The 72,089-nt window shown below is 38.7% G+C and overlaps 1 protein-coding gene across 2 annotated transcripts; it reads left to right on the top strand.

Annotated features, from left to right (window-relative positions):
* Positions 1-15,861: 15,861 nt before the first annotated feature.
* Positions 15,862-63,473, top strand: PIK3R1 (phosphoinositide-3-kinase regulatory subunit 1; the record flags this gene model as incomplete). 2 transcript variants are annotated; one of them, XM_079548520.1, is made up of 15 exons in its annotated part: positions 15,862-16,195; positions 42,300-42,392; positions 44,004-44,078; positions 46,932-47,063; positions 47,960-48,161; positions 48,360-48,439; positions 57,744-57,846; positions 58,536-58,634; positions 58,753-58,933; positions 59,392-59,517; positions 60,533-60,675; positions 60,893-61,069; positions 61,176-61,244; positions 62,707-62,877; positions 63,284-63,473. In XM_079548520.1, 15 exons carry the CDS (start codon positions 15,862-15,864, stop codon positions 63,471-63,473), a joined length of 2,175 nt encoding a protein of 724 aa, XP_079404646.1. The 2 variants fall into 2 exon arrangements, with proteins under 2 accessions (XP_079404646.1, XP_079404647.1); XM_079548521.1 differs by lacking the exons at positions 15,862-16,195; positions 42,300-42,392; positions 44,004-44,078; ... (1 more) ...; positions 47,960-48,161; positions 48,360-48,439 and adding an exon at positions 56,316-56,421.
* Between the last annotated feature and the right edge of the window lie 8,616 nt (positions 63,474-72,089).

Below are 72,089 nucleotides of genomic sequence, written 5' to 3'. Positions count from 1 at the left end.
CAAAATTTCCCACTTAGTTTATTTTTAGCAATGAGCTTTTGAATACTATAAGCAGATAAACGTACAGAGAATAAATGGTCACATTTTGGAAATGATGCTAGATTTCATATGGCTAACAATTTGCTTGGAAAGTGGCTGATAAAACTCCTAGATGTAGGAAGGGAAATTGTAACTAGTTCCCTACTCAATTGTTTTTACTGTCAACACTGCCTCAGATAATATTCATACATTGCCCACTGAACAATTCCAGCTCTCCTTCTCAAAGATAAGCATACCCACAACCAAGATGTTCTCATAAAAGATTAAAATTCCTTCCCATATCAACAACAAGTCATTCATTTTCACAGTATTGCACTCTGGAATCTGAAAAAAACCATAAATTATTAAATGTTCTTGTGCTCCATTTACAACAGCAACTATTTTAGTTAATTACTAATTTGGGCATGGCTTAAAAACTAATCAGAAAATATATTGTAAATGTTAGCACTCAAATATATAAAGTGAGTTCTACCAGGTTTCTGCCAGCTCTACTATCAGAGCTTACCAGGGAAATCTGGTGGAATAATCCTTCAGAGGAATAACTGCTAATGTAAAAAAGACAGATTTGCAGATTATGCTTGGTAGTATAAAAATGGATCAAGATACTTAAGATACTATTTAAGTTAAATATGGCTTATAACAAAGATTGTGTTTTCTTTCCTCCTATAGCAGAGTTATTTTTATTGGCAGATACAGGAATATGGTTACATGCACTTGTGACTATTTCAGAAACCTGTGTGGTAACCCAATGATAAACTCCAATGAAATCTTATCTATTGACAAGATGAATAATTATGACAAGACACTTGTCAAAGTAACACTTTAACTTCATAACATTCCTGAAAGGGAATTCTTCAGACAGCCCTATCTGTATCACACCCTTTTACCAGCAATGAACCCAGATAAATAAATCACCTACTGGCATAAATAAAAGTACATGCTGGTTCACCTCAGGTGAGGACTGACAAGTAGGCTTCATCAGGACTTGACACAAGGACATCAAATTATGTGATTTGGCTCTTTTGTCCAACTTTCTATTGCAGTGGTGCTCTAAGGAAAAAAATGTCTTTTCACAGAGAGGACACATCCTGCATTGCAAGTAATGTTCACTGGAATGTATTCCATCCAGAGTTATCATCCAAAGCAGTGGACGTGTTAAAAAAAAAAAAATACTAGACAGCAACTTTGTGGCTTGACATGAAAGACTCTTAAAACAATCTGCTCTATGAATTAAACAAATATATTCAAACATCAAAGCAATCCTGGACAGCGTGGGGTTTTTTTACACCACTCTATGCAAACGGCTACTGTACTGAACTGGGCATTTGTTACTGTACCTCCTGAAGATGAGAAGGCTCTGGTACACAGGCTATGACCAGGCAGGGTGGGCAGAACAGTCTGCAAGCACCATCCCTTGTACTCCCCCAGGAATACTGAGGCTTTAGAGTGAATACTGGCAAGGGCAGTGAAATCTATTTCAGAAAACCTCCAAAATTTGCCTCCCTTCAGTTTTTTCTTGCCAAGACTCACTAAGATTCCATGCAGTGCTGATACTGCATGAAATATAGCACTGTGCAGGAAATAGGCTCACCACATTTATGGGAATGACTTAATTATCATTTTAGCTGTTACATTATTATATGGGACTCAGATATACATAAATCAGACATCTATCCAGCCCGTTCTTGCTCTCACTACAAATGGTGGAAGAAAATCAACTTTGTATCACAGATCTTAGACAGAAATGACATGCTTTATTAAAAATCCAGAGTATGCAACTCTCACTATGAAAGGACTCCTAACCCACAATGTATCTGTAGGCTCCTTGATTTTTCTTTTACAGGTTTTTCTTTTCAGCTCACTACTCTGTAGTACAAGAACTAAAATGATAATTTAAATATTCCCTGAATCATTTTGCAAATCAAGAGCAAATATGGGAAGAAGAAAGAAAGAAAGAAAGGAAAGAAAGGAAAGAAAGGAGAGGGGAGGGGAGGGGAGGGGAGGAGAGGAGAGGAGAGGAGAGGAGAGGAGAGGAGAGGAGAGGAGAGGAGAGGAGAGGAGAGGAGAGGAGAGGAGAGGAGAGGAGAGGAGAGGAGAGGAGAGGAGAGGAGAGGAGAGGAGAGGAGAGGAGAGGAGAGGAGAGGAGAGGAGAGGAGAGGAGAGGAGAGGAGAGGAGAGGAGAGGAGAGGAGAGGAGAGGAGAGGAGAGGAGAGGAGAGGAGAGGAGAGGAGAGGAGAGGAGAGGAGAGGAGAAAGGACAAAAAAATAATACAGGGAAACTTCCAGTGATTGAATAGTGAGACAGTGGGACAGTGGGCTGTGAATTCCCGAGGCCGTGCCTTCCTGCAGCTGTCCTGAGTACAGCACAACACAGCACATGGCTCATCATGCCTCCTCTGCATTTCCTTGTTGAAAGCAGAAACACTAAGAACAACTGCTTGCGAGCTTATCTCACAGGTGAATTTACCACATGTGCTGCTATAACTCATTTTCCACAGAGTTTACATTAGCTACATTAGCTCTCCAGCTTCTTTCATTTAGCCATTACCAAAAGCAACCAGTAGCCAGTCATGCCTATAGCATGGTACCTAACTGAGGCAAGGCCTGTCTTGGGACTACCCAGCTTGGAGATTCTCTGGGTGACAATGAAGACATGAGTATCTGACATGAGTTACTGTGGCATGTAAAAGTTTGTGCCAAGTGCACAACTGCTGAGAAAAGCCACCCTTGCAGAGTCATTGGCTCTCTCTGGATCCCCATTTTCTGCCTTATAATCTCAGGTTGGATGAGGACTGTCTTCAAGTGGGTGATCTGAGATTGGGGTTTGCTTCCCACAATCCATTCCCCTTGGTAGTTTCCAGTTACCACGTGCAAGGCAGATGTAGTTTCTGAAAACATCACAGTGCTCTAAAAGCACTTCCTCCCATGAGCCCCCAAGAAAAGTTTTGCTGTACCAGCAATTCTTATGTTCTGCATCTTACTGTGATGCCCGTTACAGTGCACCTAACCCACGCTCTGCTACTACAGCCTATACACTTTGGTTTTTATTTCCCGTATTCAAGCTATCAGCACCTTCTGTATCTTCTTCAGTTTTACCTCTAGAAAGATCTATGAAAGTCAAACAATTTTTTGTGTCACATTCATGACTTTTTTTATGTTGGCTGCTTTCTTAATCCATTTTTGTACTGACTTCAGGCTATTTCATCTTCAAGGCTGTCACGAGATCCCTGTTAGATCTGACTTATGATATGACACAGCTCATGAATTCAAGTTCCCCAAATTCCTTTACTTTAAAAAGTGACACTTCAAGAAACAGGGCAGAGGGCAGTCCCGTCTCTTCTGATGCTGGTGACCCTACCACAAGCTACAGTTGCATCATATCAAAGGATCTCTTTTCAGCAGCAAGTTACATCAATAAACTGCACTTTATAACACAGCTTCTGCTTCGGGGAACACGCACAGGCAAACAAGGGCTGTGACAGAGCAAACTCTATGCCAGACAACATAATTCACTTTTGTCGTGATCTGAAGACGACCCTGGTATCTTGGCATCAGCCACTACTTCATTTTGCTATTCCAACCCATGCACATCCAATAAAAAATCCCAACACCAGTAATAAATACTCCCAGAGACTTTACCGCTCTGTTACAGGTTCATTTCCCTCTCTTGTAAATGTTATTGGCAAGTTCTCCTTTTCCAAAATGCACTGCATTGCCAAACTGATGTAGAAGAGAAACACTTGCTTTCATATGAAACATGCAACCACAACATATAAATTGCTGGGTTCTGGGCAGAGACTACCACCCCTACTTTTGAACTTTCATTCTTTTCCTTAGACCCCAAAACTTCACTTTAAAACTGCAGCATTCTCTCTCCCCACCCCTTTTCTTTGTGGTTTAACAGATAAAGTCAGAAAGGGAGGAGGTTTCACCACTTTTGCTACCTACATAAACATAACATTATTCAGTTTTTCTGACACTTGCTGATAGGATGAATACAACAACTGAACTTCAAGGATAGCATTTTTTTGTTCTGCTAGTAAGAGTGCTTCTTTCGTTGTGGGCTTTGGTTTTGTTACATTGGGTTTTTTGTTTGTTTGTTTGTTTGTTTCAGTTCAGCAAATATCTGATGCAGTTTGATAGCTGTTCTATAAATTTTTAGCTCCAAACCTTTCCAAGAATATTTTTTCTATTATTTTTGCAAATAAAGTAATTTATAAACTATTAAGTTTGTATTGAAATACACCAACTCAAATGAATGTTAAATATTATATTACAATGGTGTCTCAATAGCATATACCAAGTAAGTATTCTTATAGAAATATCACATATAGTACACTGACTACTACATTTCAGATTAGAATAAAGCCAATTCAGCTTTTGTAGAATCACAGACTCGGAGAAGCAACCAGGTTGGAAAGGATCTCTAACGATCCCTCTAGTCCAGTCTGTCCAATTTGCTCCAAGCAGGGCTACTTAAAAGTTAGACTGCATAAATGATAAAGAGTTCCAAACTCTAACTTGTCAAATAATTGCTCTTTGTACACTGACATTCATTTAAGAACAGTTAAAAAGAATTGCTAATTGCATGTGCATGTGTGTTAGTATACACGTGCACTGAGGACCACCATGATAAATCGCTCTGTCCTGCAGCAGCATGGTGGGACTGGCATTGTCAGTATCCTTCTGCCGCTCCTACCACAGAAGAGACAGAAAGCAGGTAAGAATAGTAAAAGCAACTAGCCACCATGTATTCTCACTCGAAAAAAAGTGAGAGGCAGATGTTCTCAGCCTTCTCCATTCTTGGAGAATTAATGAAGCATCTCTTTCTAAGGTACAACACAGCATTTACATTATCATTTTATGATTGCTAGAATGACAGCTGTCATGATGTGATGTTACAACAAGTGGAAGCTTTGTTGCGTGCAGTCAGTTGGCAATGGAATACCATTAAACAAGTAATTAATCATATTTCAGTTTCACCCAAAAGTATAAAAACAATCGCCCATTAGATTAAACAACAAAGATTCATTTGTTCATTGCTGCAATAAGAAAATAAGTACCTTGCCCAACCAGCAAAAGAAAACTGAATATGCTTTTCTTTTGGCCCTAAACTCCTGCTAGCATCACAGGATGAGACCTAGTTTTATAGTTGCTTCCCAGTATTGTAATTGTTAGAAATGTCACTCAAGATGTATTTTATGTAGGAGCAACAGCACATGTTCCTGCCTGGCACAATTTGGATTATTCATGCCCATATTGCAGTGAATTTTGCAGGCTCTACAGAAGCACATTGAAATTGGCAAGCTTTTCAAGGCTTGATCTTACATTTTTCACTTTTTGCAAAAGAAGGGAAGGTACCCACATTGAGACATATCATGAACAGTGACAGTTATGAATAATTGATGTAATGGTCCAAGTACTTCAGATAATTGGTAATAACAAGTTATTTCTTCTACTCTGATGTTACTGGAAGAAACTAGGACTCTATATAAACTGATGCAAAATGACTAGATGATCACAGCCTAATTTAAACTTCTGCTTCTCAGATTGAGCTCACTACAGCAAGATGCAAATTTCCCTGTGATGTCAGTACTGAAACCTGCAAATGGGTTCTTTAGGGAAACAATCTCAATAGAATACACATCTACAGATAACCATGAAAACTGATTGATTATTACTCACGGGGATCTTACTACTACCGTTGGTTGTATTCAGAAAGTCATGATAAACATTGGGTGCACAAACAATACAGCACACATAAAAACTTCTAAGATTTCTGTTTATGCTGCTTCACTTGTCTACACAGTAGACATGAGTCTTGCACGGCTGTCAAGCCTAGACTTTCCTATCACTTAGAGTACAATACAAGCACTGAGAGAGCAGAGGAGGAATTACTCATAGATTTCATAAAAAGCAGAATCTATGTTTATGTAATTTTATATGGTTGAAAGATAAACACAGATGTTGCATTTGCAGATATCATATTTATAACACTATTTTTATCAATTACACTGTGCTTCAAAGATAGAAAAACACTGTCTAATTATTTGCCTTAATAGCCTGTACATACGAAAAAAAAAATCTTTTTGATTTAAAAAGGATTCTCCACAAAAGTAAATTTTCATGCAAGCAAAAATCATCAGACCAGAGAAAAAGATTACATAAAAATCAACTTTCAGATGATTAAAAATAGCTTGGTTTTTAAGCCAAATATTTTGAAGACTTTTAATGAATACAAAATACTTTCAGGCTGTCATCTGCACACAGAAATCTTGTTTTCCACTAGTTCTGTGTTTTGGATGTGTTCCAAAGCAAACTGGATAGACTCCTTTCTAACTGATGCAATGGAATGACCCTCAGCTTTTTCATCCATGGTAATCTGGTGTTTTAATATCATCTGGGTGGCAGAGGAATGATTTAGAACCCACTTCAGTTGTGGGTGAGAAAGCTTAACTCAGTGAAAGTAATATTTGGTACGGTTTGTGTCTTCTTCAGAAAATTACTGTGCACATGCACTTCCACAGCCATGGAGGACTCCAGTGATCATCTATTCCATCTCCCTGGCCAAGGCAGCTCAACCAGAATCTAATCTAGGCAGCTTCTTTGTTCCTAAAAACCTTCAGAGATTCTACCATCTCCTTAGTTGCCTTATATGGTGAAAAATAAATGAAAGCCTTAGATGTTCACCACAGCATTAAGTGAATAATAAACTGGTAATAAATTGGAAATATCTATAAACGGAGATTTGGCTGATTAGCTCAGACATAGACATCTGTTGCTGATGTTAGGTTTTAGGTCAAACGGAACCCATTCTAACGTTCCTACAGAAATGAAATAAAATACAAATCAAATTGCCCTGCTATGCCTAGCATGACCAGCACACTGTTAAGCTCTAAAATAAAAGGTTGTCAGGTTTACAACTCCGATACTTAACTGATTAGAGGTTTGTCTGCTTCTTTCCTGGATTCCTCTATTTTTAGCTAATTCTTCTACTTCATACGCTAAAATTCTTCTAGGCAGTGAGGTAACTTGTATTTCATGCTAACATTTTGTCTTCTAAAGCACACCTGAAACCACAGTTTTAAGCAGTAACAGTTTATTTGTCCTGGCTATGACAGAAGAATATCCGAATTTTCAAGCACTGGTATTTATGCTTCTTGTGATCTATTTCATTTATTTTGTATCTAATTCGAGTCTACAATAACTACGGACTTTTTTTTTTTTGCTGTTTTCCTGACTTCCCACTATGGTCATTCCTTTGGTAATTCTGCATGACTAGTTTGGCAATGTATTAATAGAACTTAATCTGTGTGAATTCATTTTCATCTTCAGGAATATGAAATACTCCTAGTACAAAATACTCCTAAAGATAAAGAAAGAAACATTAATTCTCAGCTGGCTGAAACTGCACTGCTGCAAGACATTATGGTATTATGTCAAGAGTGACAGGAATGTTCTGACTCATCTATGACATAAGTCATTAGCATTCATCACATCTAAGGTATATTCTAATAAAGATCTCTGTACTGCCTTGTCTACCTTCGCCCATACTACTACAGGAGATCTGATTCTGCAATGAGAAAATCCACTAATCTAGGTATCTTATTTTTCACATGGATTTGCCTTGACAGATCTTAGAAAAAAAACAGAAGGAAATCTCCCTGCTTAATGTGTCAGTAAAGAAGAAAAATGGGGTTTGCCAGTGATAATGACAAAAATCCAAATTTTGGGGAAGCGTGCTTTCCCCACAGATTCTCTTTGATGACTGTTTGCATTTTTTCCTCTCTATTCAATTTCTGTATTTTAATTTTTTTTTTATTTCTGAAAATCAAGCTGAACATTTTTGGTACAGGGAAGAGAATTTTCAAGATATTTTACCTCCAGTGCTGCACGACTTTTACTACAGAAAGCCTGCTCAGAGGTAATATGTAAAAGCTCAAATCACCTAACCTCTACTAGTGCTGAACAAAAGACCTGCTCATTTTTATATCACGTTCCCCAGTGCAGCCTGTGTCAGAAATGTTCCTCAAGTTATCCTGATGGATACACACAAAAGTTGTTTTTCTTAGCAAGCATAAGAATCTGTCTTGTAGCCCAATAATCCCACACTCTACCTGTATTTTACCTGTTTTTATTTCTCTCCATAGATTTACAAGCAGTCCTGTTTACGTGTTGCCATAACGAATTTCAGTTGGCCAAAAAATAGCCTTTTCAAGAAACATGTATCCAAATCAGGTGTATGTATGTGTCTTACTCTAACTATAAGCTTTATATAGGAAAGCTTTACACAGCCCTAGGACTTTCACAAAAGTAGCTGATTGAAAAAGGACAAAGCTTTTGAACCTGCGTATCTTCCTCTCTCCCTAGTGAGATCTGCACTATAGTACTGGCTCATAACACTGTCAGAGCAAACCTCACTGCACAGCCATCACCCACCAAGATTAAACTTGGGAAATGGTCCCTGAAGACACTGGCATAATGATGAGGTTTGTGGGAAAGGAAGGTGAGGGAGCTGGACACATCTTAGGAAATGAATCACAGCAGACCTAGAATGACAGCCAGCAAGCAGTGTGACAAAGCAGGCTACTGCTACCACCTGCTTTCTCCTCTTGGGTTCCTCTCTCTCCCCAGTCAACAGAAAAAGAAGCAAGCCATGTGCATGTGATGAACTCAAAAGAAAAGTTCAGGGAGGAAATGTGGCAAAGAAAACAGATTTCAAGATGCTGCAGAAAGGAAGCAGGCAGGAGGACTATCTGACCCTGCACTGGGAAGGGAATGCAGCCATTAGCTCCAGCTCTGCATTTCACCTGTGAGACACATCTAGTTGTACCGGCCACAGTCCATTATTCCAGAGGTTTATAGTTCCTTAAATACCCACCGTCAGGCCAGTGCCCAGGACTAGCATTCCAACCAGCTAGTCTGTCTAATCCTCTTCAAAATCCATGCTGTTTTTGCCCTCAGCAATCGCAAATGCAAGAGACAGTAGTCTGGACAGAAGAAATGGAACACTTTCTCAACTTTGCTTCTGCCTGCATTTTAAATCCCACAAGAAAAACAGTAAGAGATGAGAGCTGGTATTTCCCTCAATCTTCCATTTTATTATACAGTAATTAACTCACATTGATACGTTTGCTTATATAAAAACACCAATCTTTATTCCAAAAGGAGTGCTTAGTTTAAAAGTCACTCTGTGCACTGGGATCGTCAGACCATGACATGAGTTTTCCAGGGAACTGTTTTTTTACAGTTTTCCAGGGACTGGACCCTGCAACCCCATGTCTGCAGCCTTGCCCTGCTGTCACACTTTTGTGTAGTCAGATCCATGTTCCTGCTCCAAGAAGCCTCAGGAGCTGCCATCTTCTCTCATCTGCAGCTCTCAAGGGAAGCAAGTCCTAATAAATCAATGCAGAAAGGGTTAATGGGTGTCAGGAAGCATGCCAGTGCATCATAGAAGCTTGCAAAGTCATTAAATCAACGTGGGAAAAAAAAAAAAATGTCTCCAAAAAAAGGAAGAAATTGTGGAAGAGTATGCTTTACAGAAATTATAACTGATAAGAGATTTCAATTTCTTCCCAACACTCCAAATTTCGTGTTTCAGAACATTTTTCAGCAAAAATACCTCCAAAACCTGAAGATTCCAGAAACATGCATAATACCTCTACCGCACTCCATGAAAACCTGTTAACACCATGTTGGAGTAGAGCTGTTCTCACTTTTGTTACCAGATCATAAGCTAACTTGCTGTCTAAGAACACCCAGCCACCAAATAAAGCCAGGCAGACTCTTCACGTCCCCCCCGCCAAATTGTGTTTCTTTTTCTGTAAGGCTCTCTTAAGACTTCACCAGTCTCAGCCTCAAACATGGCATTTAAGGGCCTGATAGATACTTGTGTCCTGCCTCTACAATCAGAACCAATTTTATTGACACCTCTCTAACACGTGCCCTCCTAAAACTCACACTAAACACAGCAGAGAAAGACAACTCTGCAGCGCAGTAAAAGGTCTGACCCCATCTTTTTCTAACACTCCACCACAGCTGCACCCATTTGTACCACCACTGCAGGCACAAATACTTTACTTTTCATGGCCTATACATCTCTCTGGTCCTTATTTAGCTACTGTTAATTAGGACACACCTGGCACTTGTATCCACCATCCCATAGCACTGGTCTGGATGGCTTCTTAGCTTGCTTCTGGCACCCACCTTCCATTTCTGCATGCCATGTACTTGTGCCTGCCACACTTCTTCCTCTTTCACAGCAATACCTACAGGAACTGACTCACAGTAACATATGTACCAGTATTTATTACCTAAAGATAAATAGAGGCCTGTCCAGACACAGTACACACACCTCAAAAGCATGATTCTTTTGCTGCAGCCTCGTGGTGCCATGTCACACCCTCGTGTTGTCAGAGCCACCTCGGGTTGTGAGCTCCTTTGTGCAGGGAATAAGCCACTTCACTCGGCACTGCACAGGGCCTAGCAGACTCCAGCACCCTGCAAGATGGTACTTTGTGGTGTCAACCGAAGATCGTAGCTACTTCAGACAGCCGCCACCTCCACCCCGCGCACTGGGCTTAGCTGCGAGGCCGGGACTGACAGCACCGAGGGTAGACGTGGGAGTCCAGACAGCCCAGGGCAGCCAAACCGCGGTGAGCGCAAAGCCGGGCTGGCTGCCCCGGGTGGCACCACGCGCGCTGCTAGGGCTCTGCTGCCGCCCCGGTAGGACCCGACCCGTCCTCCCCGCAGCGGGCAGCAGCACCCCTAGCCCCGCATCACACGAGGCTCGTACCGGCGCCCAACGCGCTGCTAAAGGGGGCGGGCGGCGACGGGCACCGCCCCTGGTCTGTCAGCGGGCGGAGCTCGGGGACGGAGAAGGGGGCGGCCGCCGACAGGGTTGGAGCCCGCGCCGGGGGCGGGGCGGAGGTAGCGCCGGCGGCGGGCACTGCACCGCCTAGCACTAGGTCGGCGAGCGCAGCCGGGGTGAGCTGAGCTGAGCCCCGGTGCTCTGCGGAGAGCGGAGCCGAGGCGGCGGCGCGGAGGGAGGTGGCGGCGGTGCAGCCGCTGAGGTAAAGCGGGTGCCGCTGCGGCCGCCTCGCGTGGAACGGACCCGGGGGGAGCGTGGCGCCAGTTACGGGCGGAGGGCAGGGCGGTGCGGGGCCGTGTGCGGCCGGGCGCCAGCGGAGGACTGGCTGAGCGGGAGCCGTCCCCGCGACTTTTTCCCCCGTCCGAAGCGCCGGATTGCCGCCGAGCACCGCGGCGCCGCAGGCCCAGGGCAGGGCGGACGGACGGCGCCGTGCCCCGGCGGCGGCGGCGCTTCTCCCCCCGCGGCTCCGCGCTTCCTGGTTGAGTTCTGCCGGCGGTGCCGGGGCGCGGGGTGAGGCTGCGCTCTCCCGCGGCTCCGGGTGCCGGCAGGAAGCGGCCGGGAGGTCAAGCCGGTGGCGCCGAGCGCAGCGCCAGCCCGGCGTTCGGCGCCCGTCTCCGCGCCGGGGATAAGTGGCCCCTGCGGAGGGCCGTCCTGCGGCGGAGCTGCCCCGCGGCTGCACGCCCCGCAGCGGCGTTGCCCTCCTGCTCGGCGTTGCTGCTGTTGTGAATGGGTTCCCTGAAGCGGTCTTTACGCTGCCCGCTTTCTCGCATAGCTGTGCTGCCCCTTCGGCGGCTTTGAGATGCTTCAGAGTGGGACGTGCTTTGCAGGATCCTGTGTTAAGTTAGTGCCTTAGTTGTCCGCATGTTGTTCAGCGGTAGGGTCTCCACGGGCTTTAATGCTGTATTTGAAAGGCTGGAATTTGCTTACGGAGTTGCGTGTGTATTTTTTCTAATACTTCAGTGACTGTCTCGAGCATCATTTTCTTGCAGAGAATGCTGCTCGCTGTGGCATTGCCGTAGTTACCTCCTTCTGGGGAGCGGCAGCATCGCTAGAGATGTTACAGGTGTGTAGACACCTAGTGGGGAGAACAGGCGGGCTCCGAGCGCGGCGGCAACAGCTGGTGCTCCAGTGCCTCCCTTAGCGTGCTAGTTAGGTAGCCTGAATTTCAACCATGTAATAGCTTTGGAAGGAAAGTTACTGCTTTCCTGGAAGTATTTGGAGTAAGTATTAGGGGACCAACAATCAAGAGTGAGAGACGACAGTACAGCGAGGTATGGATCATTGTATGTGACAATTGAAAAGTGAAGAAAGTCCTTACTGCCTTACCAGAGGTGCGCAGTCCCTCTGGCTGGACAGCAGTAGCGTGGATCCATGGAGCAGAAGCTGTTTTTACTTCTCTGTCCCCAAAAGAATGCTGGTGTGGGAGGAAATGCTCAGGTACCAGCCATGTGGGACCCAAACATCTGAGCAGGGGGAGAACCTTTTAAGTCTCATTCCTTTTCTACTTGAATTTACACAAACCTCTTGCAACTTTCTGGTGAATGTTAAAATCTCAGTCTGTCAGCACGCATGACATAAATCATTTCATTGTGACCAGAATTCTGCCTGAAGTTGGGAATCTTTCACTGCAATCAAGCTCTTAGTAAATAAAAACCAAATGAACGCTTGATTCTTTTGCAATGCTTCCTCCTCCTTTTCCATTCCGCCCGCCAACTGGAAATCCAGTAATACATCATCTCAAATATAATAATGTTTCTTGCCTAAAGTGTTTGGTTTGGGGTTTTTTTTGCTCTACTTAGGATGGTCTCCAAGCTATTTATTTTAAGAGTAATTAGCTTAAATCAGTTTGAGACAAAATGTCTGAGGGCAAAGACCGTGTAAGCCCCACTCAGAGTAAAGAGAGTCTGTTTATAAAGAGAGTCTTAGCAGAGCAGAAAAGAACAGGAAGAACTTTCCAAAAGGGATTTTTGGAGACACTACAGCATTGCTGCTGGAGGAATGCTCTTTATCCATCCATGTACCATATGGCTGTCTGCAGAGTTCTTGGAGACACCGAACTTCACAGGCGCTGATAATATAAAAGAGTGCGTGAGTGTTGGATCAGTCAGAGGTTCAGATATGGGGACCCCGTACCTGGGGCAGTACTGAGCAGTGTGTATGGACCACAGCTGTGGCTCTCAGTCTTTGGTTTGGTGGATTTGGGGAGGCTTTGCTGCCATCATTGCATGGAGTTGTTCTAGAATGCAATTATGTCACACCTTTTGTTCCTACAGTTTTTGAATCTTTAAAAATGTCATAAACTCTTTCTTCTGCTATTACAGCATTTCAAATTCTGCACCGTCAGACCAAATGCAAGACATACAAATACTCATTTTAAATATCTGTCCATAAAGTTGCTATGATACATTTGATAATAAAAGATCAGAGGCGTAGGTCAAGTCAGTTAAATTATGCAGTGTTTAGACGATGTATTTGGTTAGCAGCCAAAACGCCTGTAGGCAGTAGGAATAAAATGAGTACTTGTAGCAGGGCACTTGTTGAACCCTTCTTGAAAAGAAAATATTTCTGAATATTTAGCGTAGTAGAAGAAGTAGCTTTTTAGCAGGTCTTGCTGTGTGCTGTTGGTTTTGATTGGAAACATTTGGATTATCTCCAGCATTTAAATCTAAGGGGTGAAAGTGTTTTGTTTCTTTGGTTTATGGGAGGAATTTGTGCTTTTGAAAAGATTTCTGTACAATTTAATTGATACTTGTGCTGTTGATTTTTGTTCTTCCCCCTTCCACTGCCTTTTTTTTCTTTTCTTTTTTTTTTTTTTCCTAATTCATGCCTATTCACTTTCTCCTGGTAGAAAAGCTAAAATTAAATATCAGTGAAACTCTCCTCATGTTAATTTCATAGTCTGTGATGTTTGGTGGTATGTGCTAAGGCACATAGTTGGGTTTTCAGAAGTGGCTACAGAAATTTCTCATTAAAATTTTGGTGGGAACTGGAGGCCTGATTCATGTGACTGGATTTGCAGAATTTTAAAACAAGTACTTGTGTGTAGGCTTCTTTAAAATGAGAAGTCTAATTGAGACTCGTATAATTCTTCCCTATAGCAAAACTGGTTGCAGTGGATGATAAGGAAGTTCTTCAAGAACTTGCAATAGTTTCTTATGTGTTCTCTTACGAGAGATGTTGTGCAATAAGCTGCATGGAATTATATTTAGACTCAGTAGACTGAGGAGAAGCCACATATGAGCTAGGGATTGGACCATACACTGAAAAAGGAAGCCTGTGTGCATTCTTATAAACACTTCTTAGCTTTTTCAGACAGTGTTCCTAGGACCTGCTGACTGAGACTTTAGAGAAAATGGTGTGGAAAAGAAAGGTCAGAGGTTCCCTTTTTCATTCCTGTCTGTTGTTGTCCAAGTGCAATGTGAAGAGAAGTGCTACAGAAAGAACTCCAGCTTTCTGTAGCATTAAGCATACATTATGTAGTTAATATTTTACCTACTGGTATTGCATAGTCCCCTCAGGTCCTCTATTCAGCTGTAGTTCAGGAGTTTCAATGCACTTTTGAATAGTTGGCACTTTCTGGTTCCCAGTATAGCATTTCAAATTACGAATGGGCTTGACTTTTTAAGGAGATAAAAATGAGTGGTCAAAATGATGTTTAGAAAACGTTCACTGTGTGCTTTTTCTGTATGCCTTTAAGCTACTGTTTCCTAAATTTAACTTTTTAGTCATATTTTTTCCTCTAAGTCAGGCAACCTTGAGTCAAAAAAGCCTGTAGTCTCTTGCCTGTAGTGTAATTTAAGTGTACACCCTGGTACCTTTCTCCTCTAGTGCTGCTTAGGTGGTCCGGGCGTGTCTGTTTCAGTTGCTGGTTATTTTTTCAATATTATGCTATAAACACGTTACAGAACATCTGGATGATGGGGGAGTGGTAGTGCCTGTCTTTTGTAAGAAAGTATAAGTATTATATCCATCAAGTAAAATAATTTGAGATGTATTGTTGCTCCTGTATATTAGAGAAGGGTGCTTCTGTCCAAGAGTTTTTGGGGATACAGGTTTTGGGTTGTGAGGTGATGCTTGCTTTCTGCATAAACAACAAGAGATTGAATACCCCAGCACTGAGTTCTGAGAGCATCAGCACTAATTACAGTGAGCTCCACCTCTGTCCTGACCTTTTGGCATGGGGTTGTGGCTATGTGTCTTCAGGGAGATAACTAGTAAAATCTTGCCAGGTTAGATGCTGCATTGACAGGATGCCTTATGGGCTTAGAGCAATCTCTGTCAGAGCCATAAGCCACAGAGAAGAAAGACAGTACACAGCAGCTTGTCTTATACTGTAGGAATAGAAATTTGGTTCAATACCTTCACAAAACACAGATTTGTGTATATATGTATTTTATGTGTGTATGTGAGGTTGCTTTCTTTTATGGATTACACTGTCTCTGCCGGGGTTATGGAAAGAAAGCTTAAATCATAACCAGAATCCCAAGTTCACGAGTGACTGTACCAGTTTTCTCTTTTCTTTCCAGGAAGAGCATGCGTGCAGTGTTCAGTGACAGAATATTTAAGGTACGTGCACGTCTATGGCAAGTTCATCAGATGGTGTGACTGGCTATGAGCATCAGCTGAAGTTGAGCATGGAGATTGGGAAGTTCCAGCAAGCTGAGAAAAGGAACTATTTGGAAGAGTTCTGCTAGACATAGAAGAAGTGGAACATATTCTTCTGCAACAGTAATTGACTCAGAATAAATACACAAATTAAAAATCATCAGCAGTGAAATGATAGACCCTGGTGCTTTTTGATTTTCTGGCGGATTTTATTACTTAGGCATTGCTATTGACATTTTTATTATCGCATTTAGTACATCTTGAATCTGTCTGTAAATTAGAATATAACTGGACAATTGCATTTTGATTCTGTTTAGTAACACTTTGAATGTTAAATAATTTGCCAAGATGAGTGCTGAAGGATATCAATACAGAGCTTTGTATGACTACAAAAAAGAGCGAGAGGAAGACATTGACTTGCACTTAGGAGATATATTAACTGTGAATAAAGGTACCTTACTAGCACTTGGATTCAGCGAAGGGGAAGAAGCAAAGCCTGAGGAAATCGGTTGGTTAAACGGCATTAATGAAACCACAGGGGAGAGGGGGGATTTTCCAGGAACTTATGTAGAATACATTGGAAGAAAAAAAATATCCCCCCCGACCCCAAAGCCTCGTCCTCCTCGACCCCTTCCTGTAGTACCAAGTCCTGCAAAAGCTGAAGCGGAGAATGAGCAACAAGGTTAGTACTGACTTCAGAAGGTGTATGTGTGTGTTTTTGTGTACGTCTGTCATATTTTTCAGATATTTTTGCTTCGTTGGCTTATATGACTGTGTTTCCATGTCTTAACACATACTCGTCAGTTTTTTTTTTAGTGCCTACAATCCATTCAAACAATTAAGAATTATATGTGCTTAAAATATTTAGCTTGTAAAATCTGTGGTCTCATGTGCTTTGTCTCAGTTACTTGTCACTGCAGTGCCTTACTGTGAAGTACATCTCTTAGATTTAAAGATATACTTAAAATTCACAACCACAAAGGCTAAAACGGAGAATGAATGAACAGGTCAGCATTTATTTAAGGTTTCTAAGATGCTGATTGAAATGGTTTCTTCGGTTGTTAATCATGTTAAAAATTTTCTTGGTCAATCTGATGGTACAAACTGCATAAAAACATCAAATTTGTATCATCTTATCTGCTGTTAGCAACAGACTTACGAACTTTGTCACAAAGGTTTTCATCTGGCATTAAAGTAAGAGCAGGTGTTTAAAAATGAATTGTAGAGTGATGAAGAGAAATTCGGGTTTAATTTCTATTTCAGGGTAGAGCATGCAGTAGAAAAAAATAACGCTTATATAAACAAGGGAAATAACTTCCTTTGTATAAACATAATTTGCTTTCTGACCCACATTTGCTAAGCAGATTGGGCAGAGCTCGGGCAGGATGTGATTGGAATTCTGTTAGTAGAAGAAAGTCTTAAGAATTGCAAAAAGCGGTAGATTTAAAAACAAAATAAGAAACCCTTTATGTGTCTACTTTACGTATGTTCAGATATTAGAGCTTTACACAGAAATAAGCCACGTCCATCTGAATCTGAGTTGTACATTGGTCTTTCACTTCCCAGAACTCTAGAATGTTTCATATTGCTTCAGCATCTAATACTTTAAATTCTCAGTGTTTGTAACCTTTGGGAATAGGAGTTGTCGTATGTGATCCTGACTCCTGAATAGTATCGTTGCATTCTGCCTTCTTCAAAAACAATTGCAACATTTTGCAAAGTTCTGTTGTCAGTTTATCAGCTTCCATCCCAATTCACTTACTGTGGTGTTATATTTAGGTGTGCTGGTAATCATCAAAGATAAAAGTAGAATTTTTAAAAATTGTATGCGGCAACGAAGCAGATAACTGGAAGAAGCATTTCTAGGTTGGTGAGGGCTTAATAATGAGTAGGCCAGAACTGTTTTGCATAGCAGTAGCCTTAAGTACTGAAGAAATGCTAGTTAGTGCATAGTATCTACATATACATCATCATTAGAGCAAAGGAAGGGGTCAGCTGGATGTGTGGCTACGTAGGTCGCACCTCCCTGAGCACTCAGCCTCTAGTCACACAAGTCTCATAGTTTCTCATTCGATTACTTCTGAATGTCTTTGCACTGGAATGAAATTTTTTTCTTCTTTGATAATTCCTTTCTTTAGATGCTATTATAGATCCTTTCTCTAGATGCTAAGATATTTCTTTTCTGTCTTAAGCCACTGGGATAGATGCTGAGATAGTTGTCTTCATCACATATAGCTGCAGAATAACCACTGCTTTATGTGTAGACACCTTGGTGTTAACAGGTTATTCTGAGAGGCAGAGAGCGGATGGAAAATCTGATTGTTCACATGTGCGCTGCGGTGAAGTAACCATTACCCAAGGCTTTGATGCACTTAATGCTTTAAACATCATTAGTGCTTTATAACTGGCTTGGTCTTTGTGCTCGTGCATGATGCTCATGTGCCACAGCTCTGTGTTGAGAAGTCTCAGTGTTAATCTTGCAGTTTCTGAGCTCCTGAGAATTGTATTTGTAACAGGCTGAGTTCGAGGTTCTGGCTGCTGAAGTCTGAAATCCTGGTGCAGGTTTGGGGAGGCTGTGCAGAAACACTCTTCAGATTCCTTGGGTTTAGATCATGCTCCCATCCTTAGGGACAAAGTCTCTCCTGACGTGAAGTTTACTCCTTCAGAACAGATTAGTGTTTTCATGCAATATGTTTATTTTTTAATAGTTCGGGTCTCTACAGAGTTTTGAAACAAGAAAGTGTTCTAATTTCTGAATTTTTTTAACCTTAAAGTCTGTCTGGAGACATCATTATGTTATGCACTGACGTTTTTAAGGATGAGCTTGCAGTCTAAACATATATTTTTCTGATTAAAAAAAAAAGTTCCCATAATCTTCTTTAATTGAAGATTTTAAACTCCCGTGTAAATGGCCAGGCATGTTCAGCACCAGGAATTAAAGAGAAACACTGAAATATGAACTCCAAATGGCTGAAGAGATGGGGTAAATTGTTTCTAAGATTGTGAATACTTCAAAGAAATTGGGAAAACTTAATTTTACTTGTGTCCTTTCACAGTTCTTTTTGCAGGAAAGAGCCAAGGCAGAGAGTGCTCCAAATGCTAGAAATAAGTGTGGGAAGTACAAGGAAAGAATACTATAAAAATCTAAATGAAGGTGGAGCCTTTTAAGTAAGCAGAATAGTAATAATAATAAAAAAAGATGCCTACAATACCAGAAGTGCAGGAGGAAATACAGTTCAGTTAAAGATAAGAATAACACAGCAATGCACATCTGACTTTCAAAGGGCTTTGCTGTTTCTGCATTTGAAACTTGGTTCAGGGATTAGCACAGTTAATATTGTCTGGCAGTCAGTGTCATGGGCAGTGCACCAGCAGATTCTTCCCAGGATAATACTTGTCTCTACACCCCAAAAGTATATTTCAAGTGAATTAATGAGTAGTATGAAACTTGCTTGACCAAATACAGTCAAGTTTATGTTTTCAGCATGTAATGATTTGAAACCGCTGTGTATGAATATGACAAATTAATGGGAAACTGGAAACAGACTCCTTAAATGTATCTCAGTTATTTGTAATCCATATACTTTTTTCTTTCTGTGAGAAGACTATACTGTACATACCATGTGTGCATACTTTGAATAAGAACATTAGGAAGTGAATTGCAAATTTTTAAGATTTTGTATACAATTGTGAGCTTTAAATGTTACCATATGCATAGATTTTTTAAAAAAATTATTTTCTAATCACATCAGTAATCTCCAGGACTTCAGTTATTCTGAATGTTTCTTCCCAGCCTTGTTAATTGTGCTCACTTGCTCATCGGTATGCACGTTCTTTAGTGTTGGATCAAACTTGCAGTACTTACCACCGCACAGCCAGGTGCTGCAGGTGCTGTGATACACGTAATAGTAGGCATCTAAACATCAGTGGGGCTGGTAACACTGGCAGAGCTGTCCATCAGGCTAGTGTCCTGTGTAGTCATACTCCTATTTACAAATTGGAAGGTCTTTTAAACATTGAAAGCTAATTTGAAAACAAATAAAACTGCTAGTGGTGTCAAGTTGTATTAAAGCATTTGTTTCCTTATTGTAGCACCTAGGCCAAATCTTTGTCCACGCTTCTATTTTATCAGTAACCCATTTAAATTGATTGAACCACTGATCAAGACCAAGCAGAGAACACTTGAATGATATTCAAGAACTGCTGCATTTTTGTCCATTTTTCTTTTATGTTTCTGAGTGAAGAATTAGAGATCATGTGAGTTTGTTTTGGTTTTGCTTGCTGTTTTGTGTTATAATTGCATCTGAAAATACATGAAAAAGCAGAGGTTTCAGTTTCAGACGTTGGTCAGGGCAGAGCTGTCGAGAGGTGGATTTAACCCACAGTCAGTGTGAGGCCATCGGCACCTGGCTTGCCATTTCTTCCCAGGCTACTGCCTGCACAGACGGACACCCAGCACAGGGTCATTTCTGCATTTCCTCCAGACCCCTGGAGTTCATGTAAAGCAGAACTCAGACTTGATGTGAAAAACTCTTTTATCTTTTTTTTTTTCTTTCTTTCTTCTTTTTCCCACATTGCAGCTGCGTAGTTTGATTCTTGTTTCCTCTGAGTTCAGCTGAGCCTTCTGAACTTTGATTAAGCTGATCTGGTACAACTGTGTACTTTGGTTCATACAGTGGTGCTTCTCTACCAGGTATGAGTGAGTGGATTTGAACCAGACTTCAATGTATAAAGCTTTGATTGACAGAAATATTTTTCTTCACTTGAGATGCTAAATTCCCACTTGTAAGTGAATGTCATTTTTGCAGAAGACAGACCAGAAATTTAAGAGTAATCTGTGTGTTCTGATGTCTTGGAGCTTTCTGCTACTTCCTGTGAAACTTAAGATGATTGTTTATGTTGACAGTACAATTTCAACTGTTTTAAAGCCTAAAAATAATCAGAAATTCTTCCTTCTTATGATGAAAAATAAATTTTAAAAAAAGAAAGTGACAAAACCATCAAAAAACAGCAGCTTTCTTTACTTTTCTCCTTGAACAGATACGGATCAGCAACTTAGACAAAGATAATGACAGAATATTTGGAAACTCTTTTCTATCAAAGACCAGATTGTGCAGTGTCTGACAAGGATCCAGTCTGACAGAGAGCAGAAAACCGTTTGTGCATGCTTGAAGTGAATGCGCTGCAGAATTTGTTTCTGTATTTAATTTTCCTATAAAATCAGTAGAGAGATGGAGTTCATGAAAATTACTTACATTTGTTAAGTAGGGGATATAATAGCAAGTGGAATGCAGCAAGCTGGGAGCCTTCGCTGGGAATGGAAGAGTCATCATCTCTTCTGATTCAAGAAAATGGAAAAAGGAAATCGGGGGGTGAAGTGATGAGTCACTATCTCATTTGGTGACTACATTTGCCACTCAATGCAGAGCCTTGGGCTTGCTCTAAATAGCCCAGTTTCAGAGCAAGTCTTCATTTGGCGAGCGTCATCAGAATGCCCTACAGTCACTAACTCTCAAAGCTGGTTGATTTTTGCTTGCAGTGAGAAAAGGGGCAGGTTAGTGCCAGAAATCCTCACTATCTACTTCATCATAATGTTTCTCAGTGCATGAGAAACTTTATATTTATAACTGCCAAATTACCATATTTCTGAAAACAAAGCTCTCACCACCTGCTTTTACCACTAATGAAAAAAAAAAAATTTGCAAGCTGTATTGAAGTGAGAAAGAGCTCTTTTATTTTGCAGTGGTAAGTGGCAAAATATTTTTTTGTGAACGCTATACAGAGCACAGGGTGATGCATACAAATGTTAGTTTGTGCTGCACATTTGAGACCTGGGCAAGTTCATGGCTGATGCTTGTCCCCATCTGCTGGTGGAGGAGAAAGGAAACAAGAGAAAGGAGGGAGCTTTACAGCCTTTGTCTCCCATATTGTAGTTGTGATGGAATACCATGTGAGAGAGAGTTTTTAGGAAAAATGTTTTATTTTACTTGGACAGACGTTATTTCTGAAGAAAAACATACCACTCGGGGAGCAGAGAAGCTCCTGCTGATCCTTGAGGATGACCAGATCTGGAAAGGCTTTGTATGGCTGATTTTTTTTTTTTTTTTTTTTTTTTTTTTTACTTCAGTTGTATCAATTAGTCTCAAAAAAAACCAAAACAAAACAAAACAAAAAACTGGAAGCAATATACTGTACAATTTTCTTGCTATAAGAAATGTTTGTCTGTTTTGCATTACACTCATTTTGATGCACTTTTCTATAGTTACAACAGAAGCATCATGTTGAGTGATTTTGTTGGCGTTTCTTTAGCCTTCTGTAATACAAAGTATTTTAATATATCTTACTGACATGAATGATCCTGGGGCAAGATGCAAAACAAAGCAAAGGTAAAATAGCTTGCTCCTCTCAATTGGATTTATCTTGATCTTTCTTCTCACTGTGATCCAGGAACATCTGAAAAAAGTAACTGGCTAGCAAATAGTTCTTACTTAAATTTGCATATGATAAGATCAGTTTGTGAGTTTCAGTAACACATGGTGGTTTGTATTTGCCAAGAATGGATCACTGCACCCTGAGCAAACAGCCATGCCCACTTAAATAGTTGTGTGATGCCATATAAACATACAGATTTTCTTGTGTGAAAGAACACAGGTGTTGTAACTACAGCTGGCTGTGTTCTCTTTCACATCTGTGTCTTGCCGCAAAGCTGCTTTCCATGATGAACATCCATGAAATCAATCTGAAGGCTTCAATACAAAGAACTGCTTTATTTTAATAGCTAAAAATGATAAGGGGAATTACAGGATTTTAAAAAAGAATTCAACTGGAAAAGGATGTTAAGTCCTGAGAACAATTTGGTGAGACTCTGGATACTTAGGAGAATTTAGAGAGAGAATATTAGGCTGTATTAAAAAAATGACTGTGGTTAAAGCTTAACTTCTACTCAAGCTTTCAGTAAAATACGCGTCTAAAACCAATTCTAGTTTGTCTTTCCATCCATGAAAGTACTGATTTTATTTTTCATGTTATATATGCATTTGTTATTTACACTTTGTTGTAGAAATTATCACATTCCTGAACATCACCTGGTGTGCTGGCAGGTGTAAATTTTCATGCTAATGTGTCTCCTTCTTTCATTCCTATTTTAATGGTGTCTGAAGTGGTCTAGAAGATAGTACTCAAACAGTATTCTTTATATTCTGTTTTACAAAGAGTTTACATGGTTTACCTATAAGACTGCGTCTGATAATAGTAAGTAGGTTCACACCTTTTTAGGTAATAAAGATGTGCAATCAAAAGTCCTCAGGACAGTTTTCAAAGCACACTACTGCTCTGAACCAGGGAAAGATGTGATTGCGTATGGTTCGTACTCTTAAATATCCTTCAGGACTATCTTGTATGTCAAAGCTACTGTGTAAACTGTAGCATGAATGATGAGAAAGGTCTTTAACAGTTCAGCTAGCTATCAGGCAGTGTGCTTTTATGATTCTCTGCATTTATTCATATGCGGTTGGCATTACTTGCAGACAGCAGAAGTGGAGGGCAGCTGCTAGATCTATGCTCTGTGATCCAGCTCAGAACCCTTTCTGGTTCATCAGTACAGATCAACATCTTCTAGTAGTTCTTAAGCAGCTATTACATATTTCAGTAAATAAGCAAGGCCTAATCTAGGCTGATTTTTCTGCAATTTTTATTGTGTATGGTGCGACACTGCACTGGAAGACCAGAGGTAAAATTAACTCTTGTTATCTTTTGAGATTTCCTTCTTTAAAAAAAAAAAAAAAAAAAAAAAAAAAAAAAAAAAAAAAAAAAAAAAAACACCCAAAAATATAAAGATGTTGCTCAGTTTCACCAATTTCAATTTAGCACATCATGTTGGTAGTTCAGGAGTTCTTTTCTTTCTCTCTTGGAGTTGCCTGATGCAGCATGTCTCAGCATTACTGTGCCATGGCTGCACTGGAAAGGGAAGAGAGCGATACAAGGTGAGCTCTGTGGTGCAAGGAGGAAAAACACCTTTCCAGAGGCTTGATTCCTTGAGTTTTGTCTTGTTAACAACTACAACTGCAAAATTTATTTTAGCGGGTAGGAGAGAAAAGTTTAGCATCTCCACCGATTTCATCCTAGTTCTCTTCATCCCATCTGATGATGAGCTGATGAGTATGGAGGATTAGTCTTGGTGAAGGGCTTCTAAATGGTATTGAACACTGCAGATCTGTGTTTCAAAGCCTATCATGCTTGCTTCTCAAGCAGTCTGTGTCAAAGGTGGAGCTTTTAATTTGTGTGGTTACCTTTTAATTTCCAAGCCCTCTTCCTAAGCTGCTTCTTGCTCGAGGTAGACCAAAGCACTTAAGTTATAAAATTAATGAAAGAAACCACTAACTATGCACAGTGGTAGATAAGGTTTCATAGCTGTGAGGCTTCATTATCTATGCAGAACCATTCCAGAAATATGCAGTGAAAGGCAAAGATTTGCAGTAATTTTCCTACTTTCACATGGTTTTTAACACTTTGAGGACACATTCCAGTCCTCTGTTGTTGATTTTTTTTTTTTAATTATTTTTTAAATAAGCTCTGCTTGAATGGAGAAGTGAAAAAGTCTGTTGCGTGTATGAACACAGCAGTGAATTGTTTCCTGGCTGCTACACAGCTGTTTGGCACAGGTGAGGGCTGACAGAGGCGACTGCGAAGCCTGCTGTGGTTTCCTGCTTGCCTCCCAATTGACTGGTGTGCAGTTGAGGGCTGTCTAACCTGCCCTGTCTAATCAGTCTTAGAGCTATAAGACTCCGGGGTGGGATGCTGGTGGGATGCAGCAAGGCGTATTCTGTGCACTTTTCTGTCACCTCTGCCAAGCACAGGTCCCAGAGTGGCCTATGTGGAGTGATGCATGGGTCTTCAGTGATGACTTGGTGACATTTGGGAGCTCCTCTGCAGCACAAATTCTTGGCTGACCAGAATTTATTACTTTGTGACTCTTAGTAGTAGTTCTGTCGTTTATTCTGTGCCTTGTATTTATTGCATTGTTTGCAATATATTCTTTCTCTTGAGAGAAATGTCAGAAAATGTTATCCCTTTACATTCTGAAATGACTTATTTTGAAAGTGTTAGAGTTGGATCTATACAGATTTTCAAGTATAGTAGAGAATGTTTTTTTGCCAGTCCAAATCTATTCAGTTGTTCTGAAGCCAGAATAATGTAGTTGCTCAATAGCCTACATAAGCAATTTTCTTACGGAAGGAAAGTTCCACTGTGAGCTAGTTCTGAGATGAAAAGTTTTTTTTTTTTTAGTGGATCTCACAGTCTGGCTTCTTCAATAGAGAAAGTGTTAAGGAACTCATACTCAAAACAGTAAGTAGCAAAATCTTCATATCAAATATCTGGAAATAAAGGACTTTTTTGTGTACTTAGTTAGGGGTCCTCAAGAGCACAGCAGGATGAATGTTTGAATTCTCCTTGCTCTGCTGAATTTATAATTTATTACTGTTGGTTGAAAGATCAGTGTGCATTCCCCACTGCTTTCAACTGCTTTTTCTAACTTCCTCTTGAGTTCAAACTTAGTGTGGACAACTCCAAGACCCTTTTGTTAGCCTATGTAAGCTGCAACCTTATCTCTAAAACAGGAGATTTTTACAATCCAGTATTACCGAAACGCTTTTTTTGTTACAGTAAATCACCTAGAGTGACTAGTGTGAAGTCCTTCTGGCTTTTGGGAGAATTCCGACTGTCTGCTAGAGGAACATTTGGCACTCATCTGTTGCATGTAATGCTAATAATTGCTTCGGACTGTGCTGGTCTCTGTGCTAATGAAACGTCTTTTATATTCCTGGTGTTAAAACTTGCACTGACAAGGATACTGGTCTGGGGGTTCGTTTCCAGTGATTTAAGATTCAGGACTATTGAGTTCAGCAGTTTAGCAAAAAAGGGGAAGACGGTTACCAACTGTTGTTTTTTTTCTCCAGATGTTTCCTCTAAGACAAATATCTAGGGTTTTATTATGACACAGAAAAAACACGCCAGTAAGATGAGAATGGTTTGGGTTGTTTTTTTCTGTTCATTGTTACATCTAACAACTGGTCAATCAAATACTGTGGTAGATCCTCTGGTAGTTCAGATGGGACATGCCTGTGCTTGTTAATGTGAGCTGCTCTCTTCTGAGCAGAGTTTTAGAGAGTTTTATTCAAAATCCTTTTGGATGCAAAGTAAAAATAAGATTATTTTAAAGTAATCTTCTTGTAAAGTACGCTTCTTGTAAATATTATACATGGGATTTTTGTTTACTTAAAAGACATGTTCATACAAGAAGTAGCAGGCTTTTCTTTTGCTTTCCCTAAAATTGGTGGCAAAACACATTCTGACTTGAGAAGGAACAGGATCAGGCCTATAGGCAGGATTTAGCAGTAGTGGGACAAATCTCACAGCTGTTACTCTCATTTCTCTCAGGCAAAATTCCCATTACCCTCAGGGTCTGGTGCACAGATGCTATAATTACTCCTAGCTCTGTTCTGAAAAGATTCTCCCTTTTCAGTATACCAAATTGCATTTAATGTAAATGTGTGTAAAATGCTACACGTTAAAGACTGATGTAAAGTAGGACAGTCTCTGGTTTTTTTTTTTCATGGATTTTGAAGACATGGAAGTGAAGTACTGTTAGAATCATCTTGTCTGAGTGCAGTCACAGGGCATGGAATTTCACTCCATGATTCCTGGGTTAAGCTCATAACATCCAGATGATTTTAAGCGTGTTTCTAATTCATCCAAACTTCTCTCTTTAGAATGTACTTAATGAAGGCAACTTAAATTTTACCTACTTAAATGACTCTTATAAAATAAGACTTGCAAATTTCGTAGCAGAGATGTCTTAATTGAGGGTGGAGGAACAGACATTTTGTAGTACTTGATTAGGACAGTACTGAGATTATTTTCGCCAGGTTATTTTCTGCCATTATATTCAGGCACATTTTACTGTCTTACCTCTGCCTGCATCGTACAGCTTTACCAGCTGGAATCCAGCTATGAGCATCAAAAGCAAAATAATTATTAGAATGTGAGTGCATGCATTGAACAGATGTGGTGATATTTAATCTTGTCTCATTTTTTCCCCTGATACTGAGAATTTATAGTTTCAGATTCTCCTTTGTTGTTAGTGTAAATGTTGTAATAGAAATGTGCATATTGGAAGGATGCATGCTTTAAGTAGCTTTTTCTTCACAATTTTATGTTGCATCTCTAATAATTTCTTTTATTGTGTTGTAGTTGTGATTTGCAGAAGGAATACAAGGAGTTTTCTAAATTATGGGAAATTATGTAGGAAATTACAGTACTTGGGATTTGACAGTAGTTTTCTGATACCAATTAGTAACTTGCTTACTTGAAAGATGTTTTTGGTACCATCTTTATTCTGCCATGCCATAAACTGTATCTTTATTTCACCCAGAGGTGTGGCAGTGCAATTTCATCCCAGTATGATAGACAAGAGATTTTTTTTTTTTTTTTCTGGATTATTCTATTGCAAGATTTCTGTCTAGGAAAATAATAGCCTAAAAGTTTGAACTTAAGAGGGTGTCAATATGGATGATAGATCAGTACTGGGGGAGATAGGAAAAAGACTCTTGACACCTGGAAGAGGAATTCATTAACTTAGCAGGCACACAGAGAACACGGGAAAGCTGTTCTGCCGTGGAAGAATCTGTACTGTCTTGTACCAGACCTTTCTGCCAAATTTGAAAAATTGAAAAATACACCCCATGCATTTCCATATGAAGTTGCCTGTTCACCTTTTGTATTCTTTTTTTTTTCTTTTCTTTTTTTTTTTTTCTTTTCTTTTTTTTTTTTTAAATTTTTCACGTCTTCTATATAGTGATATGTAAACTGTGGGACCATTACTGTCTTAAGTACAAACAACTCAAGGACTCTGAAGAACTGTGGCATTTGATCTTTGAAAACCAAGGGTATAGGAATGCATGCTCCTATGAAAACCTTGAATTGCAAAAATCATTTGTAGTGGGCTGTAGAAGCATTTGACAGATTACGTGCAAGTATATACATGTGTGTTTCATTATTTGATTGCCTTAGGAGACTGGTGTTTAAGTTGGCAGATCTATTTATTAAAAGCAAAGCTCGTCAGTTGGCAGGATTACAGAATGCCAGAAGGAAAGGGAGAACAAATGCTGAGAGTAAGAGAATAAGTAATGCACATTGAGAAGCTGTAAAGACAGGAAAAATTGGGCTTCATTGTGGTTCTGATTGTTCTTTTGGGCTCAAGTTGATAGCCAGTATGAAGTAAAAGCACGAAGTTATTTAATTTCAAGACAAATTCAGTTTTTTGGAAAATGTAGAGTCTTCTGTCAGTGTAAGTACAATTTGGTGCCCCTGTTTGGGGCCTGTCAGAAATCTTTCATTCTTGCTTCTTTTTTTTGCTGTCTCATATGAAAAAAGGGCACCTTCCTCTGAAACTCTGAAATAGAGTTCTGTCAGATGTTGGTGTACGTGGACACTTTAAAGCTTGGGAGTTTTGCTCTTAGTGTTGATTAGTTTGATTCACAACTGCAGTAGTGATTCCCAGTATATGTTAAGCTTCTGCATGTAATTTGATGATAAATAATTTGTAGCTGTTCTGCAAGGAAAGAAGCAACAGAAACCAAACACCACCACAGCCTTTTTCATAGCAGTTTAGAATATTCCAGGGTTTTGGAGACCAGACAAGCTGATTATGTGCATCTCCAAGGCGTCTGTACCTGTGGCTTACCACTTGCTCTTTCCAGTCACATCCCTTCACATTCTCCTGCAGTACAGATCAGAATATTCTCTTCGTGTTTTGCGTTTTTTGTTCTTGACTGGATGCTGTTAGAATAACCAGTAGTTTTGCCTTGTCTCTTAAGACTTCTCAGTTTGAGAGTGATGTTTGAAACGTGGGAAGCTGACTGGTGGAAAATTGACTTGATTGGTGGAGCGAAACTCAACAAAAAGAGAAGCAGAAGGGCTGTCTCCCCTGAGAAAGTAAGAAAAAAAAATATTTCCCTTTAAACGGGACCTAGATTTAGGTGATTGCTCAAATTGGTCTATCTGAAAGAGGCAATTAGTGGCACATTTATGGAAGGTTTACTATGAAGTGTTACAGCGCTTTGTGAGGCTGCAGTGTGGAGATTCTGAGTCCTGCAGGAATTACGTACATGCTGGGAGTAATGCTTAGATGAGTTAGACCAGTTGTCAGCTGTATTTACTGTTTCTGAAGAGTTTTGCAACTGTCTCAGTAAAGTTCAGTGAACGTGGATGAGCTAATTAGGACTCGAGTCTTCACAGATGTAACCGCTAGTTTAGAAGGGTAAAGCTAGAAGGGGGAATAGGTAGAAAGGTGCTGATTCTGATATATCAGGCAAGTCATGTGAAGTACCCTCAAAGACAGGGAGTCATAAGGCTATTACAAAAATCAGGTCAGTTTAAAATTTATTCATTCCTCTTCCTTCTGTTCTCGGCAGGGAGCTAGCTTCTGGAGGGATTCTCCATCTGGGAATCAAGTGAGCCATCCTTACGCTTCTTGGCATGGCCCACATTAACAAAAAAAAGAAAAAAAGGGAAAGAAAGATGTTCTTCTAAAATGTCAAATAAAAAAGGAAAGAGGTCTATTTTTCTGTTGGGGTCAAGTAAAGGTAACTACTACTCTGGTTCTTTCTTTTGGCATGATGAAGATGGAGGTATTCTTCTGGAAAAGGATAATAGAACAGATGTATAAGAGTTCATTTATTTTGTTTTATTTTAATTTTATTCTTTCTACCCCGGCAGCGTAGCAGGAAAACAACCAGTATGATATACCTGGCCTCTGTACAGAATAGCAGCCAGTTCCCAATCCTTGCTGGCCAACCCTGAAGGCAGCATACTCCTTCCAGCCTTTCAGCCCCACAAACCTCCACCCATTCCTTACTGAGTCATAGCTGGAAGACTTTTTTTTTTTTTTTTTTAAATTTGATCACATCTTGTGCAACTTAGGCAAGTGTTTTTACTTCTTTGTTGTGTCCCATAATCAATGTACTGGAACAACTAAGTGATTATAGCTTTAAGCTTTCTCTGTGACTATGTAGAAACACAGATTTATTGGTAGCATCATATTTTCAGATGCAGATAGCTTGTCTTCTAACTAACCTTATCTCTTGTCAGGAGCAGATGATGGACAAACTGTTTTGTTGTTTTTTGGAAGAAGAGGCCTTCAGAAATGCAGTATACTTGTAGCACTTAAACTCACAGCATGTTAGTGGCGTGTTCATTTATTTACTCAGTACTACCCCAAGTTCGGAGGGTCAGCTCAAGGCCCGATCCTTCAAATTTCTTCAGTGAAGTTGGGGTATACCCACGTCGGCTCTATGGTTTCCCTTGTTACAGAAAAGGCTAGAGCTGAGTGGCTGCAGGGAAGGAAAGGGAAGCAGCTGCTCAGGGTGCAGCTAGCTCACCTCTGAGCATTTGCAGAGGATAAAATGAGCTTCTGCCTGCCTGGCACAGCTTTGATTTGATCACCTTAGATAAAAATCACTGAGAACATGTCAGTTCTCAATCACATGCATTCATTTTTTTTCTATGCACAGCTCTTCTCCAGCTTAGGTATTCGAAGTTCTTGTAGAGAATATTTTTGCAGTTAGTTCAGCCTCTTCTATTCATCCTCACTCCTTCACACCGTACTTGTTTTCAAGAGGGAAAGCTTTCAAGCTTTTTTTTCTTAATTATTTAAATCTTAAGAAATGCCTTCATGCTGCAGGGTTGCACAGAATTTGCAAAAGGATTCATCTGATTCAAGTGCTTTGTTAATACTACAGGTTTTCTTACAGAGATGCTTTGCCTGTTTCTTCTAGTTTATTTGCAAATGACGACTAACAATGCAAATTGAAATCCTGCACTGTATTTCGTTACCCTTGACTTAAGTTAGTCTTTGGCTTGCAGATGAAAAGGTAAAACCATAGTAAAGTTTTCATGCCAGCTTTTCATTTACACCATCTTTGTTCTTTTCAGTTAAAAAAAAAAATCCTATAAACACATTTTTTACCGTACGAATTTCTGCAGCACAGTGTGCTAGGCCGTAAGAAAATAAAGTTCTTTGTCTCACAGTCAAAGCAGTCTCTGGCTGCTTTGTAAAGGTCCATGACATTAGTTCACCACTTTAACTACTAGGATCTAAATTACAGTTACTTTAACACTGCAGTGTGAATGAAGTTTGATTTATAGAAAAGAGGCCTATAAGTTCATGCATGAAGTGTCTATACTGCATATTCCATAACATCTTTTTTGTATCATGATTGCATGAATTAATGGGATTAGAAATCAATACTGGCATTACTATGTAGAGAAATATAGACAGGTGTATGACATGGGTCAGAAAATCTATTATGAACAGACAGAGAGTTCTCTTCTTTATACGAAATTAAAGATGATGGTGGGATTAACTCTCTGTAGCTCCAGTTCAGGAATTTCCAAGTAATGTTGTTGTTTCTGTATCTATGTCAGATCAGTGAATGGTTTAATGGCAGTAAGGATTAACCCAGTTTTACTTTCTTAAAAGATTACATTTCATCTAGATCCTTTTTTTTTTTTTTTTTTTTTTTTTTTTTTTTTTTTTTTTTTTTTTTTTTTTTTTTTTTTTAAGGAGGAAAAAATACTTGATTTGAAATATGTTAGTTTCCAGAAGTAAAAGAATTCCTTTTGATGCTGGATTACTGTTACAATTGTTTGCTTTGGTGTTTTGTTTTTTTTTTTTTTTTTTTTTTCCTTCCCCTGGGTGACAGCTATGTGCTCATTATTTTTAACTTTGTGTACTTATAAATGTTTCCCATAATTCCCAAAAGATGAAGGAACTGTTTTGGCTTTTATCTGTCAGCAGCTTCTGCCAGTGCTTTTATGTAAATCTTCCAGATCTAAACAACTTGACTTCTCAAGCACAGTAATACATATTATCTTTTCCTTGCCATAATGAAGAGCTTATTCTTTCCCTATAGACAGCTTTCCAGCAGATAGTTTGAAAGTGTTCTGTATCTCCACCACCTTAGTTTCTCCACAGCAAAAAAAAAAAAAAAAAAAAAAAAGTAGCAAAATAAAATATTGTTTCAAAGCAAAAAACATACTGTCCTGAAGTTTAATGTATTCTGATTACAGTGTGAAAATAAAATTAAATGATGCTTCTAAGACAGAATCATTATTACAAACCAGTGACAGCCTTGCATAAGAAAAAATAATGACGGTATTAAAAAAAAAAGAAAGTAGGAAAGAGTAAGGAACAAGGATCTGGTAAAGATGGGGCAGGTTGTTTTGGAGAGAATTCCAGCTTCTTCACTGAATGTCCATCCAGCAGCTGTATTTCTGTTACAAGGAAAAGATGCTGCAGGAGTACTGATATTAACCATCACTCTGATTATGTGAAAAGGCAACTGAGGTAGTATCTTGGTAAGTTTGTACTCAGAAGAAATTAGGGCAACATTTTTTAGGTGAAGAGGGTGAAATGTCTGAAAATACGGGACCTTGGCATTATCACTGAAGCTTTCCACATGGAGGTCTTTGATGTAGTCTTACCATTACATGCTCCACAGTCTTGCCCAGAAGAGGTCAAAGGTGGTGCTGGCTGGACAGCGAATTTTCAATTGCTTCTTGAGATGAACCTCAGCATTCCTTCCCTTAAAAGGTAGGAGCTGTCTCTTGTGATGACAGGAACAGACAAGTACCTATTTGCTTTTCCACTTGCTATGAAGAGCTAGAGAACAAGGTGTGGAACTAAGTGCTCTTGCATGATGTTGAATGTGAAATAATGGAGGACTCGGTTTTGAAGAGGAAAGTGAACAGGAGAAAAGGAGCTGTCTAGGAGATCATATGTCTGTATATAATCTAGTTAAAGCCCAAGGTAGTAAATACCTCTGTTATTCAAGTGGGTTCTATGCCTTGAGTGCACTGGACGCTGCATGTTCAAACAAGCAGAATATGTTCATGGGAAAAATGCTGAATCTTGATGTGGAAAGAAGAACTGGAATTTCACATGAAACCTTGCTTCATAGTTGTCTTAAGTTTTGAGCTCTTGACATTGTGATATTTATGCTTCTTTCATATAGTTTTGTTTCTGCTTGTGTGGTATAAAAGAAAACAGGGAGTTCTCTTGTGGAGTGACTGTAGTGAATTACTGTGTAAATCTGTGAATTTATATATTGTCTATTTAAAATAACGCACCCTTTTACTACAGTCTGACCTTTTTTAAATTGAGAATGCGTAAGTTACTAGAATATTATGGCTTTATATCTTTGTGAAAGTTTGTAGAAGGTCAGTAGAGCAGCTGATATGAGTTCTCAGAGATTTCTTAGTTAAGACCAGTAAGGTAGGCAGAATGATCACAAGTTTGTTCATGTTTTGATAAGGGCTTCCAAGCACTACCAGTATAGTACAATAATATACCAGTTTTGCAATGTGGGTGCTTATTAGCAATGATAAACCTGAAAGTTGTATGAAGAAAACCTATTAAGTAGTTTCCAGATGCAGATGTCAGTGGAACATGCTATCTCCCCTCTAACCTGTGCTGTCCACAGTACACATGACTATTCAGTGCATTATTTTTTCCTTCTTGATGTTGTGTACGGTTTCATATGAAATCATTGCCGTTAGCTGGAATGCTAGGTTTTTCACTGCCAGTTACAATGTATGATGAGAATTTGGCAGAACTACTCAAATTCTTCTGGAGCTCAGCTGTTTTTCAGCTATGGAGCTATGGAGCTACTGTCCTGAAGGAAGAAGGAATGTACATAACCTTCCTTTGACAATAAAGACGGTGTTTGGAACTTTGCTGGATCTAAATTCTTGGCTGTCCTTGTACCTCCCTCTCCTTGCTGTCCCCTCCATGATCTTACCCTGCCTTGTGGGTGTGCAGTAACTGAGTACTGTGTTCTCTCTAACTGCAGACTGCTGGCCTGGAGCCTGAAGATACCCATAGGATGCAAACTGTATGTGTTGTCTTTTTAAAATGTTTTCTCTGTTTTCAGAATCATGCTGTGCCTCTCTCACGCTGGCAGTAAGGAAGGCCCAATGCGTGTCCACAGCTCCCACACTGCTCAACCCTGGCTTCCTGGCTTATGGTGTGCTCTGTGCTTAGAAGCAGGAAGGCAGCTTATTTTACTGCATTCTTATTTACTTCATGTATTACTGTTTCTGTTTATCTGACAACACTTTAAAAGGCAGTTTAATAAACAGGTACTTCTCCCATCTTGTCCTCCAGCTCCTAGTGGGTTTGCTTTTGCAAAGCAGTTCAAACGTTATGTGTGGCATTACAGTGCAGTGTTCTGCATGCAAGGAGATACTGCACTTAGTATATTTTTCATAAGCTGTGCAGTTTCTCTTCAGCATAGGGCTACTTGCTTCTCTAATTTTGCTAATACAAATTGAAAATAGTTGTCGCCATTTCAAGTCTTGAATTCAGTTTGAAAAGAAGTACTGCGAAAGCTCACCAGTAGAGGGAAGCAAAGTATTGTCTTATAGAACAGTGTTAACTACTGGTTTTTTAAAAAATTACCTGTGCTTCAGTTGAAGCCAACAAAAAACATCTGTTGCCTTATTTATAGCTCCTATTTCTAAGAAGTATATTCTGTGGCAGATGAGAAAAGTGCTTGACAGCTCATAATTCATAAAGTTACTGAGGTTTAATCTGATAGAATATTATGTACAGAATTCCTGCCCAGTACAAGCAGTATCACTTCCCTTTCAACAGATGATAGAAATAGAGCTTTATGAAACATTAAATTAACGGGTGTGAAACATGATTAGCAGTCAGTGCTAGATGTATAAACTGTTGTGAAGGAGTATTCTGTACTGCTGTTACTTGGTGGTTTTATATGTTCCATATATTTATGTAGCTGAACCAGTCAGATATAGCTTTTTTTCTTTCCTTTCTTTCTGAGCTTTCATTTTGTTTTATCTTGTATGAGTTTTTTCAATTGTCAGGGCAGTGAGTGTTTATTTTCTTGTGTCAGAGAAGGGTAAGGAAACCTCAGATTTCTCTTGGGAGAACAGCTAAAGTACAAATTTTTATGTCAAAGTTTTGTGCTGTTTAGTTCTGCCATCTACTGTTTACAGATAACTTTATGGTACTCATCTGAAAGCGCCTTCGGCTATTTCCCCTTTGTTCGAATAGTTTCCCCTGTTCTCCTTACCCTGAGAATGGCTTGACATTACAAGAAAGGGATGAGGAGAGAAATTTATTCTTCCAGCTCCCCAAACTTCTTGCATAAACAGCATGCACGTGGTATTTTTATCAGTCGGATCATTGCTTGTATGTACGTGTAGGTGATAAACATAGAAGGTATCAAAGTATGTGACTTGTCTAGGTTAATGCACTGATTTAAACTATTGACTATGTATTTTTCCAGATATTTTGTTTGAAGTGAAGTAACATTCAGTTTTTATTCCAGCGTTTGTAGATTCAGTGGGTTGAATTATAAGTGGCCTGATCGTAATATTCATACATTTGTCTTCCTGGAGAAATGACTGCCTCATTCTGTTAAGTGCTAAGTATTTTGTAACAAATTACACCCATTTTTCTGCAAGAATTGGTTTGAAATGTTCTTTTTCAGGCTTGTAAATGGTGTTTTCAGTACTTGCCTCACATATACGATTCTGGAGATGCTGGGTTTGTGTTTTGATCAGTGTATTTGGATTGGCTGAAGTTCAGAGTCATGTTCAGAGTCATGTTCCACCTTTTGGAATAAAACCCTTCCAAAAAATCTTGTCCCTGTATGTTAGTCATGTAGGACCACAGAGGAAATAGGAATGTTTTTAAAAGTGATTTAAAGTCCAGAAGCATAGTAATGAGTATTGTTTCTCCATAAGAGTTTATTGTAATCGAGATGCCCAGAAAATATATTCTGCTTTTTTAGGTATTTCTTCTTTGCAGTTGAAAGAAAAAGAGGACTGACTGCAGATATGATAAACTATTTTTCTAGTACCAATCTGTATTTTTTGCAGTGGCTAAAATGTTCAGTATACCATTAGCAGAGAACATCTGAATTAAGTTGTCACTCCATCTTCTGGCACATAATGAATGCTTGCTGACTAGTGGAAGAACAAAACTGGGCAGGCAACATCTTTTAGAAGAATTTTCTGACAAGGTTTTTGAATCAGTATTTTTATTACTTTTCCTAGTTGTACACCAGTCATGTAATATCAACAGCATATACTTTCTCCATTTGCTTTCATAGCTGTATGATCATTTTTACAGTAATAAATCTTGACTCGCAGACATTTTTCTGTCTATGTAAAAATTGGGCTTCTTGTGAGCCTGTGTGCTAATAGTTCTACTGGTCAGAGCTTTTCTTTTTCTAGTGCTCGGGTAGTCTTCATCTCTCTGTGTTTCTCCTGGATCTAGTCTCCTCTAGCAGTGTTGGCTTCTGTGATATTCTGAGTCCACAGAGTCTGCCTGGTTGATGGCATCTGATAAAAAATAAAAACAAAAATAATAGTAAGCAGGCTTACTAAGCTACTCACAATGACATGCAAAATTCACCGAAGCCTAAAACTTTATTTTATATTTTCCTCTGAATATTGTTATTTTTAAAAAAATATATCTAATTAAAGTACTGGAAGAGACGGCTGAGCACTCCTGCCATTTTCAGTCATGTGTTCAGCACCTACAGGAATTTAATTGCAGTCAAACTTGAATTATCCCAGTTCACATGGAGCATGAAGAGAGGTCTTCTTCTCTTCCAACAGTTGCAGCTGAATTTACTGACTATTACAGTGCTTGATTTATCTGTGACACGCGGTGACATAAAATTCCTGGTCTTCACTCTCACTTTTGTTCATCTTTCTTCACCAAAGAACTTTTTGCTAGTAGCAGATAGACAGTTCTAAATACTGTATCTGCTTGCTTTCTTGATAAATGTCAAAATTATAGGTACCAAATCCAGATTAGTCATCAGATCTCAGAGTGAATTTCTCTGTGGTATTTGTAATTTGTAATGCCAGACTTGCCTTTTCCTGTCTTGGTTGAACCCAAAGCTCAGATCCATATGAAAACTTTCTCTGTAGCATCTAGATTGATAATTTTTTTTTTCTTCTCATACATGTTCTACCAAAAATTTCTGCAGAGGTGGCTGTTTCCTAAAACTATAACCAAACGTACAGAGGACTGTGAAATGCCCCTGTGCTAATCATTAAGTGTTCTGCATCCCTGAGTTTCATTTCATTCCCTTATGGAATCTTCCCACGGGAAGCAATATCTGTGCTTCCTGTGCTGTTGAAGGCAGGTGCTGAGGAAGTGGTAGAGTACACTGTGGCCCTGTGTTGGACATCTGTGTGGAGCATCGAGCTTCCCCATCAGCCTTTCAGAGGCACCTCCTGGTGCTTCCCAGGATTACAGGATCTTCATGGTTGTTTCCCAGAATAACAGCTTTTCAGTGAAGAAAGTAAGCTCATACCTACTCCAAAGCTTTCAGTAGTGAGTATGGGTACTGACTGTCCTCATCTTGCTGTATGTTATGCCACAGACAGTGCTGCGAGAAAAGGGATTTCATGTTTTTGATAAACTGTTTTTTCCTTGTTTGCTAATTGATCTCACTGAAGGACGTGGTCACCACTTGCTTGATGATGGCCGTTATTTCTGCATTTCTTATTCTATGCTAATTATGCAGTTCTTTTTATTTCAGTTCATTTCAGTGCTGGTCAAAGCATTCATGTTTGGACGAATCTGTGATTTGCAAACATGGATAAGTGAAAATCTTATGAATGTATACTTTAGTTTGTTAGTGGAAACAGTTGCACATGTATAAGCTGGTTATGATTATCTGAAGACCTGTGCTTGGAAATGTTAGACTTTTATGTACAGCTGTGTTGTCATCAAAAGCAATGTGTACAAACAGCTTTAAATGTCATCTCTTGAAAAATAACATACATGGAGTAATTGAGTCAGCACTAAGTTCAAATGTATTAGTATATAGTTCCTGTAAAATATCCAGAAATTGAACTCCAGCTCTTTTTCATGGTATTTATATAGTTACATTTTAAGCTATCATTTCTATGGTGTTTGTACTGTTGTAGTTTAAGCCATGTATATTTTTTAAATGTATTCATTTTCATTTTTCTTTCGGCAGTAATGAAGGATTTGGCTCAGAAACTTCTGAAGCCAAATTCCAGCTTTAAATTTCCACTTGCCATTGCCAGGTACTAATGTTAAAATATCTCTTTTTACTGAGAACCCTTCCAAAAGGTGCAGCTGTGGGCTGGTTTCATCTTGCACTTTGTAGCTGTGTTGGCAACCCTTGAACGTTAGGCATGTTCCCATCTCCCACACATTGCGATAGCCTTAATGCTGTTCAAGCCTGTCTGTATCAGGGAGAGTGTAGAGTTCACAGATTGGAGAGAATCCTGGCTTGTGGTTCCTCTCATTGGTTCTCACTATGGCAAGGTAAAAATAGAGCAAGTGGAAAATCCAGCTTTTATCATGTGTCATCAGAAGCTTCCTTACTATCTGGAGACATACTACTGGACTTGTGACTAGAAGGAAGACGTAAAAAGTGTATGACAGCTTTTCAGAACCTTCGTGTTTTGAAGAAAAAAAAAAAAAAGTAGTTGATTACAGGATTTGAGGAGAAAAAAAAAATGATTGCTTTAAGTGAAAAACTGATACTGGATTGTAGTAAAGGGATCTACAAAGTTGCTCAGATTCTTAAGAGTGGATTTGGTTCTCCAAGCCTCTGCGCTGTGCTACAGCATGCATCAAAACAGAAGATACATTTGAAATCAGGTACTGAATGCAGGTTGCATGTTGGATTTATTTCCTTGCCTTATACTAGAAGTGACTTATGTGAAAAATTTCTTTTCCAGCTGTAAATCTTCAAATATGCTGTATTTTCTTCATCTAGTCTACTTAAAGAGTATCTTGTATTCTGACTACAAGATTCAAATGGTTTTTACAAAACAAGTATAGTTTTCTTTACTTTAATCTCTGCTATTTCCTGTTGACATTTCGAAAATGGAGGACATTTCCCAAATTTGACTGTATTTTATGTAGACGTTGTAAATTGGCTTCAATTTTACAAATTCTAGGTCTTTTTTTTTTTTCTTTCTTGTCAGATGTGTGTTTTGTGAGATCTTCCAACTTGAACATCATTTTCAATTTTCTGCATAAGTTGTAGAGTTTAAAGTACAAGTCAGTGTGATGCAGTAACTTAGTTATAGGGGCAATGACAGTAATGAGTGGGAAATCCTAGAATAGGTAGATTAGGTAGTATTCATTCATTAATTGTCTACATGCTTACAAAGTGAAAGTTTATTCATTGCTGTTGAGCATTGTAACTGTATCTTTAGATGCATTGTTCTGACATTACCATGCCGAAGCTGCCTAGATTGAGGTTGGTTTGTGTGTATGTGTTTGTGTCCTTTTGCTACTGAGCTTTTACTCATCAGCTTAGTATTATGGGGAGGTGAATATCCTGGATTTTTAGTGAAATATGTAAATATTTTATGTTTCATTTATTTATGGAATAGATTCTCTTCATTTTAAAGGCTCTCTTTATGTCTAAAATTGCAGCAACATCCCTGATTGATAAAAATTTCCAGTTTTGGAGAAATTGAATGGGGTATAGGAAAGAAGAAATCAGAAATCTTGATTTCTATTTTAAAATTTTACTGCTACTTCAGTATTTTGATAGATGTGTATTTTAGGGTGGCAGTAGGAAATTCTTAATTTTAACCAATGTGTTTGCTCAATAGAGCAGATTTTACTTAAATACGAAGGTAAGTGTTTCCGGAAGCTTTCCATTGTCATCTAAGAATTATTTAAGAATACTGTGCAATAGAGGGATTCAGTAGCAGATGATACAGATGAGAAGAGAGGCACTCTACGATCTGTATTTGCACCATTCTTTATATCCTGTGGAGACAGATGCGCAGTATTGTGTGGCGTCTTTCTTCCTCCGCAGTGACTTCCTCCCATGAAGTCTTCACCTGGGATTAGATTCTCCTTTTGGTTTACTTCAGTGATTAAACTTCATTTATCAGGCATAGCCCACCCTCATGTTAAAAACAAAACAAAACAAAACAAAAAAACACCTTAAATCTATGGCAAATCGAATTATCTTTCTAAATACATCTTGCTTATAGCTACTTGCGGAGTATCCCTTGCCATCTTTTCAAGGCATGTTTTGCTACATGTGAGAAAGCATAGTTCTCTCTGCTGCCTGAAAGGAAGGGCAGCAGCTGAATATGCAGGACGGACCGTCCTTGAGCTGCTATGCTGTCACTGAAAGGTTTCAAATGTCTGTCAGACTGACTTCCACTCAGTGCAAGTGGCTCTTTCTCCTTATTTTTCTCTCATTTCTTTTTGCAGTTTCAATTTAGCTTGAAACACTGCCTCTAGCTGGAATTATGAGATGTGCATCTTTGTTCAGAGATGATGCAATTTCTTTGCTGTCACTTAAGAAGAAGTAGAGTACTTACTGTAGCTGGCTACCTAGGGGAGCAGAAAGTTAAGTAAAAGTATGTAAACTGTTCTTAAATCCTATTCTTGCTTTGCTGCCATGTAGGGATGTATTTTATGCCCTTAGCATTCTGCAGTGTATTAATACGTGTCATACTTCAAATATTTTCTTAGAATACCCTTTGATATGATTCTGATCTGATCTTTCAGTATTATTTCAGTAGATTTGCCCTTACCATAAGATAGATTCATAGTTTGGGGTCGAAAAGAATTCTGTGATCTGATCAAATGATCTTTCAGTATTACAGTATGCCTAAGGAGATGCTGCTTGGACTGCATAGTCTTGCATTTGAGACCAGCTTGTGTTTGATGAAGAAGATAAGATGCTAAGCTAAAGGAAGGCACCTGAAAGTGGTTTGAAGATGTAAGAGATGTATACATCATCTCCTTCCCTGAGTAGCTTGTTCTATATTAATTACTACATTTGGAGGTCTAATGGTCAGCTACTTCTTGATCAGCTACACTAACATGTCCTTTATTTTTGTGTAGGTTTTAATTGTGAAGTTATACTAACTCAGCTATCTGATGGAGCTCGAGAGTTTATGTCAACTCATTTGCATGTTTAAAATAACTATATCATCATAAAGAAGGAAGTAGTGTGGTTTTTAACAGAACCTATTCTCTACAAGGTATGCAGACAATCCTTAGCTACGCTGCTGCCTTTTATTGTTTTATCATAGGAATCCAATATCAACTTTTCCTTTATTTTCCTTAAGATTGTTAGTGTAACTAGCGTGTAGTCATCAGTCGTTTTGCTTGTCTTTTCAGGCTACAAGCAGAGCAGAAGAACTCCTTTGATCCGTAGGGTCTGCTCATTTTCTATGAGTGATTGAAAAGTAACATCAGCAGGCCAGGGATCTCCTTAGGCAACCCTTTTGAGTCTCTTGAATTCTCATTTTCTGGGCCTTCTAAGTTAAAAATTTTATGATTAACAGATGTTTTCTCGTGTCCTTCTCAGTTATGAATGGACTGGAAAGTAATTCATGATTGTTATTCAGGCATTCTGCTGTATGTTGTAAGGGCCACCTTCTACTATAAATTTGTAAATAATTCATTATCTTTCATTCTTCTCTTTAGTTCACTTCCAAAGTTCTTCAGTAATTTCTGTCTTTTTCACTTGCAATTTGTTCACATTTTTAGAAAGATATGTAATTAGTGAAAAAATTGTCTGCTATTTCAGTTCTGTTAAATTTTTGCATATTTGAAAGATATTAACTTAAAACTTTATATTTTGCTGTCATTTCTTTTTTCCCTTCTACTTAGTTATCATAATAGTTCTATTGAATCGTGCGCACGCATGCAAATGGATATGTGCATGTATACATTTCAGAAGTGCACCATTTGTTCTGATGAATTTAATTGAGCAGAGATCAGCACTGTTTAGGCAACTGACAAATTTTACCTCAATGGTTAAGCTCTGTTTATCAGCCAAAAGCCATCAAAGTATGCCGGATGTTTCTGGCAGCTGTTTAATAATAACTTTATGTAAACGTTCTTGTGTTCTAGGAATTCAAAAAGATTTCTTTAAAACTTTTTAAATTATTCTTTTGGCAAAAACAGTGCATTGAGAGATTGATCATCTCTCACACTACAGTGTTAGAACATTTGTTTATATAGTATGTTCTCTCAGCAAAGAAACCATTGCGTGAAGTCTGTATGGAGATGTTATGCAGGGTTATTTGGATCTGCAAAGTGTTCCTTCCTGATTAGCTCACCATTCATCCTTAACCAATAATTGTAGAAAAGAAAATCATTGCTTCAAAAATACCTACACTGTTGACACTGCTAGGCTTGAAGAATATCTGTGCCTCTCTGTATCTATATAATTGAGCGTCTTTTGTGAATATGAGCCTGTTTCTACTGCTGTTCCCACCTTTTTTACCTAGTGGATCCTCAGCTCCCATATGGTGATGTGTTTCTCCCTCACCTGGTATACACTGGATGTAAATATTTTAGGAATATTTTTTTCTTTCCTGTCTTGCATTGTGTTTCTGTCCTCCCATAGGTGTCAGACTTCTACTGTATTTTTCCTTCCTGTGTTAAATGAAAGGTGATTTTAGGATTGATGGAATTTGCTGAAAGAAAATGCTCAAAAAATACAATCCTCAAAATTTTTTACAGCTTTCTGATGAGTTTTGGAGCGTTTTTACTTAAGCCTGACAAGTGAGATGTTTGCACAGCCTTTTACAGCTGATAAGATGAACTGTTTACTGCTTAAAAATGAACTGGTTTCATTTTATGTCATGATTTTCATAACTGATGGTTGAATTCAAGTGTAGCTTGGCTTATTTTTATTTTTCTTCTTTTACAGCTTTTTCACTTCCGGATCTTACGGAGCAGTTTTCACCTCCTGATGTTGCTCCACCAATCCTCATCAAGATAATAGAGACAATTGAAAAGAAAGGTAGGCTGAGGAGTTATCCTCCACTTTTTATTTCTTGTGTGAGCCAAGGCTGCAGAATTAAATCCAGAATTGACATCTCCCTGTCCTAGAGCTGCTAAGGCATCACATTATCCAACTCAGATGAAAATAGTCTCGTTTAAGGTTTGTTGTGTTGGTTTCTGCTGAGAGGCAATTCTGACCTGAGCAAAGATAGAAGAAGAAGGGATTAGATCTTTTTTTTTTTTTTTCCTTTTCCTAACCCGCTAAAGTCCTAAGTCCTGATTGTGGAAGAAGCATCATGACCTTTCATTGGATACAGGGCCAAATAAGTAATTTTTTTCTCCAAATCAGAAAAAAAAAAAAAAAAACAAAAAAACAACAACACAACTGAATATGAAAAGGTTAGAACTGTTTTTATACTTCAGGAGGCAGATCTTTATTACTGCTGTGTTCTGAGACAGTCGGTGATAATTTTTATGGTTTTTTTGCTCTCCAACTTTTTTGTGTTGCATCTCTCTGTCCCTTAGAGGCTTTCACCTTTATGTCTCTGTCTTCTACTTCTTTTGCCCCCTCAGTCTTTTCCTGGCTTCTCTATGTTACTTCCTTCATAGTACTGGTGTGATTAGGAGCAGTGTTGCTCCTTCAGTGGCCTTGGAAGTGAGGAGATACGTGGCATTCTTACCAATACAGATTGCTGTCCCTGTGAATATGGGCTCTCACATAGTGCTGTGACACTGGAAGACTGTAGTATTTTACTGAATGAGGAAGAGTTTGCTAATATCAGTGAAAAGGGCCAGTGTTCAGCAACAGTTAGCATAACCAAGAAGGTTCCAGGAAGCACCAGTGACAATATTAGATTGCTGGCGTTCTGCATCCTTGGGTACTGTCTCATTTCTTGTGTCATCTGTATTTTCCCTGAATTAGCAAAATTGTAAACAGAATCTTTCATGTGCAAGCATTGCATTGATATTCTTTAGTCAAGTGCATTCTGAGGCGCACTACATGATGCATATGTCCTCTCTTATGATAGTGATGTGACACACCCTGTTTACACACTGAGGTTTTGGGCTCTACAGATTGTCAGTGGTAACCCAAGACTTGCCTGTTCCTTAGAAGAGACTATGTCTCTGTTAACTGTATAGAGTACCAAGGGGTGAGCTTGCTTGTGACTTAGAAGTCTCAGTTAAGTCTATTTAGGCTTAACACTAGTTAAGGTGTGTCAGAATTTCTGTCCTTTCCCATTCCTGAGGTAGTATACCTCAGGCTTCTTACTTATTAAATAGGCCAGGTAAAGGAAGATGTGTCTCCAGTGTTGCTCCTGCGGGTTGTTCTTTTGCTGTGTCTGTTGCCAAATCCTGAGCTTCTGTGTTCATCACATGGAGCGCTGCACTGAGTGAGGGAGTCTGCTGGGATCTCGGATCTTCTATGGCTAATTCTATTTGCAGAACTTAGTTTGTATGTACAAAGAAGTATATTACAGCCTTAAAAATCAATTGTATTTTGTAGGAGGATAGTGATGGTAGAATGTTGCTAATTTATTCTATATATACTTATTTGAAGAATACGAAAGTATGTTGTTACACGGCAGCAGTCACTGGAATATTAATACATCCCATCAATTTTGTTTTGAAGGTCTGGAGTGCTCAACTTTATATGTGACACAAAGCTCAAGCAGCTCAGCAGAATTAAGACAAATTCTTGAATGTGGTAAGTACAGCTCTCTTCCCTGAAGAACTAGGTGGATTTTAGGGTCACACTGATCCTGTTTTCTTTGCTCCCCTGCTCAGCTTACGTATAACTTGACTCTGAATAATATAATAAGCCAAATATAAATAAGAAAGATTTGTAAAGCTTACGCTTAATATGGAAAAGTTGGGGGTTTTTTTTGTTTTTTTTTTTTTGTTTTACTCTTGCAGGTTATCTTTTTATTCACTGCATCAGTTCCTCTTCCATAAATAATATTTTAGTCATTTGCTGGCCACCTGCTTGTTCAAGGGCTAAAAGTTCATCTGCATGGGGGAAAAAAAATAAAAAGAAAAGGGAGGTTTTGTGTTTGGTTTTCTTCTTTTTGAAGCAAGGGAAAGATGCATCATTCCTGTAGCGCTGCACTACTGGTTAATATTTTGTAAACAAAAGGCCAATTGTTTACATACAGTTCTGTACGTACATTTGTGGCAGGAGAAGCAATAGCTGAACATTCCCTGTCTGGTATGGAGATGATGATGGAAGGGAAAGCAAATGATTTGAGCCAGTGTTGCTGCAAAAGTTTGGGTTCTCAGGCTTTGGGCATTGAAGATGCAGTTACACTGCTAATGCCACATACACATTCAACTTCTCTGACATGTGCTTCCTTCTCTTTTGGTATTATGGTTTTTATACCTTATGCCAGAATGTATAGGTGTGGCAACACTTAACTGCACTATGAGAGATGAGGAAGTATTGTAGCAGCAGTGCTTCACTATGCTTTTGCAACCTGGTGTGCAGTGTGAGCTTGCTTTTTGCATGAAGAGGCACAAAAATACAAGAGGTAGAAAATGAAACTGGTTACATGCCATGGTGCCAAATGAACTAATTAAGCAACTCATACTTCTCTCTTCATTTTTAGTAATTTCAAGTATTAGCAAAATAAACAAAAAAATGATGCTTTGAGTTGACTGTTCTTTCAAATCAAAAGAGCATCTTCTCCTTTGTTGAATCTGGTGGGAGAGAAGAGGTACATGCATGAAAGCAGGGAGAGAATATACACATGTGGTACTAACAGCCTAAGCCTTATTTTTAGCATCGTAATTATATTTCAGTCCGCATAAATCCGCATTTTTACAGCATAATATGAGTGCAGATCTTAATTTATTGAAATCCCATGTTAGGTCTTTAAACTGGTGTATACTTTTATGAAAGATTTGTTTATCTCCTAAGATCAAGAACTTGTGGTTTACATTTATTTTTTTTTTAAATGTAATTAGGTTTGAGGAAAGGAAATCGGGACTTTTCTTGTTAGTAATGTAGTAATGGAGCTTCTTACTCTGTTCTCTTTAAGATATTACTAGGGTCTTCCTGGACAGGTCCAGTGTGGTGGGTGTCCAGATGCATGGATACAGAGAGATTGGATCTTTGCTGCCTACTGTCTTGATTTAACAGTGCGCAAGTCAGCTTTATTCACCAAGCTGTGAAGAGCATTAATGTGCTGTTCTGCTAATGGCTAAAGTACTCTGCATTTTAATTTGGATAACTGCCCGTTAGTTTCAACACAGTGTTATTTAGCTCCAAAATCAAAGCTGTCTTGCAGCTGGCCAGCTCAGTAGACAGAATAGTTAAGGTCTGTTTATAACTATACTCAAAAAGCTGCAGAGTAGCTCAAGTTAACTCTTACTCACACATTCATGTGTAGGAATGGGTCAACACTGAGAGAATCAGGACTTAAATTATGAAATAAACATTCTGGGAGCAACGGAACTGTTGAAAACTATAAGGAATTTGTAGTTGGTTAGGTTTCTCGGTGCTTAGTTGCTTTTGTAGAATGCATAGCCACACTGCAAGTTTTCTCATTATTTTCTCGAAAGGATTCTTTGGGATTAAACTCTGCTGCAGGCTTTCCTTTGGGGAAAACAGGAGGAAGGAGAAAGAGCACTGGGTGTCTCACTAAACTGTTTTGACTTTTTTCACAGAATGTGTAGGCACACCATATAGCTGACTTCTCTACCTCACAGTACAATTTGTTTCAAGCTGGCTAAGTATTTTCTAGAGTTGTTTTAGAGGAGACTTGACTAGCCTAAAAAGTTGTTCAGCATTGGTATCTCTAGATTCTTGTCCCAGATGTGTCTTTCTGTAAACTTTTGGGACTATACTGCACCAGACCTTTATGTTTTAAGAGGAAAATCAAACTTGCTTGCACTATTTCTGTTTTCCTATTTTTAATTTTGCTGCTGATATCCCTTGCTCCAGCACTAAGAAGTACTGGTACTCTCAGACCTTAGTTTGAGTCATAACAATACTGGAAGGATACCAGGTTTTACAAGATAAATCCCAACTGCTAGACAAAACAGTCAGCACCCAGTTCTGCACATGTGTATTTGTTTCCACTTACTCACATAAATATTTACAGGCATGGAGCCCCGAGTTGTTAATTAGTCATAATAGCACTAGCTGTCAGCAAAGAGCCTGCATTTGGGTAAAGCCTTGATTAATACTTACTTCTTACACAAAATATTTGTGGGTAAAACAGAGATCTGTTAAAAATATTCTGATATTCCATAACATTACCAACATAAAGCAAATTATTATCATGAGTTCAGCCTAGCACTGTGTATGACTGAAGGCCACACAGCAGTGGAAGTTATTTGTTTCATCAGATGTGAAAGGCCTGGGCACAGTGTTGAGCACTATATATTCAATTCTTAACGATGTGTTTTGATGTTTTAGATTGATTATTTCTTTTGAGTTGTTAATTATAAACCAGATATTAATTAGCAGTTCTGGCTTGTTTTGAGAGGGTAATATCATAAGTCTGCATTTTTCTTCTACTTGCTAATGTCTTAGAACTATGCTGTTCTTTCCTTCCAGATGCCTCTTCATTGGATTTAGAAACTTTTGATGTACACACTTTATCAGATGCTCTCAAGAGGTATCTCCTAGATCTGCCAAATCCCATAATTCCAGCAACTGTTTACAGTGATGTAATTTCTGTTGCTCAAGGTAGGAATACCAGATTATTTCAAATGTCAGAAAAAAAGCTTTTTTTTAGGATTTTGAGTTCTAGTGATCCGGTACATAACCCAGAGAACAAGGAAGATGCTGCACAACCTGGCAGTTATCTCAGAAAAAAAAATTGACACCTTTACTGTTTTTGATGGAAGCTGTTTCAGTTCAGATCTAGATCTGCATTATTTACTTATGTGTTTAGGTAAGCATGACAGAAAAAAAAAATATACGGGATAATGTAATTCTTTGCATTTTAGTTGGTAGAAGGACTACAAAAAAACGGGGGAAAAATCAAGGACTTATCTGTGTGCAGAAAGCTAATTTTTAACTTTTTTTATCAGTGCTGACAAAGTAAACGTATTAGAGGTCGTGGTGTTCTGCAGTATGTTGGGAGTTAAAAGATTATGAAGTGACAAATACATGCATGTAAGATTCACCACCTATGCTGCTGATTTCAAACAAACAGCTTACATGCTTTCAGCTCATCAGCGAAGTATTCTGTTGTATGTCTCAGGACAGGATATTGTTACTGGTAACCTTCAAAGTTAGAACAGCACCTGTGGGGCTTATCTAGTGCATCTCAGAATTACCCAATCATGTGTGACGCTAAACACAAGACAGACTTCTACCAGTACGCTCTGAACACATTGTGGTTTTTACCAAAATGCATATCTGTTTCCATTTGACTTCTGAATACTTGTTCTTTACTTTTCCCCAAGCATTTCACTTCTTTTCCAAAGAAGAAACAAATCTTACAGCACTAAGGAAGGACTGAATTTTTATTATTCTTTTGCAAAATCGATGCTTCCAAAGGAGGGAGATACTTTTACATTTCATTTGCTGAATATTCCCATGCTGATATCAAGATCCTTTTATCTGTTTACTTGTAGATGTGCAGAGCTCAGAAGAATACGCACAGTTGCTGAAGAAACTCATTAGATCTCCAAATATACCTCACCAATACTGGTTTACGCTCCAGTATTTGCTCAAACATTTCCTCAGACTTTGTCAAGCCTCCAGCAAAAATCTCTTGAATGCACGGTCTCTAGCTGAAATTTTCAGCCCTCTCCTTTTTAAATACCAGATAGCAAGGTACGTAGGACATCTTAATTATATTCGGTACCATAACTTGGCTTAACTGTATACAAAAGTAATTGCAATGAATTAATTTTGTGACCTGACTTCCAGCGGGGAGAGTGTTCTGGTAATTTTTTCCAATTCTTTTGAATAATACTAGGGTAAAACGTTTGCATTTTTCCTGTTTCTTATTGTCTAATCCATCTCCTACAGCTCTGATAATACTGAACACCACATAAAGATTCTAGAGACTTTAATTACAAGTGAATGGAATGAGAGACAGCCTGTACCAGGTAAAAGTTATTCTAATTTTAAAAGCTATATAGTGTCATTTTTTAATAGTAAAATTCAACTTAAGGACAAGTTGTTGCTTTTCTTTCTTTTCAAACAGTGCAAAATGCGTAGTTACAGAACTAAGTTGTTTATATTTTTCATAGTGATGTGTAACATCTGTTTTTATAAGGAATTATCTTTTTCATTAAATCAGCCTAATATCCATAGTTTCTACAGTCTTATGATTTTCATTCCTTTTTCATTAAAGAGAGAACATTAATTTTGCAATTTTAAGACGTGTAAACCAATAAAATGTGTATCAGACAGTGGAGGTGGGAGGAGTAAGTTCTGGAGATTTTATTTAATTGTCCTAAAACTTTCTTAGCAGTAGCTCAGAGATCATCTGAATAAGTCAAGGTTTTCCCTTTTGTTTGTTTATGTTATACATATATTTTTTTTTAATCCAGAGACTTAAAATATTCATTTATCAATAAACTGCAGAAAATATTAAAAACACATTCAAGAAAATTAGTTTATAATTGTTTTGGGGCTGTGAGTTAGCATCTAATTTAGTCAATAAACTAAAAAACCTTTTCATTTAAGCAGAGATTCCTCTTTTAAAATCAAATACTTGGTAGAAGCATGGCAGAGTTGCATACTGTGTACAAAGAAATTATGAAGGTAGGGACATTGTATGTGTGAGACTGAAGTAATTCCTTTTACAACTTATTAACAAAGAGTATCCGAGCAAAGGACAGGGACACGGTGAATAGAACATTAGGCATGATATAGCTCTCCCACCTCTATTCACAGTACAAGGTAGAGTTCATGACAATTGGATTTGTAGGGCTGCTTCAAATTTCAAAGAGCTGGAACACATCAGCAGAAAAAGAGCAGCAGAAACCTACCCTATTTCTAGTATTACACTTACGCACATTCTGTAATCCCCTCCGTCAATAAATGATTAATTTTAAAAACGTCTAACGCAAAGGTTTTTGTTCCTACTGCTTTGATTGGAGGGTTCTTCCAACCTTGCCAGCTGTATTAATTTGAAACATTTTCCTAACAGCTAGTGTAAATGTATTTTCAGGTAATTTGTAGTTCCTTGTATTTTCTTTTTCCTCAAAATAGGTTAGCAGGCATTTCCAGAACCACTCCGCATTTCTGTTCCTAATGTTTCATTAAAACCAGGAGAGTTCAAACTTTTAATGACTGCTTGCATTTCTTTATTAAAAATCTGCAAATAACTTATTTTTCTTTGCCACGCATTTGAAGTATTAAGAACGAAAATGCATTATTGAATCCTCTGTGCTTGACAGAGTTTGATAATAGCAGTTTTTGAAATTGTGTTTGCAGATACTTTAGCATACGTAGGTTTACATGGCTTGAGACAGTCATGTGTGAGATAGTCAAGTACTGTTTCTTGAGTTGGTGAGAGTTAGTGAAGTTGCACTGAAGAGATCACTTAGTTGCATATAGTCCCCAGTTGCTTCATGTGAGGAACGTACAAAAGTGAAAGGTGTCAGTGTTAGAACTACTAATGAGGAAACAGTCATCCTGAGAGTAACATTAGAGCACTTGAAGAAATATGGCTGTATTTATCAGATTTGGCACTATATTAATAATTAAGCATTAGTCATTAAAAACAAATACTTGTTTTTAATATTGTTTTGGGGTTAATTAATATTTTGTTATCGGTTGTTTATTTTGAGGGTCCTTCTGCGATTTCTCATAGGACAAAAATAGACCTCCTTCTCTTTGTGTGTGACAGTTTATCCTGACCAATGGAATATTTTCAGTAGAATATTTGCACATCTATTAATATGCTGAAAAGAGGTACAGATTTTCAAACTTCGCAGTCTGTGGTTAGCTTCTCTGCTCTTAGGCATGTAAAGCATTTGAATAAGTTCTGAAAGTTGAATCTTTACTGAATGCTAAATGAGTCTCCAGGATTAGGACACAAGTCTGTGCTCAGCACCAAAATTGTTTGGTGACCTGATTGTTTGCAGTGCTGTGTTTTTTTGTTCTCACAGAACTCTATAAGATGCGTTTTTCCAAATTGTGAACTTCAATTCACTGCAATGAATTGTGGCTTGAATTTCCATAAAAATGTTTAGAGACATTGTAATAAAGGAAGATCTTTAGCAAAGAGAATTTATTTGTCACATAAGCGTGACAAATCTTACTTGTTGAAAGTAGTGTAATGACAATTAAGCAATTACAAGTAAGCCAGTGCTGCCCGTTTGTTGTTTTTTTTTTTCCCTCAGGCTGAATGGTTAGCATTCTCCTTTATTTCTTCTTTCTATTATTCTAAAGCATGGATGAAAACATTCCATCTAAAATGAATTGCACATGAAGTTCTAGTTGTATCTTAGGCAGTGAATAGATAATGAAAATCTTGGCCTAGAGATGACTGATTGGAGTAGGGAGGAGACCTTCACAGAACTGTTGGTCTTTTTCATACCACTTCACCCACCAGTTGTGGTTCTAGCTTCAGCCCATTAGAAAGCACACTAATTGGAATGCTACCGTATATTGGGCATCCTATACAAAAGTGTTGCCTGCACAGCGTAGCACAAAAACAGGTGTTACTGCTAGGCCATTATTGGATTATTATTATTCATCAAACAGTAACTATGGTCTGAATTTCTTTTTCCCCTGTAACTGCAGCAGACTCTGTATTTTGTTGTTGTTGTTAAAGTAACATTTAGCCCTCTGCAAAGTTAAAACAGTGAACCTAGAATACTACTTATGCCTATGTTTGTAGTATATGAAGACACAGAAGTGTTGCTGACATGACAAGCAACCCTTTGTTTGACAGAGGGCAATGGGAGATTAGGAGTAGGTTTAGGGGGAGAACATGGAGCAGTCAGGGTCCTTCTGAAGTGGAATAGTGTAGAGTGGCTTTGGTTGTGTGAGAGGAAGTTGTATCCTAGGGCAGGGAAGTGAAAGGGAAGGAGGAAGAGGTGGAGAGAAAGAAGCATGGAAAGTCAGTGGTGGCATTGTGGGCAGGAGCTGGAAGGAGCTGCTGTGTGGCAGCCACCTTGAGTCCGCCTGTCCCCTTTTACTGTTGTAAAATAAGCGTGGAGAAGTGGGTTTTACTATTTGTGAGACCATAGTTAAGAATTGAAATAATGACTTACATCTAACTGCAGGGGATTCAGTGAGAATCCTGGCAGTATCACCACGGTGCATGCACTTTGCTTTTAGCTGTACAAAAGATCAGCAAGATTAGAAGACGGTAATCAATGCAGGGGAGTTTATAGAGACTCTTCCTTTTTTTTTTAATGGAAGTCTGTCTCAAAGCTACCCTGAACTATGCTGGTCAGGTTCAGCTCAATTCTGTCTGTAGGGTCTGAGAGCACAATGAGGAATGTATGAATCCTGTCCCTTGTTTGGACTTCTCATCCATTATGTCACAGGTTTTGCTGGGCTGTCGGCCACATGATTTGGTGTGTGAGCAGGGGCAGTACATCCCCTGGGAGGGCTTTGTACCTGCTGCTGTGCATTGGCTTCTCACCCAGCAGAGGGCTCCCCTTCTAAGCTAATGGAAGTCAGACTTCATAACCGATGTAGCCAAGAGCAAAATGCGTTGATAACGTCAGCCCTAGTATTGCTGATTTCTTGCATTAGATTTTGACAGTAGGACATACTTTATATTTCTCAATACCAAGTTGAGTGTATTTGGTAAAATTGAAAAGTGTGGCATTGTAAGAATTATTTACAGATTAATGTGTGTTAATTTATACTCATACGTAAGTGCATGCAAACCTGTCAGGCTTTTCTGCTTTGTGCATCATTTTATAGAAACAAATTGGTTATTGATATTGATAGGTGAGCACTGTGCTTAAGAGTGCAAAAAGAAGTATGCTGTTGCTTTCTGAAAATGCACATCTACTGAGCACCGCTCAGTGTGTTGAAATTTGAATTTGAATAAAAGAAGGTTCAGTTGTGTGAAAATGCTGGAGTGTGCATGTAAGAATTTATTTTTTTGAAAATGTGTGTGGTTCCTTCCGCAGTATGATTTTAGGCATTGATGTTTGCACAAGGCAGAGGAATAAAAAAAAAAAAAAAGCCTGGATTTAGGAACAGTCTTATCTTTCATCTATACCTCTATACCCACGGTTTTTAAAATGATAATTAAGTGAACCAACTTTGGATTGTCCTATCTTCTTTGAAAATATGCACCTGTATCTTGGCCCTATAAAATGAAAAGTGTTATCAAGCTCTTTTGTAATTTTTAGCAATAAATAGGAGGCAAATCAGTAGGAGCTACACTATTCTTGTGCTGTGGCTGTGCAATGCCATGCTTTAAGAAATACTGGTTACTGTCTTAATTTGCAGTAGTCTTTCCTTTTATGATGGCACTGCTTTAAATTATATGTATAACATAATTGTTCAAGTAGGCAAAGGCTAGAATTTGAAAAGTTGAGTGATTTTTATAGGTGAAGTTAATCTGTGAATTGTAAAACATTAAAATTGTACTGAAGATATTTGGGATTTAACAGTATAATGAAGTATAAGTGAATTTTGGTAGATACAGTATTTTGTAGCATAAAGGGATTTGGATAGGGGGAGTATTTGTGGGTTGACAATTTCAGTGCTATTTGACTGCCAGAAAGACTGCGAGCACATCTCACAGGACCCTGCTACCAGAAACTCTCAATTGTTTCCAAAAAGTGGGAGGAAAATACTCATCCCCTTCCTCCTTTCTCTGAATTGAACCCGGTGGTCTGCTGTTTCTCCTCTCACTTTGGATTTACTTCTTTATAAAGGTATAGCTGGCAAAGAAGTTAACTGTCATGCACAAAACAGAACAGGCTCTTCAATTGCTGCTCCATTCATTAAGAGGACAGATCTCCACCAAACAGTAAGGCAAGGGGGATAGATTTGACCCTCTCTGGGCAGTCCCTTTTCCCACCTGCCTGCTTGAAGTGAGTAACCCTGACACCCTGGCAAACATAGATACAGAGAGGTGTTTCCTCTGCTTTTTCCACTTTACAAGAGCTGGGTAAAATGCCTCTCAGCTTCATTTTGAGGGTTTTCATGCAACACCTGTATTTGTGATCCAGAGCAGGAGGTGATGCTGTGGTTGCAAGCAGGCTATTTAGCTTGCACAGGGCTGACCTGTGAAATGCAGCTCTTTTCAAGGAAAATTTTGATTCTGTTTTATTTTTCTGCAGAAAGCCACTTCCTGTAGTTAGTTTGTTCTTAGTGTGTCTCTTCAATACTGCACTCAGCAGCAAGTTGCAGAGCCTATTTAGGTCCTCTTACAATGGTCTTCTCGCTTACTTGGCTAAAATGAGAAAGTTAGCCCTGCATTGACCACTTGTTGGCTGATGACAACTTTTACTTTGAATTTGGCTCCCCTCCCCCACCTTAAATCCCTGGCTCAGCAAATATTTGAACCTGCCCAAGTTAATCATGAAACTGAGATCTTTATCTCTGAGAGACATGCAAGCTACTGAGGGTGGTGGTTTCTTTTTTTTTTTTTTTTTTTTTTTTTTTTTAAACCGTACTAAAGTCAGGTTCACTTTTTAATGATGAATCAGAGTAAGAGGATACCTTCTGTAGAGCACAGTGCTGTAAACAGTTGAGAAGAAGGCTGGGATTTTCTCATTGCATATTGCAGAGATTTTGGTGGAACAGTGGTTGGAAAGCAGAGTCTTCTTTTTCCGAATTATTGTCTGCTTCAGAGCAGTTCCCTCAAAGAAGTTTTTTGTTTTGCTTTTTTTTTTTTTTTTAATGAAGATTTTTATAAGAGGAAGCCAATTCTTCAGGTTGTTGGATTGTCTTTTCAGACTGTGTACCAAGGGCAAGCATTTGCAATGCGTAATTTACAAAGTAAGTGATTCGGAATTTCTTTCTGTTTTCTTCATCACTTTATGGAACTATTTTACTGTAACTGATTACCAAGTAGGGATTTAATAGTCTTAAAATATGGGAGTGAAGGTCAGCTACCTGTGGGTTACGCAGGGAAACGCCTGTGTGCCTCCTGTCTTTCCCTGCCCGCAAGCGAGCCTGCCTTCGGCTGAGCAGCAACCGCTTGTGCAGCACAGCAGACCCAATTCAGCCAGAGCTGAATCCGGGGAGAAGTAATTTCTCCTGAAAAGCTTCATTCAACAGAACAAAAAACATTGCTGATCCCACATTTGACCTAAGTGCAGCCTTGTAGTCTTTGTAGGATCTCTTTGTAACTTAATTTAAATAATTACCTTGGCAACTCAATGTTTAGGTAGCAGGTGGGCAAACGTCGGAGCGCGGTGTTAGGACTTGTGCATGAGATGAGTTTAAGTATCCTGTTTCACTTTGAAAATGGAAGGAATCTGTGTAGCATGTCTACCTAAGCAGGGAGGGGAGTCTGCTTCACAATGAATTTAAGCTCCTTAACATATAATGCAGAGCAACATGCGTTTTTTTTAACTGTTGGTACTCCAGACATGTTCTGATGTGTTAATTCTTGTATGAAGGCGGTGAGCTGGTAAGGGGAGCAGAAGGAGGGGAGATCTGTGTGAAATGCTTGGAAAAACTAGAAATTGTCTTAATTTTTTACTGAATATTTGTGAGATAGAGCACATTTCAGCTGCGGCAGGATTCCTTATGATGAGGCACAGATAGTTGCTACAGTTACCCTTTGTTGTGATTATTTTTGGTATCTGATTTTCTGCTGCCGTAGAGGATAGTGAGGATGAAGCACTTGGATTGCTTTCCACAGCACTCTGCTCTGGAATCAATAGCCTGTTCTGTGCGTGTTTCCCAAAGAGGTCTGACAGAGCGGCAGTCCATGATGGGCAGTTAGAATATTTCTGAGCACCAGGAGTACACGGGAGATGTAAAGTCAAGTTTGGAAGAAGATGCTGACAAGGACTCTTGTTAACTTGGTATTTCAGTGAGAACAGGGTGAAGAAACAATGTGAAAAGGTAAACTAAATCCTGCTGTATCCTGACAGACTGGCGTTCTATATTCAGCAAAATCATTTTTCAAGATCTTAACTCAATTTTTTTTTTAACTTTATTCCACAGTGTTGGAGAGCCTGGTGAATGTAAGGTTACAATATTTGATGTTTAGGTTTTGAGATGAGTTAGTCCAGATCAACTGGAATTGTATTTTATTATAAAGTGATGCTGGGGGGAGGCATCTATTGCAGTGTGTCCCCTTTATATAGTAATTCTGGGAACATCAGATCTGTGCACCCATTAAAATACAGAAATCTGTACAGTTTGAAAATGTATTTCATATATATATATTTCATTATGTGGATATGTACGTGCTTAAGTACATGTGTGTGTAATGGGCACATAACAGATACTGACACACACACAAACACGCATGCAGAGTCATGCTCTTATTCCCTTCCATATCTTAACATGTACAGAAACCCTCCAAAGCCTTTTCAGCAATAAACTCCAGGTGTCCGAGTAGGAAAATGAATCTAAGAAGTGACCTACCTATCCATAAAGGGAGCCGTGCTGTGTGTGAGCATGCATGTGTTGTGTGCGTGTGGTGTGTGAGAGCTACGTGCTGCAGCATATCAGCCTTTTGTCATCCTGCCTGCCTTGGACTGTACCATGCTGCAAAGTCAGGAAAATGAAATGGAAACAAGGGTGTGTGAGAAGAGCCCGCTCTGTCTTTTTGCTTGTAATACCAGGTTTATATTGCGGTTCTGCTAAATGCAGGTTCCTTCTGAAACTGAAATTGTTCGAAGATTAACGTAGAACAAAATGATGAAACAGGAGTGGTCTGGTGACATTATTTTGACATGATTGGCTGAGGATTATGATGTAATAGGTTACAGTGCAGCCCCTTATAGGTTTAAAAATGATTTCCAAGACACCATTACAAAGAGTGCCTGACTCTTTCCTTGCATCTGAGCTTACTCAGTGAAACTCATACAGATGTACAATACTGTTTGGAATATGGAAGAACTGGATATAGAATATCCTAAGACAGATATAAACTGTGGCACAGACTTGATGTTTTACATAGAAATGGATCCACCAGGTAAAACTGCAGTCTTATTATGGAAGACTTAATTCTTTTTTATCTCTATGATAGATGCTGAAAAATTCTTAGTGGATATGTAAGATTTATTTACATTGTCAGTGCTACAAATACTTTTTCCTTTTTTTCCTTAATAAGAATTGTATTTCAGTGCTTGTTTATAGTAACTAGTATCATAACGTGTAGAAATACCTGCCTGCTTGCTTACTTGATTTTTTTCTGAATTAACCTGTTTCTGCTTTGATTATTTTTGTCTGTTGTGAAGAATTTCATTTCTTTTGTAATTATTTTTTGCTATATTTGTTTAACGCTGTGGCTAAAAGGAGATGCTGTAATAACACTTCTATTTTCTGAAGCAGTGATTACAGACTGTTGGTTTGGATCATTTTAGAAAGAACTGATTTTTAAAATCTAACAATATTAATTGAATGCTTGATATCACATCATCTTCTCGTATCATATAAAAATACTGTGCTCTCTTTATTTTCATTGCATCATCTTTTGTAGCCAGTATAATATACATACAGGGATGTTCATAAGGAGTGTTGTACTTACTAAGAAACTAAAAGAGCTGGGATGATTTTTTTTATTCCTGACCCCCATATAGTCCCCCTTGCTAGTAAGTCAGGAGTGCTGCAGTGTCTTCCTCTGGCAGCCACTGGTATACGTATGCATCTTTGACATTGAGGAAAGAGGCTGTGGTTTTTAATCAGCCCTGGCATTTGGAAGACAATTTATTCTGAAGAATTCTAAGATTAATGCAATGGATATTTGGGTCACAGATGGGTTTCTTGAAGTGTTTTTTGGCAAATCATTGCACAGAATGCAGAGGATCATGGAAATCCAGTTCATAATATTAAAATGTACAGTACTGCTGTGGGTTTGCATTTTCTATTACTCAGCTTCTAGGTGAGACAACAGCATTACTATAAGATCATTGTGTAGGAGAAAAAAAAATTAATTTCTGCATGTTTTATTATTTACGGTTACCGGAGATAGTGGAAGAAGGTAAAACCAAACTTCAGAATATTTTTTTTTTCGAATGTTCTTATCAGAGAAGAAAGAGATAAGACGTTATATTTTGCTTAAAATACATTATTGGAAGACTAGCATACTTTTTTTTGAAACAGTACATCTATCTTGTTGAATTGTATTGTTTTCAGAAAAATATCTTCATTCCCTTGGTTACTTTTAAATACTGCTGGAGGTGGAATACTCCATAACTATTTCTTTTCTCATTCATGTAATAATCTGTAATTTCAAGGGATGTGTGGTCTTGTTTTCAATGAGTTATAATGAACTTTTCCCCCCTTTATTTGTAGCACTGCCTCCTAAGCCACCGAAACCTAATACTGTAACTAACAACGGCATGAATAACAACATGTCATTACAAGATGCTGAATGGTACTGGGGAGATATATCAAGGTAAATCAGCTCAAGACATGTAGTTCTCGTGTTTGACTTTATGTTCTTGCTGTGTTATTCTTTTTTTATGTACTTTGCATAAATACAGGAAAATTACAGTAATAAGAGCTATTTTTAGGATATTTTCCAACACAATCATATCACATTTGGTTTTATTCCAGACATGACTAAAAAGTTACTGGCAGTCCATTAGAATGTAATGCATGAAATGATTTGGTGATTGTTCTGTTATTTTAAGATAGCTGTATGAAATACTAGCATGAAAGGACAACACTGAGAAACAAGTATTTTTTTATCCTGTTTTTCGTCCAGAACCACAACTGTAGGCACAGTACTTAACAAGCCAGACTAACAAGTGCTATGTATTAGCAACATTTTTAACTGTACTATATATAGGTACGTTAGACCAGCACTGGCTGCTCTGATTGCGCAGGCTTGTATGAACAAGCAGAAGAACTCTGCAAGAATATGATTTTGTTTCAGCAGTGAGAGGACATAGAATATAGTGTTTTTGTATCCCAGTTGTTCTACAGTAATGGTAAATAAGTTTTTAAATAACTGTCTGAGTTTATATGGAGATCAAGTAGGCTTATAAAAGAGTTATTTTAAAACAAGAATTTGGAGCACAGAGAGATGATAATGGAGTGAGAAGTAACTGAAATGATTAGTTACTTTTGCTTTCATTTTAGAGAAGAAGTAAATGAGAAACTTCGAGACACTGCTGATGGTACCTTTTTGGTACGAGATGCTTCAACCAAAATGCATGGAGACTACACACTTACTCTAAGGTAAGATGTTAGGTCTGAAATATGTGACAGCAAAATGCAGTACTGCATTGAAAAGACAGTGTTCTTTAGGAAATAGTACTCCAAGTATGCCTCACTTTATAACAAACTTTATTTGCAGGAAAGGAGGAAATAACAAATTAATCAAAATATTTCACCGAGATGGGAAATACGGCTTTTCTGACCCACTGACTTTCAACTCTGTGGTTGAGCTAATAAACCACTACCGGAATGAATCTCTAGCTCAGTACAATCCCAAACTTGATGTAAAATTACTGTATCCAGTGTCTAAGTACCAGCAGGTAATTTGCTCTATTTTCTTTGTGTTCCACGTAGATAAAGGGAAATTATCGCAGACTGTTACAAAGAATTTCAGCTCTGTTAATATTGTAAAAAATAAAAGGAATGTGAAAGTGAGTATTTTTATTTAAAACTAGCTCCAGAAGCTGCTTATAAATAATTAAAACTTTAAATACTGTAGATACGTTATTAAGAAATAAGCTTATGTAAATAATAGATAGCCCACTCATTGCAGATGAAATACATCATTTCTAGTATAAACTGCACACTCGTTACGGAAAACTGCTTTTTGTCATTAATTTCATTTGTGTTTGCACATGGTGCATATAGTACATCTTACCTCTATATTGATAAAAGAGGTGTCACATTTACCATGTAAATATTTGAACTTTTTTAAGCAGTTCCGAAAATCTGTGCAGTGTGTTGTTGATTTATGAAATATCTTTTCTTCTGTTCCCAGGATCAAGTTGTTAAAGAGGATAGCATTGAAGCAGTGGGTAAGAAATTACATGAGTATAACACCCAGTTCCAAGAAAAAAGCCGAGAATATGACAGACTCTATGAAGACTATACACGAACATCTCAGGTAAGACATGTTTGAAACCAAAAGACTATTGTGTGTTGAGGAGAATGTTACTGTAAATTCATACTGCCATCTTTTTCCTTCTTCCTCCTCTCTTCCACTGCCTTTACTGTTGCCCAAAAACAGGAAAACAACATACTTAATGTGCTAGCTCAGTGCAATGGAATTGCTTACTTGTATTTGAACAGTCGCCACCTGCAACTTAACACTATGCTCAAGGGTGACACATGCATCCAAAGCAGTCACAAAGCTACTTTGATCTACCAGCACTTCTGCATGCTGTCCTCTTCTGTCCAAGTTATGGTTTTCAAGACACATATGCAAGGAAGCATTCTGTTTTATCATCAGTTTTGAAAAGATCTGCTTTCACTTATGCAGGCTGGAGAGGTGGCGTGTAGATACACTGATAGAAGGAAAAGCTGCTTCTATCCTCCTTTCATTTTAAACAATTACTAGCCATGTCTTGAAGCATCAGTGAATTAGTGCTGTTTTACACCACTGGAATCCAGACTGTTCCTTAAAGTTAGCAGAAAATAAGACTGAAAGTAATAGAAAAAAAACGGAGGTGTGCAGGCAACTTTCGTTTCATCACTACAAAGACTTAGGTATTGACTAGCTAGGTAGAGGCAGGAGGATGGACTAGATGACTGGAGATCTGTCCTTTCCCGTGGCTTGTAGTTTTTTTTATTTCAGAAAGTCAGCTGTACTTCTAAGCCTTGATACAAAGGGAAAATTGGATTGCCACAGGGCTTTAATCCTCAGAAACAAAACTTACTTATACAAAACAGAGATTGCATCTAGCTCTTTGTCTAGTAGGTTTTCTTTCCTGGAAAGCCTTATCACAATAGCCTCTTGCACAGATCCGATTTCTCTATTTTGTACTGCAGACAGAATACATTCTGGTAATTGGATATTGAAGTCATTGTTAAAACATGCTCAAGTGTTTCCATGATACAAGCCAGTAAATTATCCCTCTGTTTGATAACCACTATAATTTAAACAACTATTTTATTTTCAGGAAATTCAAATGAAAAGAACAGCTATTGAAGCATTTAATGAAACAATAAAAATATTTGAAGAGCAGTGCCAGACGCAAGAGAGATACAGTAAGGAATACATTGAAAAATTTAAACGAGAAGGAAATGAAAAAGAAATACAAAGGTCAGTATTTGTATTTGCAAAACCAAAGTAAGACTGCAAAGTTAAAGTAGATCAGTTGTAAGGAAAGAAGACTTCAAATGGGGTAGATGTGAACTGCAGAACATGAAGCTACATTTAGAGAAATGATCTGTTCTTTCAGTTGTCTTGATGAGAAAACAGAAGGTATAAAGGTTAAAATAAAACACGAGAATATAACCTATCACATTGTTCTATTCAGAATTATGCACAACTATGAAAAACTGAAGTCTCGAATAAGTGAAATTGTGGACAGCAGGCGTAGATTAGAAGAGGACTTAAAGAAGCAAGCAGCTGAATATAGAGAGATAGACAAGAGAATGAACAGCATTAAGCCAGACCTCATACAGCTGAGGAAGACAAGAGACCAGTACTTGATGTAAGTATCATTATGAATTAACAAGTTCTTGCTTTAATTTTTCTTTTTTTTTTAACTGGCATCCAACTTCTGTGACTAATAATTTTTGTTTGCAATTATTCTCCAGGTGGCTGACTCAAAAAGGTGTTCGGCAAAAGAAGCTAAATGAATGGCTTGGAAATGAAAATACAGAAGAGTGAGTATTCTGAGATTTAAATATTCCTGGTGTTTCAAATCATCTTACACAGAAGTGAGGTAGAATGTGTTTGATTCCAGGACCACAAAAGGGGAATCTCTAGCTTAGGTCTCTTGTAACAGTGCACACAGTTAACACATGGCAGCAGGCCTGATACAAATATTCAAAAGGACACTTTGTCAGACCCTACTTGGCCATTACTCAGGGAAGTGTGGATCAGGTTACCATAGCAGAGCACAAGAACTTAACCTGTGTCTTTATTCTTGTGAATGAAGTGAAGATTATAAGGTGTTAGTGTCTTAGAGAGATGCCATATGAGTGGATAAATTGTTCCAAAGGTCTTTTAGGTGCAGACAGACTGTTTCCAAATTGCAGTTGCTGATATTATGGCGTTATCCTATACTAGGTAACATCAAAATAGTAAGTGAAGTTGTTTAAAGAAAATCTTCATTTCCTTTGTCTCCGAGACTGTCCTTGTCAGTGAATCTGTTAAGTACTTAGATTTCTACTGACAAATTAAATTTTTAGAACTTGACTTTTTTTCTGAAGTTGCGAAGACAGTAAATGAGTGTAATAAGCAGCTGTAAAACCCAGAGGGGCAAAAAAAAAAAAAAAAAGAGTACCCATCTTTCCCAATGAATTATATCCATGTGAGATTGCTTATCTTGGTGGACTACTTGGAGATTCTTCAGAAAGACCGGTTGTAAACAGAGTGGGAGAGGCAGTGCCCACCACTGCAGGCTGCTGGCAAATAGGCTGCTCTTAAACTGTAATATGTTGAAGTGGTGGTGTCCACATAGCTGAAGCAGAGGCATCTTCTTTCACAATGGGTTTAACTCAGAGAATTCTTTAAAAGTCTGAATCAGCTTTGTAGAGGTGACTGTTCTGTTAGAGAAGGTCCTATTATATATTAGTACATGTTTTCTTCATAATCTGGTTATAAGAAAAGAGAATGCTCTACTATGTAACCCTTTCTACAAAGCCATCTTTCATATAAATAATTTATCTACCTGTACTACTGCTTGTAGCTTTCACATGCAGCAGATGTAATCAATATGTTGCATGATTTTTCACTGCTGACCAAGTGTTCTGATCTTTGGAAATAAAGCTGACTCAGTGGATATTGATTTCACTGGGCTGCTGTTTACCAAAACGTGGGACAATGGTAGAGGTACCGTAGTATTTGCAGCATATTCTGGAAAATAAGACAGCATCCTTTTTATGTCCTTCAGATCCATATGAGTATTTTTAAAAGAAACAAGGTCCGTAAGTTTTATTTTTATTCAGCAAGTGAAATGTATTACATGATTTACACCCCTAGTTCTGTCTAAGAGGTGACCTACTAACCAATAACTTAGTGTTTTCCCAAGTAATATGAAAGGTGGTCTACCTTATTCCTGCAGCACACGGCGTGTAGCTCTGCAACATGTTGCACAACAAATATTTTGTCGTATTTTGACAGCCAATACTCTATGGTGGATGATGATGAAGACCTGCCACATCATGATGAGAGAACATGGAATGTGGGAAATATCAATAGAAGCCAAGCTGAAAATCTCCTGCGAGGAAAGCGAGATGGAACATTCCTCGTTCGAGAGAGCAGCAAACAAGGCTGCTACGCCTGCTCTGTTGTGTATGTACTCTAACCTGTGAATGATTTGAACAACCTTTGAGGCAGCTCAAATGCTGGGCCTTGAGCAAGGGGTGTAGATATATATTTGCATATGCATGGTTTCCATTGGATCTTTAGGCTTACAAGCTGATCAACAAGTGTTCAGGCCATGAAGAAAGGAACATAGGGCACAAAACAACTCATCTATCTGCAGCTACTAAATCCTGCCTATCTCCTGTGTCCTGTGTAGAGTAGCCCAGCACCTGGGAATTCAGGTTAAACGTAGCCTTTTACCAGTATCCTACCATAGAAGACAAGAGTGCTATGCAGTGATGAGCATTTTAAGGTTTCTTGTCCACATCTTAGTTTCCAGCTTAGTTTTATGGTATGGGGAAACTAAAAACTGTTTGTATCTTTTCCTCTTTAGGGTGGATGGAGAAGTGAAGCACTGTGTGATAAACAAAACACCTACTGGGTATGGATTTGCAGAGCCATATAACTTGTACAACTCTCTGAAAGAACTGGTGCTACATTATCAACACACATCCCTCGTGCAGCACAATGACTCTCTCAATGTCACGCTAGCCTACCCAGTGTATGCACAGCAGAGGCGGTGAAGATCTTAATACTCTGGGTTGTTTGTTTTTTTTCTAAAGGAGAGATTTGACAACATTGAGGCCTCTGGAGGGAGAAGGCTCCTTTCAGTCTTACTCAAGAATTTGAGCTGCAGTGTCAAAGCTGTCTGTCTTCAGATGGGACTAGAGCTTTCCTTCACAACTGCAGTGGGAGAGATCACAGCATTAAGCTGTGAATGTATGCTTCTAATCTGAAGTGCTTTTTTTTTTTTCTTTCCCAATTGAGAAACGGAAAACACAAGAGTAAGAAATCTAACCTGATCTCCCTGCAGGGACATAGAGGCCTTTAACCATGGTGCTTGTTTACGACCACTTCTGAAGCTTTACCAGCTAAAACATTGGATTCTGCAAACACAATGTTTAAGAGGTCTTTTCATTCACTTATTGGAATTTCTTGGTCCCGACCTGGCTGGGACTTGGTGTTGCCGCACTCAATGGATCCAGACACACAGCATTGTGGATTTTTTGGTTTCTGGTGAATGACATGTAGCAGAATGGCACTTTCATTTATAAGGGACACTTTAAAGGACTTCAGTTACAGTATGCTGTTAAGAGAAATCGTGATAGTGAAGTGCCAGAAAGTGTTTTGCTTAGACGTTTAAAAATCCTGTTTTAAGAAAACAGGTCTTTCAATGGCATACAGTCTATAATAGTGTACATAGTGTTGGATGGCTAACTATCATTGATGGAAACTATCAGTACCAAACTGCTTCTCTTTTCCTCTTTCTGTTTGCTAAAAGCTGAATTCTTAGACTATGCTATGCAATACTGAATTTTCTTTAGGCTGTAGTCTTCTCTTGAGCATGTCTACAGGTTAAACTTGTTTTTCTTTCTTCTTTCCTTTCTTCCTTTTTACTTTTTTTTTTGCCTGACAATATTTTTTTTAATGTACAGGAAGCCACCAAGAGTTGGCTTCATAATTAAAACTATGAAATATTCTACAGTTTTCTTTGTACAGAATACTGAGCTACTAGCTCCACGTTTTAAAAGTTCATAATTTTTTTTTTTTTTTTGACTAAATATTTTGTTGGGCAGTGCCTGATAAGCTTCAAAGCTGCTTTATTCAATAAAAAGTATATGAACCTTACAAAACATCATGGACTCCAACAATATTGTTTCAGAGGCATCTTTAGAATACGGTACCATGCTGTTTGCTTTTTGAAGCATTTTGAACTTCTGTCATGATTGTCTTTGTATTTAGAAGATAAAGAATTGTGTATCCTTCTCTGATAATGACTGCAGAAAAACAGGAAAATTTGGCTACTGGGTTAGATAGGTTGGATTTCAGAATGAAATCATGCTTCATAGTAAATAAATGACATCTTGATCTACTGCGGCAGAATTCTTGTCAGCATGTCAAGATATTTTCATTTCATATGAAGGACATTTCTCTAAACTGTTGCTGAAGTTTGTTTTTTCATATTAATATTCTGAAAAAAGTTCCCATCTTTAGGTAGAACGATCGGATACAACATAGAGCGAATTACAACTGGAAAACCTCTGTTTTTTGACAGTGATAAGGCTTTCCTAATTAACACATTGGATTTGTTTTCATAACTTTGTAGACTGAGGGAATATCAAAGTGAACACTTTCATAATTTCAAGCTCCAGAGATTTTCAGTTATGGTTCAGTTAAAGGAAATTTAAAAAATTCAACTAAAGTAAACTTATTAGTAATTCTGGGGCAATTCACTGTGGATGGTTTGTGATGGCCATGTTTTGCCATCGAGGTGTCTCATAACAGCTCTGCTTTAGAGATACATGTGATGTGATTGGTGACTGGTATGCAGTGCTTCTTAAGCTATTAGAAATAATAAGAAATGTGCAGGTCTCCAGTAATTTTTATATTGTCTTCTATTTTTTTACATTATCCCTTCATTTATGAGGCTGTAAATCTTTTTATCTTATTTGGATTTTGTGCTTTATTTGGTAGGTTGTCTTTGCTTTCCTATAGATGTATTTTCTTGCTAGAATCTATATCAGGAAACAAGATTCAACCAACATTCATGTGTCGGGATAGTTACCACTTGCAAAATTATTCTGATTTTTTTTTTTTTTTCTGAATAGAATTTTAGTCTTCATGCCTTCCCTTCTGCATTCCACTCTTTTCAGGCCTCCCACAATAGAATCATGTAAATTTGGTATTCTAGTAACTTTTTTTACTGTGGAAAACACCAACAATTGCTCTAGCATGACGGTCATACTACTGGGCTTGAAGTTACAAATTAGCTCAATACACAACTTAACACTTGTAGCAATCCAAGGTATTCTTCAGACATATATTAATTTTTGAATGTTAAATATTTTACGAGTAACATTGTATTTTTTTTTCCTCTATAAGCAAAATATATGTAATCTGAATGGATGTTTCACTTTGTATTTCTCAAGAAATTTCATGGAGTTAAGGCATTTGAATCTGATTTTCCTCATATTAAGTAAACCTCTGCTGTGTCAGTGGGCCATATCCTTAGCATGCCCAGCCCAGTAAGGGATGTCATTTGTTCCTGTTGTGCTGTACTACTTCACTTCATCTGTGGTTCTAGCAGAGAAAAAATAGTGTGCGTGCAAATTTGGCACTTGCTTTTATTGCACAAGCAACAATGAGAAATAAGCACTATGTTGTGGGGATAAATGCTTAGGGCTTCATTAAGGGAAGTTCTGTCTACACAGGGTCTGTGCAATTCACAAGGATCACTTGCGCCCTCCAAGTGGGCCTGAGTGGGATTACTTTGGTACCTAGGTATTGTGTGGCCTCTGTATTTCCCTCCTCCTTAATGCATGGATCTGCATCCTGCCAAAGGCCCTATTCACTGCAGAGTTTGTCCTTAATATACCGTACTGTTCACTCCAGTTTTGATTTGATCTCAGACTAATAAACTGAAGAAAAAAAAAAAAAAAAAAAAAAGCATGTGGATATAACCGAAGAAACACATTGCTTCTGTGTTTCTATTGACGTGTACTTTTTCCACCTGATATGTCTGAAAGGTGGGAACTGTTTTGGTTCTTTTTTTTTTTCCAGTTGTTCGGGGAATTTTTAATTTCATTTTAAATCCCTGAATTATGCTGCACTGCAGCAGCAGTTGTGCAAGGCTTTTGAAAGGTATGAGGCAAAACACAGAGAACCAACACCCACAAGCAAAATTAGGAGTTTCTGTTTGGGGATATTGCATGTGTGCATCTTGTGCATATGCGCACACACTTGCTGTGTTTATATATGAATAGATCTCAGTATAGGTGCATTTTCACCAAATGTGATCATTTTGCTGAATTCAGTAAGTGATATCATTAATTTTGTGTAAGACACAAACGCACTAGACCTTCGTGGGTGCAGCATGTTTCCAAATGCAGTTTCTGTGGTGTTGCTTTTTCTTAAAAAAAAAAAAAAAAAAAAAAGCTTGTCTGTATAGTTCAGTTATCTAAAAAATCTTGTCAAAAAATCTGTAAAACCAAATCTTCAAATTTTCTATTTGGTGTCAGCTGTTCTGTAGTAAAGAAATGGCTTTGTCTTGTAATTGGCAATGAAATAATAATGCTTGGGAAAACATGCAGATGCTTCTAATGGGGAAAACTTATGCTGATTTTCACACAGTGCTTTTGCTATGCATGGTATTAAGTTGGGAAAGTGAATCCTGGTAGTATTTTTTTCAGGGTCACTTTTAGAAATGGGCAGCTCAAAACACAATGCCTCCCATAGGACGGGGTTCCAAAATGCAACATTTTATGTAGAATCGTGTTGTATTTGCTGACTGGAGAGCTAAACTGGACTGGGGGAGTTGGTAACGTTACATTGCGCTTGTCCTAATGAGACTGCATTAGCTGCCCAAGATGCTGCTATTTTTTTTTTTATTCTTGTTTTTAAAAATAAAGCTCTGTTCTGTTAAATGTCTTTAAAACATTAAGATTGCTTTGTTTTAAAATGGTCTTCAAGGAGGTGGAGGGTAAAGTGGGTTGTGAATTGCCTTCACAAGGCAACAGTGAAAACATGCCTCCTTGAAATTCTGTTCAAGCTATAGAGTTGATGGAGCTGTGTCTTGTTTTTAAGTTGCTTTAAAAATTGTAATAAGTCTTCAAGCAGAATAAAAGTTGTTTTGAAAAAGCTTTTCAGTTGTTGAGGCTTCAGTAAAGACTGAGATGTCTGTTTACCAGAACTGAATAAAGTAGCTGACTAGCTCCAAAATATTCTTGTGCCAGAATGATGGTTCTACTAGTTTCATACACTTGCAAGAGCAGTGCATCTGTCTTCTGCATTGAAAGCAAAATTCTGTTTCTTCTGAAATTCGAATGTGCGGTTACTGATATCCATCAAGATAGCCTAACAACATTAGCTAGAGGTAACTCACCACTCTTGCCTTCCCTTGCCTGTGAAAACTAAGGTGACAGTGAAGAAAAGGGAGAAGTTAGAGGCTGACATATGGTATTAGAATTTTTCAAGCACATCCACATCTTGCCTTTAGAAGTTCCCTGGGGAACCCAGCCAGTCCCTCTGGAAGAATAAGGAGATTCCTGTTCCCAAGTTTTGCATTCCAAAATCTGCCCATTTGTTGCTCACTGTAGTCACAATACCAGCCAACTGAGGTACTCAGGTACCACGGGTGGAAATTAGTAATTTTTACAACATAACCACTGGCCTTTACAGTTTCTTAGAAGAAACAGATGAAAGGCTGTACTGAATTTTCAATTCACTCAATACAGAGTGGGGTTAGATCTCTGACAAACATGTGCATTGCAGTTTTTGCAATTAGTAAGCTGATTCTTTTAAATAGACACCACGCTTATCTTTTTCCTGCTCACAAAGCATATATTAAGCAACACAAGCTCTTCGGTAAGCCAGAGAGATCCACATCTAAAAACAAGGTTATGGTTGTGAATCACACATCTCCAATTATCAGCTCCTCAGAGACAGTATGATTGGTTGATCATAATCTGCAGAAATGTACAGACCAGTGGCTTTTTGGCCTCTGTCATATGCTGTATTGAAATCACACTTGGCAGACTGAAAAGAATAGTTTTCAAAAATGTCATTCTGTTTTTGTTGTCTGCAGACAAAGACATTCCCACTTTTCTTCGCTTTCTTCCTAAGACTTTATGGTCATTTTTTCTTAAGGAATGTGAAAAGTTGCTTGAATTTATCTTTGTGCAGCTACAAGTTGATGTAATTTTTTAAAATGATTGGGAATACTTTCCAACTTCTGTCTGTCCCCAAGCCACTAAACTCCCATGAAGTCCCAAGCACAGGTAACTTCTCACACGTCCCTTTGAGTCAAAGAGAGAAGAAGGGATTTTAGACTTCTTGCTGTCCTGTGAAGCAATAGGTGATGCCTCCTCCCCTCTCAGAAGGAACACGGGACAAATGAAGACCCTCGCAGCTGTCTGTCAGGATTCAGGCACAAAATGGCAGGGATGAGCAAACTTCTGTAGCACAGCTCTGTGTGCTGTGAGGCCCACCTGCATTTGCAGCCCTCCTTTACATCTCCACAGGAAAGGACATCTGTGTTTTGCAGGGGTGCTCAGAGGGACTCTGACATCTCTGGAGTATTGAGGAGACAACTAATGTTTACAATGGCCTACGATGTCCTGTACAAGTCCAAACAGGGCTGCATCTGCTTCTACCTGGGAAACAAGTTGACTCCCTTCACCTTCCTCAACTCCATGTCTTGAGTGCCCAAGGCTGAGACAGGCACCAGCTACTGTGGGCTATGCCAGTCCCATGGAGATTGCCCTCAGCTGCAGTGTGGAAACTAAGGAGACTGTAAATGCTGAGGTCCTGCCAGCATCCCTGATTGGAAATGAGGAAGGAAAATTACAAGTTCTGCTTTGCCTGCTGGGACGTGGGGTCAGACACGCTTCTAGCCAGAGCAAAGTTGTACAAAAGTCACTGCACCCATCTTTAATGCAGCTGAAAAAAGAAGCATTAACTATGGGAGCTCAGCAGAGGATGTGGCTCTGACCTGTCTTCCTTTTTTTCTCTTTCATTTTCTTTCTTCTTTCTGTTTCTTTTTTCCTTCCCTCCTTTCTTTTTATGATCTTCCTTTTCTTTCTTTTTTCCATCCCTCCTTTCTTTTTTCCATCCCTCCTTTCTTTTTATGTCTTCCCTTCCCTTCCCTTCCCTTCCCTTCCCTTCCCTTCCCTTCCGTCTCTCTCTCTTTCTCTCTCTCTTTCTTTCTCTCTTTCCTATCTGTCTGTCTGTCTGTCTCTGTCTCTCTTTATGTCTGTCTCTTTCAAACTTCTTTGGAGGACTATGTCCTCAAATATATAGACTGCCAAAAATAGAAAGTCTGTAGGGGCTTTTTAGTTAAATAAGTATTAGTCAATCAGCAGCTATTCAAACACTGATAATCTTTGTAGGGACCAGCACTTTAACCTCTGTACAGCAATCAGATGGCCAAAAACATCCTGATAATTCTTTGAAAAAACAGGGTTTTATCCATGGCTCTGTCAGTCTCTGCCACAACACTATTGCACAAACGTATCTCATCGCTCCACTCTTTCTTGCATATTCAGAAAGGAGGAGTATAGGCCATCAATTTAGATATGTGCAAATATTGACAGAAGAAAAATTTAACAGGTAGCACACAAAAGAATCTAAAACCTGCTGTTCTCAGGACGTTAAGCAAACAGTATTGACAACACCAGACATGAATATAGTTAAGTCAGATAATGATTTCACTTTCATGTGTCTAGTTTTCCTAAATCCTTAGAAGACTGTAGATTCAGAAGAAAATGAATTCACACAAGAGAAGATTTGTTCCTCTATGAATGTTTATTTCTTTACACAGTTTATTTTCCCACAGATTTTGTGCTTGTTGTAAAACAAACGTTTTGTGAAGGTTGCTGGATTAATCCTTCTTCACCTATCAAGAAACCTGAGAATTTCAGCAGGTTTCTCCATAGGGCGCTGGGTGGAAGAACAAAACTAAAAGTGAACATTATGTGAGCCATGTGAAGGGAAATGTGTGTCTGGTTTGCATGGCAGAATGGTACACCACACTAGTCTGTTGAGCACCCATAGCAGCACTTTACACTGTTACTGGCTTTGGTCCTCCTGTTTCACTGATCTGAAAGACAGGTAAAGAAAGTTAGAGCAGATTTTATGTTGCAAGGCTGAATGGGAGTAAAGACCAGAGAGAGCAGGAAATGAAAATATGATAGGAGTGCAACTCCAGCAGCTGTGGCCAGACAAAGGGAATGGCCTTCTGCCTCCCATCGTGTCCTCTGGACAGGACACTGGCTGCACTGTTCTGAAACAGGGGCGCAAGTGCCTTTCACCTTCTCTGTCCATGCAGAGTTATTTTTCTGTTTGGTAAAGGCTGCCAGTTAAACATGGTGGCAATTTGCATGCTTGTGTATCTTGCAGCACTCGCTCTGGCTCTTCCCTGTTTCAGGAAAGCAGTGATGCTGAATATTTTGAGGTGGAATTCATTTCTAATTTTAAGCGCCTGAAAGAAAAGCTTGTCATCAAAGTCATCTGGCAAAGCTCTCATCACAGGGAGAGACAGGCAATTCCCTAGGGTGATTCACCCCACCTACCTCCAGCTCTATTCTTAGGATATGGTGAATCATGCTCTGGAGTCACTCCATTGACTGGAGGGGGAGTCCATGAAACGGTTGATGGCGGACATGCAACTTGAAGGCAGCTGAAGTTAGATGAGCACAGTCTCTTCCTTGCTGATAGGAGGTTCAGTTTGTATCTTTCCAGTACCATCTGTAGTATCTTCTGCTCCTAGGCATGACGATAAGGCATAATCAGGGGTGGGAAGATCAGTTGGTTTCTAGAATTTTGGTCTTTTACAATAACTGTGGAAGTGACAAGTTCAAAAACATGCCAGGCCATATCCTCCCTGGACCTGTAATGCTGGGCTCTATGCAAGGAAGGATACTGCCCTGCCAACTTTTCTGCCATCTCCAGAGAAAGTCCTGACACTGCCTCAGGCCTGGCTTATCAGCACCTGCCACTGGCATCCTAGTGCCTACCAACAGCCTGTGTGTGACAGCTGCAGACATCTCCTGGTGAATCATTTGATCTCTTGCCAGCCATGTGGTCAGCTGAAAAGGCATGGGTGAAGATACCGCAGGTATTCCCAATTGAGATTACTTTCTAGTCACTGTGCTTGCATTTCCTTTCTCATCCAGGGGAAACTTATGGAACTTAACTTTCTTTCTTCCCAGTTGATCCATAGTTGGGATCATGGGCTCTGATATTTTGATGAAAAAAATAAAAGAGAAATGACTTCAGTCAAATTACATCTAAGACACATGAGCTCTGTCACAGGCCAGGAGAACTGGTGGAGATCCTCCTTTTCTCCAGCTATTGGAAAACCCAAGGTTGTGGCAGAACCTATGTTTTTTGAGGTACAGCTTGCAGACCCCAGTTAAACCAAGCCTTTCAGTAGAGAAAAACCTAGCATAGAGAGTCTCCCTGTTCAGTGAAATGGAAGACCTGGCTTCAGGTGTGTCAGACTAGCTCCAGTGGTTTCAGCAGTTGCAGTGACAGGTGGGATTAGGGTCAATGCCAGGAACAACATTCTGGGGAGAAGTTTCAGGAAACTTGAGATGAAAGAGGAGAAGCTGTTAAGCAGAATGCTGTTGCTGTATTGATAA

The sequence above is a fragment of the Tetrao urogallus genome, assembly GCF_951394365.1.
Source record: "Tetrao urogallus genome assembly, chromosome: Z".
Lineage (NCBI taxonomy): Eukaryota > Metazoa > Chordata > Aves > Galliformes > Phasianidae > Tetrao > Tetrao urogallus.
Note: the sequence above shows the minus strand (reverse complement) of the source record. Positions and strands in the feature narration are given on the sequence as shown.